The 72089-nt window shown below is 37.9% G+C and overlaps 1 protein-coding gene and 1 pseudogene across 1 annotated transcript; one reads left to right on the forward strand and one right to left on the reverse strand.

Moving 5' to 3' along the window:
• Positions 1 to 20658: 20658 nt before the first annotated feature.
• Positions 20659 to 44195, reverse strand: LOC134479967 (uncharacterized). Its single transcript, XM_087564242.1, has 5 exons — positions 43943 to 44195; positions 31669 to 31772; positions 30633 to 30755; positions 21283 to 21400; positions 20659 to 20732 (listed from the first exon to the last, which is right to left on the reverse strand). Exons 1-5 carry the CDS (start codon positions 44193 to 44195, stop codon positions 20659 to 20661), a joined length of 672 nt encoding a protein of 223 aa, XP_087420368.1.
• Positions 29450 to 30082, forward strand: LOC134480120 (vitamin K epoxide reductase complex subunit 1-like protein 1; annotated as a pseudogene).
• Positions 44196 to 72089: the final 27894 nt, after the last annotated feature.

Genomic DNA, 72089 nt, shown 5'->3' on the forward strand with positions numbered 1-72089 from the left:
CAAGATGTGCTCATTAATGCAATCATGGTATGACTGCTATGCTGTAAGGATTTAATTTTCAACTTATGTAAAGCCACAGGAGTGAATTTACATGTGTAAATCAGGGCTTAAGTCTGTTGTTGGAAAGTGCATAGAACCCAGTGTATATAAACTGTTATTGCTTTGTTAAATATGTGTGATGGGACTATCACATCGCCTTCTAGACATCTGTTTCTATTCCCATAGATCACAACTGCTCTCATTCTCAAATGGTTATCTTCTTGCAATGGACAAGATTCTCCAGATAGTCATAGCTTTTCAAGCTACTAAGAGTGACTTCTGTGGTCGTAACTAATGTACAGCAATGTATGTGGGGAAAAAATGAATCAAACATATCTGAGGTATTGTGATAGATAGTGTGGGACTAAAGAAAATTAGGGTCAGAAGTAAGTTATGGCTTTGAAATAAAGACAGGATAAAATGGGTAAAGTTCCATTTTGGTGTATCTAATTTTCATCTGTGATTTAACTCTATGATTGTGGGACTGCAATTCAATTACTATTTCTGAAATTTACTTTCAATCAGTCGACGTCTCTTTGGAGTACAGAGTTTTCCTCAGTTTCCAGAACTCCTAAGCATTTTCCAGGGTGCAGTCCTGTTGGAATTCTTGGTTTGGCTGTCATATTTTTAATTGTTTTCTTATTTTTGAGAATAAAAAATAATTTTTCATTCAATCATTCTCCCTCTAACCTTTTGATGTATTCTCATCCCCTTGCTCAGAGATTTTGCTTTTTTATATATTTTTCTTTCTAGAATCTCTTTTTGTGAATTCTACAGCATTGCTTATGTCCTCTGATTTAGCTTTTATGTCTACCTGTGCTTTCTCAGACTTATTTCTTCCATCTTCCATTTCTGAATCTGCCTATTATTTTAATTTTCAGAAAATATATAAGCTTGATTCCTGTCTTTCCTCTATGTCTAGCTTAAGCATCAAACCATGTTCTCTCCTGGAACATTCATTGTCTTTAATAAGTCATGGAAGGACTTCTTCCCTTTCAATACTGTGTTCTGACAATCCATGATTCTGGCACACTGGTCAAAGCAACCTCATCTCCTGATGCCTGTATCTCATGTTAGCATGGGAGTTTCTATGAGGCTTATCTCAATTTATGTAGATACACAGCTTTCAAACACATTTGAATGAAAGACCTTCAGTGGGAAAAATTTGTTTTAAACACAACTTTCTTTAGCAATGAACTTTAGAGGGTCTTGGTGGAACTTCCCCCTCCAAACTATTTAGCTGGTGCCCCATCCTGCTTTTTAAGAATATCTCATTGACTCTACTCTCCTTGATATCATTTTATGAACTTAGAAATTCTTTATAGTCACAGCACCCCATATGAAGTGTGAGTAGCTTTGAGAAGTATTTTTAGAATCTTATTGTGAACAGCACAAAATATAATAGGTAGTTTCTTGTGGCGTAGATAATTACTTGTATTATGTGTAAGGAAAGTTGCTGCCATTAGCTTCACCTCTACTACTTGTGAACAAGATATGCTGCTAATATGTGAGTTATGGTTTGTCTCCCAACCCAGCCCATGTCTAATTACACTGTAGAGGCAGTTAAGTAGGCAGTAAATTCACAAACATCAGAACCTCACTGTGACTCCCGTCAGCAGACTTCGTTGTTTTTCTGATATTTAGAGAACTTCACAATTATACGTTTTAAACCATTGAGGATCCAGTCTGTAATTACATAGTTCAAATACAATAGTGCTGGTTACTATTCAAATATATGTAGCTACATAAGATTAAAGATATTCAACACTAATTACATAGAAATGTGACGGGACTGATTCCTTCTTCTGTTATAATGTGGAGTGCAAAAGTATAACGTACCTCACTTGCTGTGAAGGTTACCCCTATCTATCTCTGTTGGCGGCATAGTCTGACCATTCAAGAAGTGCAATGCTTTGATATTTTAACGCCTACTTCATAAGTACTATGCAAACAATTGAATGAAATGTATTGTGGAAAGCCTTAGGTAAATGGTATATATTTTTTACTTGTGCATGGAGTTTTTTAAACTGCTTTATTTCTCCCTTTTTGCTTGATGTATTTTTGAGTAATATCATAAATGAACAGCAGATGGCGTAGAGTTGAGCAGCTCATTCTTTCAATTTTCCATGAATGCTGGAAACATTTTGGAGATGGCATACATTCAATAAATAACATTGCTCAAGTTTCACTTCGAAGACAAAAACATTCATGCTCAAATATATAATACTCTTGGGGTTAAAATCTAATTCAGTGCTTAAGTCCCAGTGTTGACCAACACTCTACCCTGGTTTTCTACGGAATTATGGCTTCAGTGCATATAAGATAGAAAAACTAATGATGATTGTCAAAATTATAATCTTAAATGTCACTCACTGGCTGAATGTAATTGGAATAATATTTTTTTCATATTTTGTTTTCTCATTTATAAAAAAAATATGACGACTACAAATTTCTCATTTAAGTAGGAACGTAGAGGTGGTCTGGGAAGCGTTAAGGGAGGAACTTGCAGAAGAATGTATTCAGAATGAAAAACACATTATACAAATTTATTAAACAATAAAAATTTTAATCTTTGTCTAGTGTCATGTGTTCTCCAATGATGTTCTATATGTTTTGATCATATGGCAAAATTGAGGGTTCCTAAATGTTTCAGTACTACCTGTACATTAACTGTTGAACACTCCACAGTTGAGAATTCCCCTACACACTTTTGAAGGCTTATTCTTGTAAATAACAGAGACAAGTATCAGGTGTGAAGTGTTCCAAGGAAATAAGCTGTTGAATATTAAAACATGAGTATTCCAGAGATATACAATGTTTCAATCCAAGCAGGTAAGGCAGAGAGAAACAGGCATATTCTCAAATGGCTATGGAAAAGGTTGTACACAAGAACAGATATGGGACTAATAACTGCTTTGACATTTCTGTCACAGACAAAACCTCCCTTGAGTTCTCATATCTTTGTAATTCTTCATCTAGTTTTTGTCACTAAGTATCTTGTGTCTTTAGCTGGATTTTTACAACTCTTGTTCCAGTTTATTTACATATAAAATAAAAGTCTTGGCTGGATTCAAATCCTTTTTGAGACCGTATAGTTGTATATTTTGTTCTCTTTACATGACAATATTTTTACTTGAACATAAACATCTAATTCAAAGGTCTCTTTTGTGGGTCTCATAGCTCCCTAAAATAGTCATGCTAGATAGTTATCATAATTAAAACACCATATTATACCAGCTATGTCATACATACTCACCATTTAACTGACTCTAAGGATTGTCCTGAACATACAGTACCATTATACACCCTTGAGACAATGTCTGCAATGGAATTCAAGGTACTATATATGTCGAACAGGCAGAACTGTGAAAAATGCAATGATTGAAAGTTTAAGGCTATTAAAATTCAGGCAGTTTGGATGCTCATCAAGAAGTAACTGAAACTATGTACAACCTGGTCAATTATCTTTGACAAAGTAGATAATAATGACACCAAGGCATAGCCTGGATAAATGGGAAATAATTTATGTGATTAATAATAACGAATAATGATTAAGACAAGACTAGGAACAGAAGATTTCAGTATATGATAGGTTATTATTACAAAGGAAAACATTGTCACATTTTGATAGATTTAATTATAACTGTATCATCTTGATTTAATGAAGGCTTGATTATTAGAAAGTTAATGACATAATCGGAGTTAACTTGCACTGCCAGCAACTGGAAATTTCAGATCTGCAATTCTCCAAAGAAGTCCTAGACTGAATTTCTATTGGGTATACTTTACTGCACCTTTAGTTGTAGGTGCCATAGTGATGAAAGTGTTCCTCACCCCTCAAGCCATGTTAAAGATCTATAAAGTCCTTATATGTTAGTTGCACCCATTTTTCTAATTTTGCATGTGGGGATATGAAGCTGAGGGTATAAGCTTTCAGCCATCAGACTTCTCCTCTTTGGTCCCAAAAAAGAGCTGCCTGATAGTGTTTCTGCAGTGGACACTCTGTCTATGTTGTCTTTTACATTACTTTACCCCAACTCCATTACTACTTACTATATGAAACAAGCCTGTCTTTCATTCAAAAATGGGGTTAACATGAGAAAACTAGATAGCCCACTGAGGAGCTTGACTTACAACATGTATTTATTGTAGGCTTGGCTTGAATGACATTTTGTTTTTTATGATAATTTTCATGATATTTTTATTATAACATCTCCTGGTAATTGGCACCATTACATTACAGCTGCTATATTAAACTTTTATGTGTCAAATACACGTGATGAAATATATACATTGGTCATATAAGAGATATCACACACACTATATATATATATATATGTATATCCATTTAAATATAATTTTTACACCAAACTTTTATCCCGAGCAATACAATTATAAAAAGTGAACTGGAGGTGTTGGGGATTTAGCTCAGTGGTAGAGCGCTTGCCTAGGAAGAACTGGAGAAGATCATTATTTTTCATTGATGAAACTTTCCCTGTTTTTTAGCTAGAAAACTAAACTTCTTTTCAGGATCACCATGAAGATGACTGCTAATGATTAATGAAAGGAGGTTAGTAAAAGCAAGTGTCTGATATATAAATTGAACTACTTTATCTTCCACTGTGGTCCATACATTCACAAACACCCAAAGCTATTTAGCCATAAAGTAAGATATTATCATCAAGGAGGATGAAAAGCATTCTAGATCTCTCCTTATCATAGCTTAGTTTTCTAACATCTGATTCTGAACTAACCAATATCAATGAGATGAAAATATTATTTGTTATCTATCTTCTGAGTTCAATGCTGCATTAGAAGTTGGATATCTCTTCTGCTACAAATACTGTGCTCTGCCGTTCATGAGTCTCCTGTGCATTGTCACTACTCCAATGGATCATTCCTGAGTTAGTTTTTATTTCTATAGTAAATTAGATTGAAAGACTGCTAGCACTCCTCAGTACACCCCTGAGACAGCTGTAACTTGATATAGGTCAGGCAGCCAATCAGTAATGGAGAGAAGCAGCGGCCAAAGACCTCTGAGGAGAGTATATTAGACCAGTCATAAGCTGTTATTTGGTCCTCAGAGGAAACAGGACATTAGGCAGGTATTGAGGTGAGTAACATGTTACACTTGCTTAAATCATATCACTTGCTGCCTCTTGGGATGCCACACACTGTAGACAATGATACTCTGTAATATGAAACTGACGCTTCGTGGTTGATGCCAAGTAAGTTTCTCCCTCCCCCCACCCCCTCTCCCTCTCTCTCTAATTGTTTTTTTTTTTTATTTCTTAGTGTGGTTTAAGGAAGGAGTCAGGATAAGATCATGGCAAGGTAGTCCAGGTGTTCTCTGTATTATGTGCAATCTCCCGAGTATTGTAGAATTATAGACACTTGGAATCCCAGACTTTACTGTCATCTGTCAGTTCCCTTCAGAATCTTTCAATCTTCTTCTAATATTCTATTAAAAAGTATTTATTCCTCACTTAAACATATTGTTTCTCAAGAAATGCAATATCACCTGAAAGGTTATTCAATTTTTTTAGGTTTTTTTTAGTTTTTTTTTTAATTTTTACTTATCTCTCACACATCATATCCTGACTACATTTTAACCTTCTGGTTATTCCTCCCAGCCTCTTATTCCACCTCCCCACTCTACCATATTCAACCCTTCTCCATATCTTTTCAAAACTCAGAGAAGGTCTCCCAGTGATATTATCCAAACATGGCATAACAAGTTATAATAAGAGAAGGAATGAACCCTCATATCAGGACTAGATGAGGCTACTCCATAGGAGAAAAAGGGTTCTAAGCACAGGCATAAGAGGCAGAGAGAGCCTCAAGAACACAAAGCTACAAAAAGGTATATGCAGAGGACCTAGCTCAAACCCACACTGTCTGGGTTTGTAGATTCAGTCATATCCTTGATTCATCTGAATCCTACAATTCTTTGTCTCCCTCTTCTGTGGTGTTACTCTGGCTATTGCTAGTGTATGACTTTTGGTCTCTGCCTCTTCTCCCTTTAGTTGCTTCTTTGATGACAGTTTATCTAGATACTAACGTATGACTACAGCAGAACTATATTAGAACTATTATTTACTCTTTTATTTTTAGTTGTATTTGGTTACATCCTGGGTGCTTACCTCACTCGGTCCTGGGAAGGTGCTCATGGGTCCAAAAGCACAATCTGAGGCTTGGGACACCCAATGCTAGTTCCCAGGGTCCCCAGACCTGGGGAAACGCTGGGGCCATGGGGTTCCAAGGCTCTTGGACACCCAAGTGTCACTGGAAGTCACAGAATATCTGAGAATGGAATCTGGGTCTGGGGGCTGGTTCTAACCCAAGTCAGGAGGTGGGGGAAGGGAGCAGCTCAAACTGGTCCTGCTGTATATAGTCCTTGGCTTGAGGGCATCAAGCTTGGGCTTGGTGATGGTTGTGGCTGAGTGTGCAAAGAGGTGGTCTATGGGAGACTAGACAATGGGTCTATAGACAACAACCTTCTCCATGATTCTGCACATGGGATCTCAATGAAAAGGTGTAGTCCATGGTATTAAGGCATTTATTGTCATGGCAGAAAAAGGATGTGTAAAACCATACCCCTCAGGGTGGGAATGAGATTAAAAATCTTTTTCAGGGAGGAATGCCTGTGAAGAAAAGCTTATTGGCTAAGCCCTCCAGGTACTTCATTTGAATGGAGATCTCTTTCTTGAGCCTATGTGACCTGTGGTCATGTCTCTTTTCCTACCGTCTTGGTCTGAGATGTTAGGGCTACATTTAGAGGGGCTTGGAGCATTGCCCTTACATGATTGGTGGCCACAAATCCAAGGGGGGATGGGGGGACTACAGGTAGTGACAGGGACCTGGTGCCCTGGAGCAGACAAAGCTCCTCCTGGGTCTTCTAGCTTTAGCTCAACCGAAGACCAGGCCCATTCATGGTCTACTGCCTTACAACTAACCTCATAATCAGAAATGTTCATGCATTCCTTAATATAAAAATTAAATTTATTTTCTGATACTTGTATTTTTAATTGAAAAAAGTTCAAAGAATATATAATTATCATATTTCCCTTCACAAACTTCTCTCATATCTTCCCCAATTCTCCATTTCCTCCACTCCCCAACTTGATAACCTTTCATTTTCTATCTACCTTTAAAAACAATCATACAAGAACTGACCCCTACCTCTCTCACACACAAACACATATCCAGAAATCTTAAAGTACAAACAAACAAAAAAACTGAGGCCAAAAAATGTTCATATAAGTAAAAATGTTTTCAAAAATATCATTTATTTAGTATTAGCCATCTACTGTTGGGTAGGGTGGGTCCTCCCCTGATGTGTGATTAATATACCCAGTGAGGCTAAATTGGTGAAAACTAATTTTTCCTTTAAATGTGGGTATCATTTGCAGTTACCTTCTTGGTTAGGGGGTAGGAGCCTGTGTCTATTTTTTTCTTTCACCACTGGAACTTAATTTTGAAACTATATTTGCTATTGATATGATTAAAAATGTACAAAACCATAGTTTGCTACCACTGTACTTTCGCACAAACTTCATTAAATTTACCAGCCTAACAAGTATTTGAAACATGTTAACAACTGGTCATAAGAACTAATCTATAGTTTCAGGCCAAATATTATACATTTTCATCAAGAGTATTTTGGCTAACTCTGAATACATTTTCCCCTCCTATCTGGCAATAAAGATTAATTCAGGACAAGGCCTCCTGCATAATAAGCAAACATTCCTCAGTGAGATTTCCCATCTCGTTTCAATTTCAGTTCTGACAAGAGGTCTTGCTATGGTAAAAATGATTGCTCAACTTGGCTAAATCTCTCGATGAACCAAGATTATAGGTGAGCACTTATCCCTTTTGTTTGATTACTATATTCTCTGTCAGGAAGATTATGAATGAACATAATCTCTTTAGTTCCATAGACTATGCTTATTACTGTGTATATTGGTATATGGGATGGTTTTATCATGCCTTGAAACTATGCAAACTGATTCTTCATGGAATCCTTCTTTGGGTCAGATCCTATTTATTCTTCACTATTTATTCTCATGACAATTCTTTAAATGTGTTTTTGGTCTGTGACATTGGCATTCTTTGTCTCTGCTTCTTAAAACTAAATATGTATGAAGAGAACTAAGTTACTGATCCCAAATTCATTTGTGGAGAGATGAGGGCGAATTCTAGTATAGCTCAAGGTTTAGGAAAAGGTAGAAAAACTATATAAACAGCAGAAAAATGGAGCCATGTTTCATTATTTCTAGAGAGTGATAAGCAATTGCTTCCTTTGGTTTTGTGAGATTCTCTAGCAGTATTCTCTTAGTTGAACCATTCCTCCAAGGAAGTTTTTCACCTCTCACTCCAGTGCTGGTGAAGAGAACTTCTTTTGTCATTCCTATGGACAATGGCACAATTTAATCCATTCTGGTATACCTACACTTCCCATAAACCTACACAGTCTGTTCTTTAGGGAGATAATGTTTAAGAATTTGTGAAGGTCAAGCTCCAGGCCCTGGGTTCGGTCCTCAGCTCTGAAAAAAAAAAAAAGAATTTGTGAATGTGAAGTCATAATTAGTATTGGGAGAAAATCTGTGTTTCGTATTCTAGCTAACTATTGGTTAAAAATATTTTATTACAAAGGGTGTCTAATGCTTTTATATATTGTATTTTCAATGCTTAGTAGTTGTGGAGCTTTTTGGAGGTAGTCCAGAGCAAAAATGAGATGAGGTCAAGATATGTCCAAACACTGAAAATCTCATCCTCAGACAGGCAAGAGTATGACTGCTGCTCATTGCATCTGGCTAGCATGTCCCATTGTATGCATAGCCTTTACAACCCCCACCTATGCCAGCTTTGAAGTAATCACCTAGCCCTGTCGCCAGATTACAGATTTAACTTCTTCTTTCCCTATAAGGATGTGTCCAATAAGCACTTAGAATGCATTGAAGCATTCCCAGCATCTTGTTACAAGCCAATCATTTATGCTCACCCTCAAACCCCCTACCCATTATCCAAGATTTATACAGCATTTGTTTATTCCCCCAACCCCTAGAGAAGAGAGCTGTTTTCATCTAAAACTGCCTTGGAGAAGGTTGTTTCTCCAAGCATTCAGGTGCTGGAGATAAGCTTCATTCCTTCCAGGCTTGCCTGATATAAAGGGGTACAAGGATACCCTAAGGACAGAAGCAGAACAAGTCCAGTAACTAAGTCTGAGCACCAGTGAGTAAAGATATTCTAGAATTATGTAATACTTGTAGAATAATTCCTTACTAGTATGTCAATAGCTCTGTGCACTATTAAATGAATTATATTGTGCAATAAATAATTTAGAACAATGGACCTATAATAGGGTGATTATCTTTTTCAGTTTATAGAGAAATATATGTAAGTCTCATAAGAGGTCAATTGACAAGTGGCTTGCCTGTTGTCACTCAAATAAAGCAAACTAGTTGAGAATAACACAATTGGACAGTTATTATTCTAATTTACGTTTATTTTATGTAGTCCATATTGACCACTGGACATTATTTTTATTAAATATATTTCTTTACTTAAATTTCAAACGTTATTCCCTTCCTGGTTTCCTGTCCGTAAGTCCCCATTCCCTCCTCACCCACTCCCCCATACAGGTATTCCCACTATATATCCCTTTATTGCCTCCCCCATATTCCCCTCCACTGGGAGTCCAACCTTGGCAGGAACAAGGGCTTCTCCTTCCCCTGGTGCCCAAAAAGTGTATTCCTTGCTACATATGTAGTTAGAGCCCTGGGTCAGTCCATGTATAGTCTTCGGTAGTAGTTTAGTCCCTGGAAGCTCTGGTTGGTTGGCATTTTTGCTTTTATGGGGTTACAAGCTCCTTCAACTCTTTCAATACTTCCTCTAATTCGCCCCAAGGGGGTCCAGTTCTCAGTTCAGTGGTTTGCTGCTATCATTGACCTCTGTATTGGACATGTTCTGGATGTGTCTCTCAGGAGAGATCTATATCAGGTCCCTTTCATCAAGCATTTTCTAGCTTCATCAATCTTATCTAGTTTTGGTGGCTGTATATATATATGGGCCACATGTGGGTCAGGCTCTGAATGGCCATTCCTTGAGTCGCTGCTCTAAACTTTGCTTCCATATCTCCTCCTATGGATATTTTACCCCCTTTTAAGAAGTGGGAGCATCCGCATTTTGGTCATTCTTCTTCTTGAGCTTTCTGTGCTCTGTGGATTGCATCGTGGGGAATTCGAGCTTTTTGGCTAATATCCACTTATCAATGAGTGCATACCAAGTGTGTTTTTCTCTGATGGAGTAACCTCACTCAGGATATTTTCTGCTTCATTCCACTTGCCTATGAATTTCATAAAGTCATTGTTTTTGATAGCTGAGTAGTACTCCATTGTATAGATGTACCACATTTTTTTTTAATCCATTGCTCTGTTGAAGAACATCTGGCTTCTTTCCAGCTTCTGACTATTATAAATAAAGCTGCTATGAACATAGTGGAGTAGGTGTCTTTGTTTTATGTTGGACCATCTTTTGGGTATATGCCCAAGACAGGTATAGCTGGGTCCTCGGGTAGTGAAATGTCTAATTTTCTGAGGAACTTCCAGACAGATTTCCAGAGTGGTTGTACCAGTTTGCAATCCCACCAACAATGAAAGAGTGTTCCTCTTTCTCCACATCCTCACCAGCATCTGCTGTCACCAGAGATTTTTAACTCAGCCATTCTCACTGGTGTGAGGTGAAAGCTCAGGATTGTTTTGATTTGCATTCCCCTGATGACTAAGGATGTTGAACATTTCTTTCAGTGCTTTTTGGCCATTCAATAATCCTCAGCTGAGAATATTTTGTTTAGCTCTGTACCCCAATTCTTAATAGGGTTATTTGGCTCTCTGGAGTCTAACTTTTTGAGTTCTTTATATATTTTGGATATTAGCCCTCTATCAGATGGAGGATTGGTAAAGATTTTTTTCCCAATCTGTTGGTTGCTGTTTTGTTCTAATGACAGTGTCTTTTGTGTTACAAAACCTTTGAAGTTTTATGAGGTCCCATTTGTCTATTCTTGATCTTAGAGCATGAACCATGGGTGTTTTGTTCAGGAAATTTTCCCCAGTGCACATGTGTTTGAGACCCTTCCCACTTTTTCTTCTATTAGTTTGAGAGTATCTAGTTTGATGTGGAGGTTCTTGATCGACTTGGACTTAAGCTTTGTACATGGTGATAAGAATGGATCGATGTGCATTCTTCTACATGCTGACCTCCAGTTGAACCAGCACTATTTGTTGAAAATGCTATCTTTCTTCCATTGAATAGTTTTAGCTCCTTTATCAAAGATCAAGAGACTATAGGTGTGTGGGTTCATTTCTGGGTCTTCAGTTCTGTTCCACTGATCTATCTGCCTGTCTCTGTACCAATACCATCCAGTTTTTATGACTGTTGCTCTGTAATACTGCTTAAAGTCAGGGATGGTGATTCCCTCAGAAATTCTTTTATTGTTGAGTATAGTTTTCACTGTCCTGGGTTTTTATTTATTACAAATGAATTTGCAATTTGTTCTTTCTATCTCTATAAAGAATTAAGTAGAAATTTTGATGGGGATTACAGTGACTCTGTAGATTGCTTTTGGCAAAATGGCCCTCTTTACTATATTAACCCTGACAATCCATGAGCATGGAAGATCTTTCCATCTTCTGAGATCTTCCTCAATTTCTTTCTTCAGAGACTTGAAGTTCTTGTCATACAGATCTTTCATTTGGTTGGTTAAAGTCACACCAAGATATTTTACATTATTTGGCACTATTGTGAAGGGCGTCATTTCCTTAATTTCTTTCTTAGCCTGTTTATCCTTTGAATAGAGGATTTGTTTGTGTTAATTTTATACCATGACACTTTGCTTAAATTGTTTATCAGGTTAAGTAGTTCTCTGGTAAAACTTTTGGTGTCACTTAAGTACACTATCATATCATCTGCAAATAGTAATATTTTGATTTCTTCCCTTCCAGTTTTTATCCCTTTGACCTCCTTTCATTGTCTGATTGCTCTGGCTAGGACTTCCAGTACTATATTGAATAAGTAGGGAGAGTGTAGGCAGCCTGGTCTAGTCCCTGATTTTAGTGGGATTGCTTCGAGTTTCTCTCCATTTAGTTTGATGGTCACTACTGGTTTGTTGTATATTGCTTTTACTTTGTTTAGATATGGGCCTTGAATTTCAGATATTCCAGAACTTTTACAATGAAGGGGTGCTGAATTTTGTAAAATGCATTCTCAGCATCTAATGAAATGAGCATGTGGTTATTGTCTTTGAGTTTGTTTATATAGTGGATTACATTGATGGATTTTCATATATTAAACCATCCCTCCATCTGTAGGATGAAGTCTACTTGATCATAATGGATGATCATTTTGATGTGTTCTTGTGTCACGCCCACCTCGGCCGGCAAGGAAGACACAACACGGTTGGATTCTTCTCAACAGCCTTTACTGCAGGACACCTTCATTGTTGACACGGGGACCACGAGCGGCAAATTCGCTCGCCTTATATACACAACAGTATGCTAATAATCTCTCAGGGATTGGTGGGGCACAGGTCACCCCACTATCACCCCACTACTTGTCCTCCAGGGATTGGTGGAGAACGAATCACCTCACCAGCATGGTACCGCCCCCCTCATTAGCATATTACCAGCCAACTGACACCAGGTGCAAAACCTGCATATGCGCAGTACCGTTGTGTTATTCACCACTGGAGGGTGCCCTACATTCTTGGATTCGGTTTGTAAGAATTTCATTGAATATTTTTGCATCATTATTCATAAGGAAAATTGGTCTGATTTTCCCTTTCTTTGTTGGGTCTTTGTGTGGTTTTGGTATAAGAGTAATTGTGGCTTCATAGAAGGAATTCGGTAGTGCTCCATCTGTTTCAATTTTGTGGAATAGTTTGGATAGTATTTGTATGAGGTCTTCTATGAAGGTGATAGAATTCTCCACTGAACCCATCTGGACCTGGGCTCTTTTTGGTTGGGAGACTTTTAATAACTGCATCTGTTTCTTTAGGAGTTATGGGGTTTGTTTAGATGGTTTATTTTTTCCTGATTTAACTTTGGTACCTGGTATCTGTCTAGAAAATTGTCCTTTTCCTCCAGATTTTCCAGTTTTGTGAATATAGGCTTTTGTAGTAGGATCTGATGATTTTTTTTTATTTCTACAGATTCTGTTGTTATGTTCCCTTTTCTTTTCTGATTTTATTAATTTGGATCCAGTCTCTGTGACCTCTGACTAGTCTGGCTAAGGGTTTATCTATCTTGTTGATTTTCTCAAAAAACCAGCTTCTAGTTTTGTTGATTCTTTGTATAGTCCTTTTTGTTTCTACTTGGTTGATTTCAGCTCTGAGTTTGATTATTTCCTGCCTTCTACTTCTCTTGGGTGTATTTGCTTCTTTTTGTTCTAGAGCTTTTAGGTGTGCTGTCATGCTGCTGACATGTGCTCTCTCCTGTTTCTTTTTGTAGGTCCTCAGAGCTATGAATTTTCCATTGTGTCCTATAAGTTTGGGAATGTTGTTTCTTTGTTTTCGTTAAATTCTAAGAAGTCTTTAATTTCTTTTTTTTTTTTTTTTGATTTCTTCCTTGATGAAGTTGTCATTGAGTAGAGCATTGTTCATCTTCCATGTATATGTGGGCTTTCTGTCAATATTGTTATTGAAGACCAGTCTTAGTGCATGGTGGTCTGATAGGATGCATGGGATTATTTCTATCTTCCTGTATCTGTTGAGGCCTGTTTTGTGACTGAATATAGGGTCAACTTTGGAGAAGGTTCCATGAGGTACTGAGAAGAAGGTATATCCTTTTGTTTTAGGATGGAATGTTCTATAAATATCTGTTAAAGCCATTTGATTCATGGCATCTGTTAGTTTCTCTGCCTCTCTGTTTAATTTCTGTTTCCATGATCTGTCCAGTGTGGAGAGTGGTGTTTTGAAATCTCCTACTATTACTGTGTGAGATACAATGTGTGCTTTGAGCTTTAGTAAGATTTCTTTTATGAAAGTAGGTGCCTTTTCATTTGGAGCATAGATATTTAGGATTGAGAATTCATCTTGGTGGATTTTACCTTTAATAGGTATGAAGTGTCCTTCCTTATCTTTTTTAATCACTTTTGGTTGAAAGTCACTTCTATTTGATATTAGGACGGCAACTCCAGCTTGTTTTTTCGGGCCATTTGCTTGGAAAGTTTTTTTCCAGCCATTTACTCTGAAGTAGTGTCTGTCTTTGTCTCTGAGCTGTATTTCAAGCATGTGGGAAAGCTGGGTCCTCTTTATGCATCCAGTCTGTTAGTCTATGTCTTTTTATTGGGGAATTGAGTCTGTTGATCTTGAGAGATAATAAGGAATAGTGATTGTTGCTTCCTCTTATTTTTATTTTTGGAGGTAGAATTATGTTTGTGTGTCTCTCTTTTGGTTTCATTGCAAGGAAATTATATAGTTGTTTTCTGTATGCTGTAGTTTCTCTCCTTGTGTTGGAGTTTTCCATCTATTATCCTTTGTAGGGCTGGATTTATAGAAAGATATTGCATAAATTTTGTTTTGTCATGGAATATCTTGGTTTCTCCATCTGTGTTAATTGAAAATTTGCTGGATATAGTAGCCTGGGCTGGCATTTATGTTCTCTTAGGGTCTTTATGACATCTGTCCAGGATCTTCTGGCTTTCATAGTCTCTTGTGAGAAGTCTGGTGTAATTCTTATAGTTCTGCCTTTATATGTTACTTGACATTTTTCCCTTACTGCTTTTAATATTCTTTCTTTGTTTTGTGCATTTGGTGTTTTGACTATGATGTGATGGGAGGAGTTTCTTTTCTGGTCCAATCTACTTGGAGTTCTGTAGGCTTCTTGTATGTTTATTTGCATCTTTTCTTTAGGTTAGGGCAGTTTTCTTCTATAATTTTGTTGAAGATATTTACTGGTCCTTTGAGCTGGGAGTCTTCACTTTCTTCTATACCTATTATCCTTAGGTTTGATCTTCTCACTGTGTCCTGCATTTCCTGGATGTCTTTGTTTAGGAACTGTTTGAGTTTTACATTATCTTTGACAGTTGTGTCGATGTTTTCTATGGTATCTTCTGCCCCTGAGTTTCTCTGTTTTATCTCTTATATTCTATTGCTGATGCTTGTATCTACGACTCCTTGTCTCTTCCTTTGGTTTTCTATATCCAGGGTTGTCTGCCTTTGTGCTTTCTTTATTGTTTCTATTTTCATTTTGAATTCGTTCACCTGTTTGTTTGTGTTTTCCTGTAATCCTGTCAGGGAGTTTTGTGTTTCCTCTCTAAGGGCTTCTACTTGTTTACTTGTGTTTTCCTACATTCTTCTAAGGGAGTTTTTTCTGTCTTTCTTAAAGTCCTCCATCATCATGATCAAGTGTTATTTAAATGTAGACCTTGCTTTTCTGGTGTGTTTGGATATTCATTGTTTGCTTTGGTGGGAGAACTGGGCTCTGATGATGCCAATTTGTCTTGGTTTCTGTTGCTTATGTTTCTGCACCTGCCTCTAGCCTTTGAGTTGTCTGTGGTGTTTGTTTGTCTTGCTGTTTCTGAGTATGACTTGACCCTGCTGTAGGCCTCTGCATCAGCATTTCTGTAGAACTGTTGTCCTGTTTTCTTTCAGCCTTTCCTGAGCTCAGGTGCTCTTATTTCAGTTGTGTAGGCACTCCTGGAGACTATCTTCTAGCTCTAGGCCAGGCAGGAATCAAAGGGTCCTGCCCCCGATTGCTTATGTAGGTCCTTGTACTCCAAGGACACTGTTGGCACTATGCTATTTCCTCTTGGGTCTTGACTGTTGGCAGAGGGTATTCTCCTCTGACTTCTCAGAAGTATCCACAGTTCTGAGGGTCCCGCTCTCTCCCCCTCAGGATTTGGGTGCTGGGAGCTGTTTGGCAGGTTCAGTTCGGTCCTGGGCGAAGACCAGATTCGCAGGTAACAGCAGCTGTCTGTTCCTCTATCCCTGTGTCCAGAGGCACTGTGCAGTTTCCCCTTGGACCAGGGATATGGGCCAGGGTGTGCAGAGGTGGCAGTCTTTCCTGCAGCCTCAGGATGTCTCCCCGTTCACTTTTTTTGTTTTGTTTTGAAGATGGGGTATCTCTCTGGGTTCTGGCTGTCCTGGAACCACTCTCTTTGTTGACCAAGGTGGTCTTGAACTCATAGGGATCTGCCTGCCTCTGCCTCTGCCTCCTGAATGCAGGGCTTAAAGGAATTGCCACTCTAGCCCAGGTCTATTTTACTTTTAATCGTCAATTAAATGCCATTTGAACTGCAGTAGATGCCTCTTCCAGAAATGCTTTTATTGTGCCTCCTTTGAATTTCAAGAATGGAGCACAGCTAAGTAGAAAGGTATCTGTGCTAAAAATATCTGATTCATGATATATTCATATGTAAATCACAGAGAGATGAGAAATGAAAGGTGGGGAATATGCATTATTTTATCCTTACTTCACACACATGCTTATGAAAATATGTTTCTTTTAAGTTGATATTCTGGGAAGTCATTAAGGCTCCTAGTTAAAAAACATAATGAACAAAAGCAAACAAATAAACTCTGGCATTCTCACTGCTGTGTTTTCAGTGGTTAGTGGGTACTTGGCATCTGTCTGATGATCAATAATACTTTGGATGAATGTCAGACTGTGCTAGGAAGGCAAATAAGAATTTTTCTCTTCCATGAAGTTTTAGATGTGGAGAACCTCATAAAAATGGTAAAAATATTAAACAGTCAGAACAAAATACCCTTGATTTCACATTCAGTGCCAGGAACCAAAACTGATATGTATTTCATGGCATATAGACATGAACCCATGGTTATTTGATGCTACAGGCCAAGATTAGACAGAATAATGTCAGGAATTTGATCTATGATAGAGAAAACATCTCATGTAGGGAAAAGAAGTAGAGGGTGTGGGTGTTGAATTTTTGCTTAATTTCTTCTTTGAATCAATATGGCTATAAACCCTATGTAATGAGGTCACTGGATCACTGAAGACCCAAAGCTTTCAGTTAATCATCTCTAGAAACACTATCATTGACATTTTCAAAGTAAAACTCAATCTCCTAGGTGATTCTACAGTCAGGTCAACAGTGATGAGCAAGAATCAGTTTTTTTTAATCTGTCAAGCTGGCCACCAAGTGTGTCATTTTAAAATACAGCTGTCCATCTACTACCCCTGCTTAAGAGTTATTCTTTCTCAATGATGTAATGTTCATATAACACAAATTCAGAAGTTGTCAGCATCTTGACAGTTGTTCAAGCCTCGGTATAAAGTTTTCTTTGAAACTCAAAGCAACACTTAGCTGTACATCTTTGAGTATAATAATCTAACATTTAAATAAATGGAGGCGCAGAAATGAGAGAGGGATTGAAATAAAGCCAGTGTACCCTACAGGGACTCTGATCCTGTCATGCCTTACCTGGTCACTAAAGCTTTTGAAATCTTTGTGAAATCCATCTTGAAAGTTGCACTTGTTTAATTTGCACTAAGGCACATCCAGCATCAGATGTACACTGACAAGGTCTGTAAGCATCCTGTGGAATAAGCCAGGCCCTGTCACCCCTCCAACAGTGGCCTATGGGTATCTGGATATCTGAACAAAAAGAAAAGGAGAGGAAAACCTTTTCCTTTCCAGCTTTCAGAAAAGATGAGACCACAGCAGACACATCTTGAGGAGAAGAATTTCATACAAGTTTGGGATTTTGTACCCTGAAGTCCAAATGGACACTTTATGGACACTCCCATATTATCTTTGCATAGAATGCTTACTTCTCTTGGATTGTGCAATTCTTCTTAGATGCCATAATACTGTGTCCATAAATTTAAGCGCAGCTCTTTACTATTGAGACTGCACAACAGTTTCAAGCTTTCTGCTCTGCTTTTTGTTCCTAGTTCCTTTTTAAAGACCTCAATAAAAGCAGCCAGTAACTACCATTTTCTTTGCTAAATTATTTAACTCAACACTCTTTAACTCTCCTTCTCATGAACTTCAAGACACAGATAAAATGCAGACAAATTCTTTGTTGGAATGTGATGTGAATGGCCCAATTCTCAGCAGAGTCATTGTTTCGTTTGAAGCTCTAGGAGACCTTCTCTTTCCTTTGCGTACCCACTGGTACTCTGATCCCATAGCAAAGATACCTATTAACTTGTTTGCCAAATGTTGAGGTTTCTCTAATACATGAGCCCAAACTCTTCTAACATCCAGTTCAAAAAATTAAGAGGTGTGGGATTAAGATTATTTACAGTAAGGATCAAATAAATCTGATATCAAATTTTGCATTTATTATCTGATACAAAGCAAAGAACATTTAATCTGAATCATGATTCCAGAGTTTTTTCGGTGGTCATTTGGCCCCATGTATTCATACAAGACATATTATAGACAGAAGAGCATGTGGTTGAATAAGATATTTATATCTTGGAGGACCAAAAGGCAGAAAAGGGGAGAATGCCTGCATTCTGCTCACTTTTTCCTATCTCTTCTTGGTCTCAACACTAAGCGATCATGCTAACATCCACAGTTAATTCTGTATAAATAGATCTCAGACACAGCCAGAGGTATGTTCTGATTACTCAATTGCTTCTAACACTTTCAGGGTAGCAATGAAGATAAATAATCACATAATTGATTGAATAAAGGAGCTCTTTGCTTTCTGCTTATCTAATTGCAGTGCCCTTGAGTTAAAAGATTATGATTTGTGATTATATTATAGTATTTAAAATATCCATATTTCCCACCTTGGCATTAAGACTATATCCACTCTGTTTGGGTACTTTATTGTTATATAAATGGTAATTTCTTCAAATGTTCTACTACTTTGGTTTTGGTAGAAAAAACACAAATGATAAATTTCTTCCAAGTCCCGATATGGTAGATTATTTAGAAATAATTCATAACTCGAGGCTTCTAGTTTCTGAGTCATTATGTAAAGTTATTCACCACCTCTATACACTATGGCCACAAAATAAATGTTGACAAACAGAAAATTAGTAGGTTTTTCTAAGTCTTTCAGACAATTGAAGGTACAGAGAAAACAGTATCATCAGCATCTGGAGTGAGAATCATATATCCAAACACATAGCCATGATCTGGGCACCTAGTACAAAAGCCTATGTGCAGTTATAAACAATTGCTTTGTAATCAACAAGTGGCATTGAAAGTTAAGCATATAGAAGTATGAAGAGACATTTCTGAAACCCACAGTCAGAGGCAACGCTGCACAACTGCAGAGGATTTCATTCTAAAAAGCTGAGAAGATTCCTTCTAAGGGACAAAGAAGTCTTTTAAACATGGTGGGAATAGATGCAGGAGGCTGCCATGACTTATGCAGTCTTCTTCATTAAATCTCACTTTCCAGAGCAGTATTCCAGCTGAACAAGAAGATTACATGATCCTCTACCAAACTTTTATTTCACCGAGGCAGTGGAGGTCAGAAACAATGTTAATTCCTTCAAGAAAGTAGCTTGACCACAGAGAAAGAAGTGGGAGCAAGTTTGAAAGCAAGACTTTGTTAAGTTTAAACAGCATACCCTTAAATACTTACTATACTAAGTAAACAATATTTACATGGCTATGGAGATGCATTTCTGTTCAAAGCTTCCCACATCTCAAGAAGCTTCAGCTGTTATAGTAATATTAACACACAATAGCAACATGCTATAGCTGATCAAGGTAAATTGCATGTTATCATATAATGCACATACACACACACACAGACACATAAACACACACATATACAGAAATATACATAAAAAGAGATTAAAAAATTAGAAGACAACCCTGAAGCTGTGCAAAATGATAAAAAGAATCACAAAGCAAACCAACAACTGAACTATCAGAAAATTAGATTATCAATCTCATAAACCTGGCTAAAATAAGGTAATGGAAAAGCTAAAATAAGGTGTGTAAAATGAATACAATGGACAAATTAATATTTTATATTTAATTAAATTACCGTTCTGTTTTCAATCAGAAACAAGAACTGAGATGAAAGTATAAAATCAGGATTCACTAGCACTGTATTTCTCCTGTAAGAAATCTTAAATAGTACCTGCTCTCAAACATTTTATCCTTCATTACATGATTTAATTTGTATTTATGCAGAATAATACTCTGCCACAAATATAGGCAGCATTTTCCCTTTCTATGGACCCCATGAAAGAAGCCCAAGCTAACCCAATGACTTGTTTGTTATAAGTAGTGTATCAATGAACAGAATACAATAATGTAAATCTCTGTGCTATGCTGACTTGGATTTAAATGACTTTATAGTTAAGAAATGTTGGGAGTGATGCCCTTCAAACACTCCATTATTGCTGTTAATAGTATAGTTAGAGTTAAGTATGACTGGGTTCATGGAAAATCCCCAGCCAGCTGCAGAAGACTGTTACAAATCTGGTGGTCAGGATGCCCAGTGATATGACAAACTTGTGATCTTGCTGAGAAACCAGCATCCTGCTGACATCAGTTGACCACAAGAGTGCTGTATCCTTGGCTTGCATAAATGATTCCCACTTCCCCTCCTTCTGTTACCCCTGCTATGGTATAAATCCAGCCTTGGGAAAAAATAAAATTTTCGCCTTGATCAGACTCTTATTTTGGCGTCCTTTTTGGCGTCTCTTGTCCCACATGTTCTCCTAGGTGCTCCCCAAGTTCCACTGACTGCCCTGTGGGCCAATGCAAAGAAAGATATGGTTAGATCATATGAGGCTTCTGTGATTAGTTTCTTGAAGTCTCCATGTGCTTCCATAGCAGCTTCACTGGTTTGTGCTCCTACCAGCAGCATATCCATGGTTCTTACTTTCTCACTAACATATTGGGATTTTCTTTTCTTTTTCATTACTTTATTTATTTATTTATTTATTTATTTATTTATTTATCACAGCCCCCATCTCCTGCCAATTTCCAATTTCCATATGACCTCCCCCATATCCCCCATATTTGTGGGTATCACACCATCCTGGCACATCAAGTCACTGCAGGACTAGGCAATCCTCTCCCATTGAGGCCAGAAAAGGCAGTGCAGTTAGGGAAATGTGATCCACAGGCAGGCTACAGATTCAGGGACAGCCCCTGCTCCAGTTATTGGGGGGGACCCTCATGAAGACCAGGATGTACACATCTGCTACAAATGTGGAGGGGGTATGCCTAGGTCCATACTATGCTCACTCTTTGATTGTTGGTTTAGTTTCTGAGAGCCCTCAAAAGTTCAGGTACCTTGACTTTGTCGGTCTTCTTGTAGAGTCCCTATCCTCTTTGGTCCCTTTATCTTTCTCTGAATTCTTCCAAAACACTCCCCAAGCCCCATCTGAAGTTTGGCTGTCAGTCTCTCAATCTGTTTCCATTGAAAAGTGGAGTCTTTCAGAGGACAGTTATGCTAGGCTCCTGTTTTCAAGCATAAGCATTAAGAATGTCAGGGACTGAGGGTTGGGAATTTAGCTCAGTGGTAGAGCGCTTGCCTAGCAAGCTTGAGGCCCTGGGTTCGGTCCCCAGCTCCGAAAAAAAAAATGTCAGGGACTGGATCTTACCCATGGAATTGTGTTGCAGTAACCTCTCCAGCACAAGTAGGAATACAAGCTCATGCCTAGATTGGGCAGATTTACCACTACAGGGTACTATTCCCCTGGCTACTATGAGATCCCTTAAAACTTGTGGTTTCTTTAGGCCATGTGCTCCATCTTCCCTCCACCTCTTCCTTTCCGGGCAACCCCCTCCTCTCTTTCTCTCTCTCTCTCTCTCTCTCTCTCTCTCTCTCTCTCTCTCTCTCTCTCTCTTTCTCTCTCTCTCTCCCCCAACTCTTCTGCTTCATCTCCCCTTCTCCTCCCCAATCATGGGTTCCTGCCTTTATTTCACAAGTTAAAATGGAGAGAAGGTTCTGATGAAGTCACCTGAGTCCTGAGTATTTGATTAGGCAGCCTTTCTTGCAGAACTGGAATTAGCATCAAAATACAAACAGCTCCAGGGCAATCCACAACTGGTTCGGGATCAAGTTAGGCCAGTAACTGGCTGGACATCACCTTTGTCCTTGCACACCTTGTATTTTGGTGGAAGGTTTTTGTGGATAAGTTGCTGTCCTTTTCCTTTCACTGAATTCTGCCTGACTACTGGTGGTGGCCACTTCAAGCACCACATTCCCACTCCTAGGTGTTGCTATTCCCACAATTAGGTGTTACCACTACAGTCGCCCCCTATAGACTCCAAGGGGACTACTTTTTCCCCCATCTCAGGTCTCTAAGACTGAAAACAAGCCAGTTGCCCCTCAACTGAAGTTGGGAAAAGAAAATGTGGTTCTTTTACATTATGGAATACTACTCAGCTATTAAAAAATAAGGACATGATGAATACGCAAGGTAAATGGATGCAACTAGAAAATATCATCCTGAATGAGGTAACCCAGACCAAAAAGGATATGCATGGTATGTATTCACAGATAAGTGGATGTTACCCATAAAGTATAGGATAACCAAGCTAGAATCCACAGAACCAAAGAAACCAAATAGCAAGGAAAGCTTAGGGGAGGTTGCTTGAAATTTTCTCAGAAGGAAACATAAAATAGTTATAAGAGGTGGCTGAGAGGAGAAAACTGGTTGAGAGAAGGAATGAGGAGAAAAGTAGGGTAGAAGGGTTTAGGTGTAGAGAAAACAAGGAAGAGAGAGTGGAAATCAGACTTAGGCATGGGTAAGGTGGGATAAGGAAGGGTAAGGGACATCTGTAGGACATGGTGGGTTTTTAAATTGCTTGTTTTCTTCCACTTAACCATTCTAGCAGATGTGAGGTGAAACTTTTATGATTTTAATCTGCATTTATGTTAAGGCTAAGGATGTGGAGCACCTTCTCACATAGTTATTAGTTTTCCCCCCTCATTTTGAGCATTTTTAGTTCATTTGATACTTTTGATGGACAGGCTTAACTTGAGGTTTCATCATACATACACTTATGTACATGAAGGAAGACACTTCATACCCAGATCCTCATGTCTTAAAATGTTAACCAGTAAAGAAAATTTGTTCATAAAGAAATGGCTAATTTAATTCTGGGGTAAGAAAGATTGTTCTTTAACTTTCCTCAAGGTTGGAAACTAAGGAAACAGAACATAATACAAAACAAAGAAAACTGTGAAACACATGTTGAAGATACAACAGCACACTAAAGGAGTTCACTATGCAAAGAGAGAGAGAGAGAGAGAGAGACAGAGACAGAGACAGAGACAGAGACAGAGACAGAGACAGAGACAGAGACAATGATTTTCAGCTGGAAAATGAGATCACTTTGGATGATAAGCTAAAATCTAAAATAAATGAGTTTGTATTTACACAGAGAAATGGTAGAACCAAAGAGTAAACAAATGTGATAATCATGCTCATTAATCTGTTTAATCATTTCACAATATAATATACATACTTTGTACAATATAAGTGTATTTTTGTCAAATTACATCAATAAAGCCATAAAAGTAATGTATAATAACAACTTGCACAACAGAAAAATCCCAGATTATTTATTTCTGTATTATTCTTTCTTTTAAAGTTGTGTACCTTAAGAAATGTCCTTTTCTAGTAAATATCTGCTGAAATTCATAGTATGGAGGTAGGAGCAATGGTTGATTCTGATATGGAGATGCTGGATAAGCTAAGTTGCATTGATACCATTACTTCATGTGTGGGGTGTGTTACAATACTTATAGTTTCTTCTATATTTGAACCCCAAATTGAGAGCCCCATTTTACCATTAGAAAACATCAAAGAGAAGGTAGGCTAGAGAGACATTTTGTAAAATACCTGGTCCACATCAGGTCTCAAAGAAACCAAAGACAAGTCTCATTCAATACCTGTGGCTACTCCTAGCACTTTTCAGCCCATAGTTCCCTCTTCTAAATCTCTCTATCTCTGTGGCTGAAGTACCTAACCTTGCCCAAGTTCTCCTTCCCTATTTAAAATGAGCCGTCTTGTGACCCGTGACAGATGGATACAAAAAAATCACAACACATTTTTTATGAATTTTTTATGAATGATTTTGAGTTTAGAAAAAAGATAAAAGCTTTGGGTATATTTATATTACCAGTGTTAGTAATCTGTACTGAAATTCACATTGTAGAAACATCAATATCAGCTACCAAATACAACGACTTTATGAAATTTATAGGCAAATGGATGGAACTGGAAAATATCATCCAGAGTGAGGTAACCCAATCACAGAAAAACACACGTGGTATGCATGCACTCATTGATAAGTGGATATTAGCCCAAATGCTTGAATTACCCTAGATGCACAGAACACATGAAACTCAAGAAGGATGACCAAAATGCAAATGCTTCACTTCTTTAAATGGAGAACAAGAATACTCTTGGGAGGGAATAGGGGGGCTAAGTTTAGAACAGAGGCAGAAGGAACACCCATTCAGAGCCTGCCCCACATGTGACCCATACATATACAGCCACCAAACTAGATAAGATGGATGAAGCGAAGAAGTGCAAGCTGACAGGAACCGGATGTAGATCTTTCCTGAGAGACACAGCCAGAATACAGCAAATACATAGGCGAATGCCATCTTAAACCACTGAACTGAGAACGGCACCCCCGTTGAAGGAATCAGAGAAAGGACCAAAAGAGCTTGAAGGGGCTTGAGACCCCATATGAAAAACAATGCCAACCAACCAGAGCTTCCAGGGACTAAGCCACTACCCAAAGACTATACATGGACTGACCCTGGGCTCCAACCTCATAGATAGCAATTAATAGCCTAGTAAGAGCACCAGTGGAAGGGGAAGCCCTTGGCTCTGCCAAGACTGCACCTCCAGTAAACGTGATTGTTTGGGGGAGGGCGGTAATGGGGGGGAGGATGGAGAGGGGAACACCCATATAGAAGGGGAGGGGAAAAGGTTAGGGGGATGTTGGCCCTGAATCCGGGAAAGGGAACAACAATCAAAATGTAAATAAGAAATACCCAAGTTAATAAAGATGGGGAAAAAAAGAAATGTAAATAAGAAATACACGAGTTAATGAAGATGAAAAAAAAAAGAATTTGTAGAGACAATATTCAGTGGGTAGGCATGACCTCCACTTGAGGTATGGGGCCACCCAGCCATCTTAAAAATATTAACCTAGAATTGTTCCTGTCTAAAGGAAACACGGGGACAAACAGTGGAGCAGAGACTGAAGGAAAGGCTATACAGAAACTGCTCTACAAGAAGATTCATTTAATTTGCAGACACCAAACCCAGACACTATTTCTGATGCCAAGAAGTACTTGCGATAGGTGCCTGGCATAGCTGAATCCTGAGAGACTCTGCCAGCACCTGACCAATACAGAGGTGGATGCTAGCAGCCATCCATTTGATTGAGCATGCAGGCCACAATGGAAGAGTTAGGGGAAGGACTGAAGGAGATGAAGGGAATGCCAATCCTATAGGAAGATAACAATATCAACTAACTGGACATCCCAGAGCTCCCAGGAACTAAACCACCAACCAAAGACTACACACTGAGAGAACCATTGCTCCAGCTGTCTATGTGGCAGAGGATGCCTTATCTGGCATAAGTGGAAAGGCAGGCTCTTGTTCTTGTGGAGGCTCCTTGCTCCAGCATAGTGAGGCAGGAGTGGGTTTGTGGGTTGGGAAGCACACGTATAGAAAAAGGGTGGAAGGGAGATGGGTATTTGCAGAGGTGAAATCGAGAAGGGGAACAGCATAGGAAATGTAAATAAATAAAATAAATAACAAAAAAATTAAAAAAGAAAGAAAGAAACAAACAAACAAACAAAGAAACAAAGAAACAAAGAAAGAAAGAAAGAGCAGTAGACTCATGTCTTCAAGTCCTAGCAAAAGCTATGCCTTTGGGTGAAAAGCATGGATACTGTTTCCTCTAAACAGATGGTTGAATATATCGGATAGAGGTGTTTTCAGCACAATTAAATGAATTTTTAAATCTATCCTTAGAAGAGAACCTAAGGAAACTCAAACTGTTCAGCTTGTGACTATGAGAATAGTTTAACAATCACAGATTCAATTGATTTTAGTTACTCGCTTTAGGCTTAACCTTGAAAACACATACAGAAGTCTGAACAAAGTTTGTCACTAACTTAATTACATTTGTTGTTAGCCTGACTATGACCTCAGTTTTGAACACATTAGAGATTTTGTCCTTTATAGAATGACTGTGCATTGACCTGCATGTCTTAATTTTCTTGAATAGTTTACAAGTTAGTAGCTTTTTCTAAGATTAGAATTTTGGTCTTATTTCTGATATGTTTGAGCCTTAATGAATTGAATTGAAGATTTTCTTTTGCATTAAAATAAAAATTTTAAGCATGCATAGAGAAACTGGGAACTTGACTAACAATAAATCCAGTTCACATAGAAACTGGAACCTTACTTTTCAGATCCTGTCAAGTGTACCGATATAGAATATCACATTTTCTTGTATAATTTAGTTTATTCAAATAGCTAAAGCTTAACAGAGTTAGCAAAGGCAAAGAGGTTAGGTAAATATCCTCCTGTCCGTTAGTGCAAACTTGAGTAGACTTTAGCAATTTATAAACCTTATTTATTAAAACAAATGTTGTTCTTTATTTAAATTTTCTAAAAGCTTGTTTTTCAACACAGTTAGTGAAGACGTAAGTGATGAGACATACATCTCTAATCTGGTTTATGTTTACCTGAGTAGTCATTATAAAATTAGTAATTTATAAACATTAAACAAACATACTTCATCAAATATATGTTGTTTCTTACCTAAAGATTTTTTTCTTTACTCTTGGTGTTGATCAGTTTGCAAACACATAAGGAATAGATGTAAATCTCTAAGTCTGCTTTTTAAAGTCTGTATAAACTTAGGAATTTATCGTACAAAAAATCCATGTTAATTTAAAGTATTTTGGCAACCTGGTGTTCCCTCTTTGGTCTAAAAATGAAGATACAATGATAAGCAGAGGGCCAAGTAGCACTAAAGATGTTATTATTATTATTGGGTTAACTGTTTTGTACTATGTGATCATCTTAATGAAGGTTGTGGTGAAGTTTTATGGAATGTGCCCTTTTATTAACCTTAGTAAAGATGGCTACCAGCCACAGTTTGTTTACATGAAGATGAGGTCATCAGGCAAGATGGAGGCAAAGCACATGGTTTCCATTTAAAACCATCTATTTTCCTAAATAAGAGTTGAATCCAAGTTACATATACATTATATCCTACATATGAGTTGAATCACATATAAAGTAAGTTTTAGCAAATTAAGCTTATCTATGCACAGATTCTTATCTAGAAGCTTTTGTTGTAAGTTTTAAGATAAATTTTGTTACAGGTCTTTAACCATATCCAATGAACTTACAAATTCTGACATAGTTTATAGCATAATCTTAAGAGTTTTTTTTTTTTTTTGACAGCAGAAAAGATGTATAGATTAAAGGTTTTTTAAGAGTAGAAAGTAGAAAAATGTTAGGGATAAGACACGTTTGGAAGTATATAACAGTGAAAGTTTAGATATAAGAGGTTTGGGGACCTGGACTGGAGAGATGGCTCAGTGGCTAAGAACATTGACTGTTCTTCCAGAGATCCTGAGTTCAAATCCCAGCAACCACATGGTGGCTCACAACCATCTGTAACGAGATCTGATGTCCTCTTAAGACAGCTACAGTGTTCTTATCTATAAATAAATACATGATTTTGGGCTGGAGAGATGGCTCAGTGGTTAAGAGCACTGACTGCTCTTCCAGAGGTCCTGAGTTCAATTCCCAGCAACCACATGGTGGCTCACAACCATCTGTAATGGAATCTGATGCCTTCTTCTAGTGTGTTTGAAGACAGAGACAGTGTACTCACATACACAAAATAGATAAATAAATCTTTAAAAAAAAAAAAAGAGGTTTGGGGACCATTTGTGAAGTGGCAGTTGTTACCATATAATAAAATTTGAAAATCAATTGTGCCACATTTTGGCCATCAATTGAGCTATACAGAGGTCAAGTCAGTAGGATGGCAGAGTTTTGGTAAAATCTCTGAGTTCTAGGAGTAACAATGGGCAGGTCTCAAAACAAACTCTGCCAGAGGAAGAGTTCCTATAAGCTCCAAGACGGATCTGAGAGACAGAGATCAGGGTCATAGGTAGGAACTCTGCCCCAGGGAAGATTTCAATATTAATATTGTAGAGGGCTGACATGGCATAGAAATGCTACAGAGTATAGCTAGCAATTCATAGGAGGCAAGGAGCTGTGAGAGACAAAGGTCGCAGTGTAAAGGGGGAAAAGTAAGTGTTTTAGTAGAAAGGAGCTGGGGGCTCACAGAAGACCAGAAACATGGAGCAAAATCATGAGGTGACAGATGCTGTAGGAGAATGTACCAAGCTCCAGGAGTCAGAAAGACTGGGAGAGATATGATGAGTGCCCAGAAGGCAAGGCAGGCTCCAAGAGCCGGAGACACATTTCACATAGAGGAGGAGAGGTGAATATTTAGAGTAGTTAGAGAGAAGAATCAGCTCAAGAAGCAGATTCGATAATTTGTAATCAAATTTGGTGGGTGGAAGAGCAATCGAAAACAAATAATCTGTGCGTACTTTAGGAAGTCTCAGGGCAGCTGCTTAGCTGGGAGAGGCTGGGTACCTTGGAAGTAGGCTCATATCAACTTCTTAACCCACATGATATTGCTTTAAGATTGAAAAATATTAAACATTTGAATTTTTCCACCTGTAAGAAGCTTACATTTGGAGCTGTCTGTGCTTCGCAAAACACATTCTATTTCATACGTGTGTGACTTTACCCATATGTTAAATATATTAATATTTTAGGGGTACATTTTTCCACCTCTAAGACATATGATTTGGTGTTGATAATTTTGTAAAAAATGTTAAAAATCTAATCACAAATATCAAGTTTAAGTTTTATTTGAAACTTCCCTGCTGCCTTCCTGTGTAAGCACTAAGAATTGTGGTAGGAATTGAATTCTATCCTGTCTACAGCACTTCAGTTCCACATAGCACATGTGATGGAGGAGAGACCAGGAGACCAAAAAGACTGTCCAATATGAACTTATCTTGGTTGGCATATAAGAGTGGTTCTAAAAAATGTCCATGTTCTAAGCTGGCATAGTCTGTCCCAGAGAAACAACCTTAATTATTTCTTGTTTACAGACAGGTTTCAAGTCCCTGCTGAAATATGTCATTTGCACTGGAGTCTTCAAAATTTGTTAAAGTATATTTACTGCCTAGCATAATCAAACCTTTATTTAAGACTGGTTCCTTAGGATCACTACTTCAGCCATGGTTTAAAAGTGGCAGGGTCGGGCGGAGGCTGTGGCGGTGGCGGCAGAGGCAGCGGCGGGGGCTGGGTCGGGTCCGGACCGGAGGGCCGCGGCGTCTGAGGTGGAGGCGGAGGGAGGCGGCCGCTGCGGCCGCGGCGGAGCGGGAAAGATGGCGGCGCCAGTCCTGCTGAGAGTGTCGGTGCCGCGGTGGCCCGGGTGGCCCGGTATGCAGTGTGCGCCGCCCGGATCCTGCTCTCCATCTACGCCTACCACGTGGAGCCGAAGGAGAGGGACCCGGAGCACCCGGCCCTCTGCGACCTGGAGACCTGGGGCCCTGGGTGAAGTGCTCCGCCGCCCTGGCCTCCAGATGGGGTCGAGGATTTGGTCTTTTGGGTTCCATTTTTGGGAAAAGATGGTGTATTAAACCAGCCAAACAGTGTCTTTGGACTTATATTTTGTATACTACAGTTATTACTTGGCATGACAGCCAGCGCAGTTGCAGCTCTGGTCCTCATGACCTCCTCCATCGTGTCTGTGGTGGGATCTTTGTACCTGGCCTACATTCTGTACTTCGTGCTGAAGGAGTTTTGCATCATCTGTGTCACCTCATATCATCCTCACCAAGTCTCCTCCTCATCCTCCTCCTCATCGACTACAAACGACTGGTTTACTTGAATGAGGTCTGGGGAAGCGACAGCTGCAGCCTAAAAGACTGACAGCCAGGGATCTCCACCCAACTGTCTCCAACACTTCTTTCATTAAGTTTATTTTGCAAGTTTTTTTTTAATTCACAACAGACACTTTCCCTGAGAATCTTAAACTGATTTTTTTTTTAAATATTGTAAATTAAAAGGGGCCCTAATCGCTTCTCGGCCTTTTGGCTAAGATCAAGTGTAGAAGGAGCCCTAGCTATTTCCTCTGTCACTCTTCATTTTAAATCTGGATACAAATAAAGGATACACCCAGCCAATCAAAGACAAGCTTTACCTTTACCTTGAAGATGTCTCTGAGATAATAAAATGTAGCCCTAGCCCCCGGTCCTCAACCGTAAAGTGAGCAGCCATTGCTAGTAATTCTTTAATGTGTATAAATTCAATTTCAGGTATAACTATAACAAAATGTGATCATGAACATGAAAATATTTTAGAATAGATATTGTATTAAATATTGCCATGTTTACAATAGGTAATATGTTTTTAGCCGATGGATTTAAACCTGTAGATTCAATTAGAGTTCATTAGTGTGATATTTGTAAATAAAGGTAGAAACATTGGATCCACCCCTGCAGAACTCACTGTACAGTTTAGTTGAAGAGTAGCGAGGGACTGTCTGCTCACCGGGACTGATAAACAGTGGAGGGAGTAGATGCAGATAGAACATCTTGGGAAACGTGCTGACAGCCCTGGTGCAGTGTTGACAGAAGAAACAGGAGGGTGGTTGGTTCCCTTCCATCTCCTACTCTGAGAGGAAGAAACTAAGTCTGAACATCCAAGTCAAGCTTGACTAGTCAAAACTGGATGGATCCGGACTTTACAGGATGTCAGGTGACTAGACCTTTTAATTCCAAGGTTCTCAGGACACTTGACCGTAGGAAGTGGATGTAGTCTTTGGAGAAAAACCGAAACCACTATGGCCTTTCTGGGCAAAGCCTCTTATAGAGTAGCTGAGCTCAGTACAGGTGTGTTCCCTCGCTTCCGGTGCCAGTGAGCTCAGCAGTATTAGACTAAAACAGACACAAGTCAAATGCTCTGAGGTCAGTCCAGAGTGTTTCCCCTTGTCCTTTCTTCTTGCACTAAGGATTGTCAGTAAGTGTTTCAGAATCACATACTGAATTTGTAAACCTTAGGGCTGTTGTGAGGAACCGTTTGCTGACTCAGAAGAAACACAACACGTAGAAAGATCTGGAAGAGAAATGTGGAAACTTTGTCCCACTTCGGTAGCCACACAGAAGCAGTGAGAAGAAACCCAGAGGTGATCTGAATAAACCCTGGTGGCATAGCGACTGTGTTTCTCTGGTTAGCATCTTAAAGGAGATGTTAAAAGTGCCTTCTGTCTTAAATCTCAAACCAAATTATTCTGTGTGTTGAACTGGGGCAGAAGTATCCCTCCTTTCCTTCCTTACGGCGAAGCAGAGCACTTACATTCTACCAGAAGGGTCTGTGCGGCCATTGTATTCCTCGGTTTGAAAAGTGGCAGTGTTTTTGTTTATGATTTGGTTAATATGTTAAAAATAGGAAACTAGACAGCAAATTCTGAGACCGCATTTGTGGGGCGGTTTAAGACCTTCAGTCGTCACTGATGTACCATAGGATTTCTGGCTGGGACAGGTATAAAATAGGAATTGTAAAGCCCTCTTACTTAGGAGGTTCTGACCAGTGTCTTAAAAGGCAGCTCAATTCCGATTTCATCAAAGGTGTTTCCCCATGAATGTGAACATTTCCGTGACTGTCTTACTGTGTACGCATTGTTGTTGTCATCTGAAGTAGTTAAAGGACATCTAGAAAGTACTGAATGATATTTATGGTAAACCAAGTCCTCTTTGGAGAACTGTACAGTGAGGTCATTCATAGCCCTGTGTCCAGGTCTTCCAAGGCAGTGGAATGGCTAATAGCTGACTTCTGCTACTTACATATCAAGGCTCTGCTAGACATGTCCCTTGGGTCCCAATCCCAAATGACCTGTTCTGCCTTTTGTCACTCAGCAGAGTGGCTTTAAAGCTTGTCTTGACATTACAGGTATCTCCAACCCTTACTCAAAATGTGCGAGGGTTCCATCCACCAAACCCTTCGAGGTTTCCCTTTGCTTTCCTAAAGGATTACCACCATCATTGTTTGTTTGTTTGTTTGTTTGTTTGTTTGCTACATTCCTGTGACTTAATAGAATGAATACCCCTTTCTCACTGAGAGTTAACAGGTGCTGTTGCAAAAACAGCATTTGCCCACCAGTGTGCTCTTGCTTGCCTGTGGTCCTGTCACTTGGGATTTAGATGCAGGAGGATCAGGAATTCAAGGTCATCCTTGACTACAAAGCAAAATAGAGACCAGCATTAGCTACAGGAGACCCTATCTTTTTTATTTATTTATTTATTTATTTATTTATTTATTTATTTATTTATTTTTATTTTTTGCTAAAATATATGTTCTCTGTAAGCGAGCCTGTTGTGTTTTATTTGGTAGTTTTGCCCTGAGGGAATTCAGGCTTCTCTCTGTACCTTCTATTAAACTTAGTGGAGTGGGGGAGTAAACACTGTGTTATAAAACTGCTAATATTGTTCTGACCGTTTCAGATTGAGTATTTAAACACTGAAGAAGCAGGGTTTGGCCGGACCTGGTGACACACACTTGGCTGGCGGCCCAGCACTTGGGGAGCAGAGGCAGGAGGATCTCTGAGTTCTAGGCTGCCCTGTTCTAGATAGCTCCAGGACAGCCAGGGTTATATAGTGAAACCCTAGCTCAAAAAGCTACCCACAGAATAATAATAAACACTGCTAGTTGGCTTACAGGAAATACAGAGGGGCAGACTAGGGGGAAAATGACTCTTACAGTAATTCTGTGCTTCATGGGTTTGAAGTGATCCTAACAAAGGAAGCCTCTCATTTCGTAGCGACAATATTTGAGGGAGTAAGAGAAGTTCTGGCTAGGTGTGCTCCAGGGCCTGTGCTTGACTTGTGGGATTTCCCTTCGTCCTTTTCCACAGCTAGTTTCTGTCAGGGAGGGTAACTTCTGGTACAACTCAGGTTTAACTGGTTGCACTAGCTGTGTGCCAAGAATTATTTTTGTTCCATCTATGTAGCCTCTCCACCTCTTCTGTTGTGGCTTTTGTTTTGTTTTGTTTTTAAAGAGACACATGATCTTTCTCTGTAGCCTAGGCTATCCTAGAACACACTACATAGCCCAGGCTGGCTTCAAACTTGACATTCCTCCTGCTTTAGCCTCCCAAGTGCTAGGATGAGTGGTTCAAATTCATTATACATAAGGAATGGTGAAAAGCATTGACTTTTCTCATGTAAAGAGACAAGTTTTAGGGCCCAGGGAGGTGACTTAGCAGTTAGGAGCACTTGTCACTCTTGCAGAGGACCCAGGTTTGGCTCCAACCACCCACATGTCTGTTTAACAACCTTTGTTTGCAACTCCAGTTCCTGGGGACCTGACACCCTCTCCTGGCCCCTGAGGGCACTGCATGCATATGGTGTGTAGACATACATGCAGGCAAAACACCCATGTATGTAGGAAAGTATTTCGTTTGGTACAAAAGATCCTTGTACCTGTGAGGTAAGATACAGGACAATAAAATTAATATTGTTGCTTTTTTGTTTTCTTTTATTTATAATTATATTCAAAAGACCAAAAGTGTAGCCAGGCATGGAAACACATGCCTGTAATCCAAGTACTTGAGGAGTACAGGCAGGAAGACCAGAAGTTCAAGAGCAGTCTGGGCTATTTTGAGACTTTGTCTCTAGAAAAGACAAAGTTCAAACCACAGAGACTGCTCAGCAGTTCCTTGCTAGGTCCCAGCTGGTACCACCAGTTGATTCTGATGGGCACTGGCAAGTGTGATGGGTGACCTGACCTTCAGAGTCAGAAAAATGTCAGCAGGTTCCCAGGAACCTGTCTGGGGCTGTGAACCTCACCCACTCCTGTTTCCTTCCAGTGTACATCCGTCAGTACACCCGCCCCTCTCCACCTTTTAGCATTTTCCTCAGTACATTCATGAATCCTAATTTTGTAAGAATGCTGAGTCAAAAGAGCAGAGTAGGATTCCAGGCAATATGACCAAACACACCCTCCCCCTTTTAAACTAACTGGCCCAGGAGAGGTGTTATGAGGCTGTATTGAGCATGGCCTAGATAGTAGGTGTATATGACCTGTGAAGTATGTTCCATCTAAAATATTACTCCTGCTTCAAAACCTCCTGAGTAAACATTCGCATAAAAAGGAGTTCACTGGGAAGATTCCCTCTTTAATATAGATAGAAATAGTCTTCATCAGAGATTTAGGATACCATTTTGCTAACTGGTAAATAAAAACAGATGTAAATATGTAAGAATGTTTATTTGTTGCACATAACTTTTTTGGTATAAAATAAATGTAGACATTACCTGTGGGGGAAAAAGAGTGGAAGGGTCATGTATAGTAGTTAAAATTTGTTGGATTAAAGACTTCATAATGTAACTGACTTATGTGGGCAGGACAAGGAGAGTTGGATAGTTTATATGGTTGTTAAATCACTGTAGCTACCTTGCTTGGATAGTAGGGTTCCTTGAGGATGTGAGAGAACTGGAGGGAGTAATGTAAAAATGCTCCTCATGAACAATAAATCTGTAACATTGGTGTGAGAAAAACAATTTGTGGAAGTAACAGCAGAAAAATGAAAAATACAGAGAATATGTTGCAGGGCTGGAAGTTACTTAGCTCAGACGGCAAGTGAGGTTGAACACTTAGAGTACTTTATAAAAAAAATCCTTCATACCATATGAAAATCATTTTCACATCAGCTACACTGAGGGCTTATAAAACATTACATTGGCTTGCCTGTGGGGACAAACTCAACTGGAATAATGTGGAGGTTTCACTCTAGATTCCATTCTCATCTATGAAGATAGCAATTTTCCCTATATGTTGCTATGGATACTGACATTGGATTATCAAGTTGATCTACTTTCTGATATATTTTGGTATCTGTTTGCTAGTGGTTTCGATTCACTATAAAAATATAGCATTTCAGACACTTTTTTATAGCTATTGTCTTCCCTTATTAAATTCTGTTAACCTACTAGAGGCTATGTATAGATGTAATCTCTACTAACCAGAATGTAAAAGCTAAGTATCTGATTTGTAAACTAAGCCCATGTAGTTTCCATAAAAAGTAATCTAAAAATTACTGTCTATACTAATATTAACTTTTGGTTTAAATTTTTTTATAAAGCAAAACTATTTCTCTTTTCCCTAGTGGTAGAAAAAAAAGTTCTTCTAAATGTTCTGTCGGGTGAAACACACACACACACACAAACACAGAGACAGAGAGAGACAGAGAGAGAGAGAGAGAGAGAGAGAGAGAGAGAGAGAGAGAGAGGAAAAGAGCAAAGAGCTCTCAATATATGAGGAATTAAATCCTATTATAATCCTTCACACAGTGTCTTCCCTTCTCCAAGACCTCCAAATATGTGAAAAGAAAACTCAACAGATCCTGTTTAGCTGCATGCAGCCCAAACTATAAAATTCTGAATCTTCTGTATCTCTTCTTATTTTTTTAAATTACCCAGTCTTAAAATTAGTCCTAAATATTAATTTTCTTTCATGGAATTTGCCCAATTTCAAATAGACTTGTTTCTCCTGGGCCATAGGAATAAGTAGAATATATTAAATAACTGCTTTATAAGAAAGTAAGTATCCTTTTATGGCATGATTGTGCAGATATCAAATGAAAGTCACACAAGGAGTCATAATGAACTCCTCAATATCATGTTCTGGAAATGCAGAGAAATGGGAAAGTGTATTGCGTGAAGGAATTAATACTGTAGAAAATTCTGAGAAGAAAGTATTAGAGAGCCTGGGATGTAAGAGGACGTTGCTCTGAATGAGAGGATGCTATACAACGCTCGGGAAACCCAGCACCAGCCACAACTCTCCTGAAGGAACAGAGAAACCAAATCAGTGTAGTTGTCTGGGTTTGTTTAATAGAATGCAAATACATCCTACCCAGGACAGGCATACGGTATTTAAAAGCCTAGAGAAGTGATACGGTTCATGGTTCCGATAAGGAAGCACTAACAACCAACTCTTCGGAAGAGGTAGGTGCTCAGCAGTCTGTCCTGCAAGAATAAAAACAAGGAGTTTTGATCATCGATCCAAAAGTGGTAGAATCGAATGACTAAATAGTTACTACTATCATAAGACAGAAGATGGAGCTGTGTTTAACTAGAAAGAAAAAAAAATTACGGGCTGGAGAGATGGCTCAGTGGTTAAGAGCACCAGCTGGTCTTCCAGAGGTCCTGAGTTCAATTCCCAGCAATCACATCGTGGCTCATAATCATCTGTAATAAATTCTGAGGACCTCTTCTGACATGAAGAGACACATGAAGATAAAGCATTCATATACATAATTGAATAAATAAATTTTTTAAAAAGAAAATTTAGATCTTTTGCCAGAAATGGATGTAAATGGAGAACACCAAATAGAGTGAAAAAGTCAGGTTCAAATGATAAACAGTGCACACTTTCTCTCATTCAATTATCTTCTTAGATATCTTCTCCTCTCTCTCCCTCTTTCTCTTCTCCTCCCCCACCTCTTCTTTTCTCCTTCCTCCCTTTCCTCTTCTTCTCTCTCTTCCCCCTTCCTCCTCCTTCCTCCCTTCTACTTCTACAACTACTATAATAAAACATCCCCTTGCTTTCTGTTCTCCAAAAATTTTTTCTTCTATATTCTCTATTCTATATTTTATTTCTTCATTTCGGTCACTTCAGTTTCCAATGTTTTGAGTTTAAGAAGGCATCTGGCACTCTGTGTGCTTAGCTGTTGTTTGGTTTTCCTTCCTGAAGTCCATGAGATCTGTGCAGGAAATGCATACTTCAGGAAATCTGCAAATGTCTGCTGAAGAGATTCATGTACCATATATAAAACAAAAGTAGAAAAATAGATTAAAAATGAAGAAATAAGATAAGTTACATTTCTAAAGGATGGCAAATTAAGATGTGCACAGAAGTTATTATAGCATGAGCATTTGCTTCTTTGGAGAAAACTCTGACATTTAAGTTTGGATATGTTGAATGATGGGAGGCAGTAAGGTTTCATATTTTTAGACAGCAGTAAAGATAGGCTTGGAAATGCACACACCCAACCATGGCTTTCAGGAAGTATTTAACAGAAACAAACATATCTAATGAAAAAATATGTGGCCGTTAACCTTGAATCATTACTAATTAAAATATAATTGTAATGAATTACAATGCTAGATTTTAGAAACATTAAACATTTGGTACAATGTAAATAAAATCACCAAGCATAACATCATGTATTATATAATGTGTACTTTTTGTGTATGTGTGTATATTGATTTTCAAGAATGTTTACTAAAGGTGATAGTAACAAGTAGTATAGTCAACTGTGTTTGTGCCATAGGTATATATAGTATAGTACAAAATCTTATCCCCTTCTGTAATAAAAAGTCTGTTCCCAGTCAAACTGCAACATTTGCAAGTCTGAGGTAGATAGCTATTAAGTGTGTGTAGCTTCTTTGTTGTGTTGATGGTGATAATATTGCTAATTTTTTATTTATTTACATTTCAAATGTTGCCTCCTTTCTGGTCCCTCCTCCAAGAGTTCTTCACCCCACTGCATCCACCTTTTTGCCTCTGAGAGCATGCTCCCCATTCCCACCCCTCTCACCCACCCACTCCCAACTCCCACATCTTCCTTCCCTAGGGCATCAATTCTCTACAGAATTAGGCACATCCTCTCCCACTGAGGCCAGACAAAGCAGTCCTCTGCTATATATGTGCCTGGCACCATGGACCAGAGCATGCATGCTCTTTTGTTAGTGGCTTAGTCTCTCGGAGATCACAAGGGTCCAGGTTATTTGACACTTTTGGTCTTCCTATGGGGTTGCCATCCTCTTCAGCTCCTTCAATACTTCCCTTAAATCTTCTTTGGGGGATTCCAACCTCAGTCCACTGGCCCACTGTAAGTATCTTCATATGTCTCAGTCAGTTGCTTGTAGGGACCCTCAGAGTGCAGCTAGGCTCCTGTCTGCAAGCACAACATTTCATCTGTCATAATGTCCCGGTTTGGTGTCTGCCCATGTAATAGATTCCATGTCGGATCAGTCATTAGATTGCCTTCCCTTCAACTTCTGCTCTATTTTTTCACTGCATTTCTTTTAGAAAGGAACAAATATGGGTCAAATTTTTTGAGGTAGTTTGGTTCCCATCCCTCTACTGGGAAACCTGTACCTTCAGGATATATGTCCCCACTCTTGGGCATTTCAGCTAAGGTTATCCCCATTAATTCCTAGGAGCCTCTCACATTCCAGGTCTCTGGAACTTTCTAAAGGTTCATCCTATCCCCACTCCAAATGCTTATTTCATTCTCCTAGTCCTCTGGGCATCTCTCCTGTCTCTCCCATCTATATCTGATCCTGTCCCCTCCTCCCTCCTGTCTCCTACTCAGATCTCTCCCTCCTGCTGCCTCCTGTGAAGATTTTGTTACCCCTTCTAAGGGGGATTAAAGCATACTCAGTAATGCCTTCCTCCTTTTTAAACTTCTTATGGTCTATGGGTTGTAGCATGAGTATTTTGTACTTTTTGGGGGGACTAATATCCACTTATCAGTGAGTATATACTATATATGTCTTTTGGGTCTGGGTTACTTCACTCAGGATCATAATTTCTAGTTCCATCCATTTACCTGCAATAATCATGATATCTTAGCTGAAAAGTATTCCATTGTGTAAATGAATCATATTTTTCTGTATCCATTCTTTGGTTGAGGGATATCTGGGGTGTGTGGCTTTAACAACAAGCCTGAAACCTTTTTACAAAGCATCTGGGAGCATACTGAAATACAGGGGTAAGTGTCTCCTTTCTTTTCAGCACTGGGGGACTCTAGGGTTTTATTTTCATTTCTAAGAACTACTTGATGTCTACTATGTAAACATCAAGATAAATTCAGGGAAGGATAAAGTATTTCAATTTTGAATTCAATTAGTTGTTTTCCAGAAAATTTCACTAAAATAATTATAAATAAGTACAGTTCCCTGAACTGAATACTTTTTATTTAGATTTGTAGTCAGTACTAAAGCATATCAATGGTCATGAGTATGCACTTATGTTAACAAAGATTATCATGGGAAAAGTAAAACAGTGGACATACTTGTGAGCACAGCAAGATGAAAGAACTATGAAAAGGAGAAGTAAGCTATAGTTATTTGGCCTTAAGCAGCCCAAGGTACTTCTTTTCTATAGATTCTTAGTTCAAATGAGAATTATCACATTCATGGTCACTGCCTGAGAAGTCTGTTAATATAGCTAGATATTATATGTTCTAGAGATGGAAAAACTCAGTAAGTAGTAAATCTTACCTAGGCATGGAGGGTCATGCTTATCATCTCAGCTCTAGAAAGACTGAAGGAGAATTTTTACTAATAGTTCAATGCCAGCTGGAGCTACTTAGTGACATGAAACCCCCATATCAAAACCAAACAAAATCTATTACTACTGGAGAAAGATAGACATGATGGTATCTTAAAAATCAAATTTAGTCATTTGTCACCATTCAGTTACTCACTTTAAGCAATCTGATAGTCGCACTTAGATAAGTGAGGATCTAGAATTCAGGGCAAGCTTTTTATAGGATTTTGAGTCTCAAGTTGTGTGTTAATTAGAATCTTCGCTAGAGCTGGAAGTCAGGTCAACAAAGCTTAAAAATTTCACGAGCATTGAAATACTGAATCAACTCATTTCTGGAAATAAATCAGCTTAGAATTGTGAAGGGTTTAAGTAGTTATAATTATTCTAGAAAATCTGTAGATAGTTGGGGAAATTAATAACCCCAGTGGTCTGTATACACTTTTCAGGGTATTTTTTAAAATTATCTCCATCTTTTTTAAAAAATTCCTTCTTTTGAGATTATAATTTAAGTACATCATAACTTCCCTACATTTTATTCCTAGTTTGGTTAATCTTTTGTACTTTTCTTTTGTTTCTTTATATTATACTTTAATTACAATATATCTCCCTTCCTTTTCCTCCTGCCAAATCCTCCTATACATCCATCCCTACTCTCCTTCAAGTTCCTGGTACTTTCTTTAATAATTAATGGGTTATAATACAAAAAATATTGAACTAAGTATGTTACAAACTTCATAGTAAGAAAGGTGAATTGGAAAACCATTCTCTTAATTGTGTATTTCTGTGTCTTATAAAGAAGTCTTTACGACCTTTTCCAATAGGGTGATCTAAAACAACAGCTAGTCTACCACTATAGTACATGGCCAGGTACTCTTTCTTAGATTGGTAAAACTCCTTTGTTGTTTTATACTGCTCCCATATTGGGTTTTTCGTTCTGTATTCAGCAAAATTATTGATTTCAAGAGATGAAGTGTCCTATGGGGAAAAGAACCAAAATGCTAGCATGCCAGGAGAATCTACAGACGTTGCTCTGGGCCCTTGCTTTCCCACAGCAGCTGTTTTTTTGTGTGTGTGTGTGGAGTGTTTTCTTCCCTCTGTCTAACAGCAGATATCCTCTCTCTAGGGCTATCTCTTCCTTAATGCTTTCATTATTTCTAGGAGGAATTCTTTGCAGTGTCATAATGTGCTGAGTCTATAGAGTGCAAACTTTACCAAGCTAGAGAAGCACCTTGTCATTATATCTTCTCCTAATGTACCTATCACTTCCTCCTGCAAGTATGCTAGGAGACATGTCCTTTCTGACTTGGCAGATTATGTCCACAGATACCTCTCTGTATTTGGTGACATTCATATAAATGTTAATATATATGTCCATATACATTCCAAAACATTCTACCACTTGAAGTTTAAAACTTGTTGTTCTGAGTCTTTGTAATTTTCAGAGTGAGATTAATTTCACGATTGAGTAAATGAAAAAGGAATAGAAGGAAGGAGTTGTTTAGAAATTAATGATTTAAATCTTGACCAAATAAATGCTTAACAATCTTTTTCACTGCAAGGGTAATCCTTTGCATACCAATATTAGTTACAGAATTCATGTTTTCAGAGCATATACAGCAGGCTTAACATTTAGAAACAGCATATGTTGTTTTCATCGTATTAAGTTGATGGTTAATAATTACCATCAACTAAACCGTATTACACATATTAAAATTCATTCCCCCACAGACATCATTTTCTGAACTTATACTGGCTCCAGACAGTCTGGAACTGATTCAATTCTTTGGTCCATGGAAGAATTAAGAAACATTTATAACAGAAATCATAAAAACAAACTCAAATCATTCCACCTGGAGTCCATTTGTAAAGAAACATATGGCCAGTGTGGTTCGATGCTATCAGGAAGCTTCTGAAAACATTATACCACCATGACAACCTGCCTGATTATTAACAGAAATTGGTACTCACAGGGAGCAGCTACATTTCTGAAAGTTTTTCTTCCTTGGCTCTTAAAAATAAAAAGGCAGTTAATGTTAGAGAATTGGATGCCTCAAATATAATTTAGATTAGGTACTAAACAATGTAAATAATGTCATTAGTGCACAAACAGAATGTTGACATATGTAGTTCATAGTTTTATAAAGTATAGAGGAGTCATTTGTAAGAGTAGAATGAAAATGTGTTCATGCATTTATCAATGATGACGATCTGATCATTAATAGTTTTAAAGAACACAGAACACACTCCAATTAATTAAACAAAGACTTTCTAGAAATTAATATAAATTTTAGATAAATACCACAGAAATGCACAAGTATATGGAAATTAGGGAAACAGATTTTGTTTGAGATACCTAAATGTTATTTGACCTTGAGAGGTTTATAACACTTAGGCAAATAGAGAAGGTAGACTTTGGAGATAGAACTCAAATTCACAGCTTTCCACTGATTGTTTGAGTGAAATAGCACTTTTACATAGTCCGCCTAATATATTTTTATTTCCTAATGAAAACTATGAAGTGTTTATCAACCTGTTGCAATATGTCTAGAGTCTACCAGGTACTTGGGAAGTGAACATTGAACATATTATTGGTCTGCAGCTAGGGGAGTTTATAAACGACATTGATACTCCAATACTGACCTTGCATGAGTCACATATGATAAGCATCTACAGGTAGAGGAACGAGCACAGCCTGTTCCTTATTTAGGAATTTTGAAAGTGGCTTCTCAAGCTACTCATAAATGAGAGGGGAGTTTTGCGAAATAGCAGCAATGAAAAAGGTATCAGTTACTTCCCTGCTTACTTCTGCACTCATGACCCACAGAGTCTTATGGTGTGACTAAAAATAGATAGGATAAAGACAAAATAGGCTACATAATAAAATAATGAATTCACAGTATTGCTATTCTATTGTATATTGAAGGCTAGCCTTAGACCAAGTACCATGCTAAGGGCTATAAAACATATTTGTTCTTTTGAATTTTTTTTTTTTTGGTTCTTTTTTTCGGAGCTGGGGACAGAACCCAGGGCCTTGCGCTTCCTAGGCAAGCTAAATCCCCAACCCCTCTTTTGAATTTTTAGCATAAGCCTGAATGTTGTTATTTACTGTTGTAATCCACATGCTTATTAGTTCTTCCATGCTACCTGTTTTGTTTATGAGAACTCAATATTTCAACTGGCTTTGGAGCTGGCGTCGGTTCTCATGGACTATTTCCAAAAGTCTGTAGTATACCTCAGACTGTGAGAGTAGCCAGCATAAGTAAATGTTAACCTCAAGTCCTGCAGGACCTCCTGGACAACAGTTGGTGTCCAACCAATGTGACATGATATAGCATCCCATTTAATATAATATATAGGACAGAATATTCATTAAAACATTGTTGCATGTTTTGTTCATACTGATATAGAAAGAAATTAAGTTAATTTCTGACTTGCCAACAAAAATGAACATAATGGTTAATGTAGAATATTAGGTTATTAGATTAATGGAAATTAGAATATTATGCAAGTACACCTCTTCTCACATCTGTGAGAGATATTCCAGGTTGATAAATTGAGGTAGAAAGATGCATATTGAAGGTGGTTGTCAAATCCTATTGTATAAGGTTTTTGGATTTTGTAAAAAGAATAAAGCAAGCTGAATGGAGCATTTATCTCTTTCTACCTTCTGACTACAGATACAGTGTAACCAGACATGTAACTTTCTTATCACCAAGTCCCCATCCAATGATGGTCAATAACCCCAAATTATGGATCAAAATAAACCCTTCTTCTTTATTTGCTTTTGTCACCGCAATAAGACAAGTGACTAATAAAAATAGTGCTTCCTAGAAGAACTGGAAAGGCTGAGGTTTACTTTCATCTAAATTAAATAGTTTATTACGCAGAAAGTAATTCAATTACAGAAGATCAGGGGTTTGGTGGAGGTATCAAAATATCAACAGTACTTTTAGTCTTAAAAGATTCTGTGAGGATTAACACTGTTAGGTGGTACAGGTAGAAATTGAGGACATTCAAGGCAAGTTTTTACAATTTGACTTGCACATTCTCTAGAAATACCAAATAGATTGTATGGCTAATCGTTCCTGTGTAAAGCCCATAATCTGCCTGATATGCAAATCTGCTGTGGCATTGCCCTCAATAAGGGGTCTAGGCAAACTTGTATGAACTATTTAATGTACTTTAAAGTTAAGAAACAGTACATCCTCTTTTTCCCATTCCCCTCCTCCTGCTTCTATGAGGATGCTCCCACTCCCACCCACCCACTCCAACACTGGGAAAACGAGCTTTCACAGGTCCAAGGTCTTTTCTTCCTATTGATACTCAACAATGCCATCCTCTTCTAAATATGTGGCTGAAGACATGGTTCCCCCATTGCGTATTTACTGTTTGGTGGGTTAGTCCCTGAGAGCTCTGGTTGGTTGATATTATTGTTCTTCCTATGGGATTGCAAAACCCCTCAACTCCTCCAGTCTTTTCTCTAACTCTTCCATTGGGCTTTCCTTGTTCTTTCCAATGGTTAACAGTAATCATCCTAATCTGTGTCAGTAGGGCTCTGCCAGAGCCTCTCAGGAGACATCCATATCTGGCTCCACTAAGCAAGCACTTCTTGGCGTCAGCAAGAGTAACTGAGTTTGGTGGCTGCATATAGGATGTAACCCGAGATGGGGCAGCCTCTGGATGACCTTTTCTTCTGCCCCTGTTCCACTCATTGTCCCTGTATTTCCTCCTGTGAGTATTTTGTTCTCCTTCTAAGTGGGAATGAAGCATCCACATTTTGGTCTTCCTTCTTTCTTGAGCTTCATATGATCTGTGAATTTTTTTAGGGTATTCCAAGCTTTTGGGATACTATCTACTTATTGTGAGTGCATACCATGTATGTTCTTTTGTGGCTTGGTTACCTCACTCAAAATGACATTTTCTAGTTCCCTCTATTTGCCTATGAATTTCATGAAGTCATTATTTTTAATAGCTGAATAGTTCTTCATTGTGTAGATGTGCTACATTTTCTGTATCCATTCCTCTGTTGAAGGGCATCTGGGTTCTTTCCAGCTTCTGGCTATTATAACTAAGGCTGCTATGAACATGTGTCCTTATTATATGTTGGAACATCTTTTAGGTGTATGCCCAGGAGTGATGTAGCTGGGTCCTCAGGTAGTACTATGTCCAATTTTCTGAGGAACCTCCAGACTGATTCCCAGAGTGGTTTTACAAGCTTGCAAAACCATGAACAATTGAGGAGTGTTCTGGGCTCATACCTAGTCAATTATGGCAAATGGATTCTTCTGGCATTTCTGATTTTGGAAAATGAAGATATTTACTTGTGACTATGGATACTTTCTCAGGCTTTCTAGTTGCAACTGCTTTAACAGGAGAAGCAATTAAAAAATGTAAGTAGTCATTGCTTAAGTTGTTTCTTCATGCTTGGTGTTCCAAATCAGATTAAAACAGATAATGGAACTGGCTATTGCAGTCATGTGAGGTGTTCTTTAGACAATTTAATGTTACACATATAATTGGGATTCTTTATAATTCTCAAGGACAAGGTATTGTGGAACTTTAAACGAGATCTTCATAAAATAAAAAGGGGGATTTAGATTCCCATATACCACACAATTAAAACATGTTCTATTTCCTTTGAAATTTTAAAATTTGGATGCCAAGGCACTTTCTCAGTGTCTATGTCACACTACAACTACACATACTTATGCCAAGGTGAAATGGAAGGATCCACATACTGCCATATGGCATGGTCCTGATCAGATATTTAATATGGGGAAGAGGGCATGTTTGTGTTCTTTCCTCAGGATGCTGAAGGAATGTGGTAGTAGCTGCCAGAGTGACTGGTGAGACATGCTAAAGCTGAGACAAAGAATGATGCTGACCTGTGAGCTTGCTGAGCGCCCTGAGAATGGTGACAGGGAAGCTGTATTGGACATATATTCCTGAGCCACCTTTTCTTGCCTATATCCCAGACTGGACAAGCTGCCTTGCTTCAAACTTTTAGACCTTGTGGGACAGAAAACATGGAGACTGTGGAAACTGCCTACAAAAACTTAAAAAGAGAAGTTATAATGACTCTTCTGTTTCCTTTAATGTGACAAGTTATTCTTACTCAATCATGGACTAGTCGGGAAATCAATCCAATATTGGCAATTACAGGCTTCATTTGGAAGTCTGGTTCTGGACATTTTCAGAGACATATTTAGAAGTTAACTGCAGTTCTTTATGTAGATATTAGCAATAGATAAAATTGGAACAGGATCTGGACTTTGAACAAGTATTAGTGCATGTGTTAAGGCTCCCAACCTCTTATAAATTGGCAATGTTAAAATTACTTTTCTTTCTTCTACAGTATTTAATGAAAGTTGTATTGATTGTACACTTTCTAATTGTGTTAATGTGTTGAAATCTGGCGTGTCTGTTATGGTGGTTTATCAACCACCTTTTCTTTTATTGCCTGTGAATAGTATGGCACCTTGGTATTCTGAAAAAAAGCTTGCAAGTACTGTAAGAAGTGAGGCAGGCGGGTTGGGGATTTAGCTCAGTGAGAGCTTGCCTAGCAAGCGCAAGGCCCTGGGTTCGGTCTCCAGCTCCGAAAAAAAGAAAAAAAAAAGAAGTGAGGCAGGCTTTAAACAGAAGCAAGAGGGTAGTGGGCTTGATTATTGCTGATATAGCAGCTTTATTTAATACATTAATAGCTAGCACCATTGCTTTTGCAATTGTCTGACACAAGAAGTAGAACAGCTACTTTTGTTAATCATTTAGCAAAAAAAAAGTTACTAATGCTCTGAGTACTCAAGAGGATTTAGGTAGGCATTTTGATGTTCTTTATGATACTAATCAAATTATTGGAGAGGAGGTTCAGAGTTTAAGAGTAAGAAGACATCTTGAGTATCACGTTAAATAATGATGGATGTGTGTTACTTCTAAAATTTACAATGATAGTCACTATAATTGGAAAATAGTTTAAAGATACTTGCAAAGTGTTTAGCATAATTCTAACACCTGGATGCTTTAAGTTTGCATAGTGAGATTATAAATTTAAAGAATGCTGCTCTACTGAGCTTTGATGCTGCAGATATTTCTGGTAAAGTTTTTCATGGCCTGAGGTCAATATTTCCTTCTTGGTCAAACTTTAAGAATGGTCTATATATCTTGACCATGCTAGCCCTTTTCGACCTGGGAATACTTTTATTCCTGCCCATTGTGATAAAACTTGCCTTTATCAACATCAACATGCTGACCACCAAAGTACATGGCTTGAAACTAAAACTGGACCCCCAGACAGAGTTATTAATTTAACAGGCTGGCAGTCGGGCATGGGTAATTTCTGCTCAGAGCCTTAGCAATCTAATGCAGAAGTACATTGCTTTTGATAATGCATAATCCATCATGGTTAAGGAAGGCATTCTTGTCAGAACAACCGAAGACAGACACAGTCTTGTTTATGAAATAAAAAATGTGGCAATATAGAGGGCTTTTGGGTCCGCTTGGCAAGAACTTGACATTGGACCAGTATAGGGAAGTTAGCTCAAGCAAGAATATGATTTCAGGCTAGAACAAAGGGTTAGGCTTCAGGCAAGAGTATGACTTTGGGCTAGGACAGGGAAAGAGGCTCAAGTATCTTGGTCATTCTGATAAGACTTTAGAAACAGTGGTTTGAGACTTTGTTTATTGCCTTGCTTGTTCCCTTAAAACAGAACTGACCTTATTACGTGCATGTAATTAAAGTTGTATAAAAGCAGATTGGGAAAAAAATAAATCCACGTCAGCCTCAGAACTGGCTGGGGTCATGCCTAAATTAAAAAAAAAAAGATTGTGTAAGTTCGTGTGAGGCCTGGTTTGATAACACCCCTGGGCTGGAGCCCATTGTTCCAGTGTCCGAGAACCTTTCTCACAAGTGGATAGAATGTGCAGTTACAGAAATCAAATCTATTCCAAGTTGCTAAGGTAAAACTTCGGAGTTTTGAAGATGTGCCTAATTATTAAGGTAAAAATGCAGCTCCAGTGCATTCAAACCTGGTTGCCAGCACAAATTTGGCCACGGCCGTGATTCTAAACGGTAGAAAGTTCAAGTTCTGCATCTTTAATAGGATTTTGGTAACTTTGCACAAGCTCGGATCATTAGAGGAAAGGGAGTCTGAATTGAGAAAACACCTTCATTAGATTCGCCTGTAGGTAAGGCTGCTGTGCATTTTCTTGATTAGTGAGGACTAGATGTAGGAGCGCCTGGCCCTTTGTGGGTGATGCCACCCCTCAGTAAGTAGTCTTGGGAATGTATAAGAAAGTAAACTAAGCAAGCCATGAAGATCAAGGAAGTAAGTGATGCTCTTCCATGGCTTCAGCTTTAGTTCCCGCCTCCAAGTGTTTGCATCGAGTTGCTGCCCTGACTTCCCTGGAAGATGACCCGTAATATGGAACTATAAGCAAAATTAATTTTTCCTCCCTCAGTTGGCTTTAGTCATTGTAGTATGTGGTATATTATCACAACAACAAACACCATAATTTAAAAAAAGTAGTAGTATGTCATGGAAATATTGCTGTAACAATCTTGACCACATGTTTAGATGAGGATCACAGAAATATTTTGAAACTATGGGATATTTGGTGGTTTAGATAGAAACAGTCCCATTAGGCTCATATATTTAAATACTTCGTGTTCAGTTGGGAGGCTGGCTTGTGAAATGTCAGAGGGAAGTTACAGAATCCCTTAAATATTCTACAACTACCAGTCTATATTTAAAAGTAAGAACCATTGAAGTGGACCTTTTACTTTCCTGGGACAGTAAATAGGGGTTGTCTGAAGCCAAGAAATTAGCACTGATTAAGACCAACATTTCTTACATAAAATATTCTAAGAATTATTGCTTCTGATCAACAAACAGAAGCTGTGGTTCAGGGATTGCATGAGCTGCATCTTGAGCCAGCGTCAAATTTGGTAAAATGTAGAAGTCACACAGATGGTACTAATATTGCAGACATGGAGACCATAGAGAGCAGCTGAAGCTTGGCATTGAGTGTCAGATAGATCTGGAGTCTCTTAAGAGAGGACAGGAGAGGGTACTGGAGAAGCTTCAACATCAATTGCAGTAGAAGACGCCATTTTGAAGGGTTCATGGAGAGGAGTAGAGGCTTGGCATGATGTGGCAGGAGTAGAGTCCCTGAAGAGTGCGTTGAGGGGCTATGAGACATATATAGCTCAGTTGTAGCGGAGAGCGGAAATTATAGGAATACCAGAACTCTGAGACTATGACCAAGGGCAGCAGCAGTTGTAGAGTGGAACAAGCCCAAGGTTAGCAGAAAATCTAAACGTGCTGTATGTCTGCAGACTTTGGAAGAGCTCAGAAGATTATGACTGAGTCCCTAAAGTCTGACTTTTGTTTTGCTTTGTGTTAATTGCGACTGTCCAGGGCTCTTTTCCCTTGGACTGTAAAACTATTTGATTTACTTTCGTTTTGCACACAGTTAAAAGATTTGGGGTATTTTTAGAGAGAATGAAGATATTTTAGAAAGACAGACTATGGATATTTTGGGTACTTTTGATATTTTAGAGAAGCTTAAACTTTAAAAGAGACTTTGGATGTTTTAAAGATTGAACTTTGAAATTATCGACGTTTTTAAGACTGTGGGACCTTTAAAGTTATACTATACTTATATTATGAAATACTTGGAGATGACCAAAAATAGGGCTATTGTTCAATAATAAATTAGCATGTCAAGCTGTCAGTGAGTCAGTTTTCCTGACTAGTATTATGTCAACCTGACTTTAGCAGGAGTCATTTGTGAAGATGGAGTATCAATTGAGAAAGAGCCTCCAGAAGATTTGTGTGTAGGCAAGTCTATCGTGCATTTTCTTGGTTAGTAATTGATGTTAGAGAGGCCAACTCCGTGGGTGGTACCATCCCTTGGTCAGTGACCTTATGGATATATTAAGAAAAAAAGTCGTCTGAGCAGGCCAGGAGGATAACACAACAACAAACATTCCACTGGTTAGCTTCAGTTCTTGAGTCTAGGTTCCTGCCTTGAATTTCTACCCTGATGTTCCAGGAAGATGGATTGTAACATGGATGTTTAAGCAAAATAAACCCCTTTCTTCCAAAGTTGTTTTTGATCATAATGTTTTATCAGAGCAATAGAAATCCTAACTAAGACACTTCCTTATCACTCCCCAGTGGGAGATCATTCCCCAAGTAGATAGCATACCATTTCTTTCCAGTGCAGTAGAGTGAAGAGAAAGTAAGATTAAATACAATCCTGAAAAATATGAATTCAGTCTTATTAATAAAATCTCTAGAAACTCAAATGAATAGCCACTATAGAAGTAAAACCCAAAGGGCACTCAAGTTATGATTCCTTGGCAAAACTAGAATGGGAATTAAAAGAGTTTATGAGCCTCAGTTACAGGATAAAAAAATAGTAACTAATCTCTAACTCAAATGCCCTATTGATTAACCTTGGGGATGAGGACCATCTGAATAATTGGGCAAATGCCTGCTCTTTATTACGCCATGCAGATCTTCTCAGTAGCTGTTCACCTGCAAGTAAAGGACATTTATTTTTACAGGGAAATTAAGTATTTAGAATATCAGACACTTTTTACTCTAATTGCCTCTATTAACAGTGTATCAGACTGGGATAACATTTTCTCTGCACATGTGAGAATCTTTCTATTTCAGCACTGAATCTCACTGTACATTACAGAATTATATGAACATAGGAAGAGCAGGCTTAAAGTGGATGCCATGTCATTTCTCAATAATTTTCATTACTGATCCAGACTGTGTTAAATGGTTTCTTTGCTGAATTATCACAATTTTCATTAGGATAATGTTTAAAATGGACTATCCATTTATATTTGTGGTAGGCAGCCTTTAAAATGTCTTTGACTTCTTCCTGGTAGTCCATGTACCTCCATCAAAGTAGAAAGGGTGGGCATGAATTTCTCATTTCTATCAAAGAGGAAGGTAGAGTGGCAGGTCCAAAATTGTTTTAAGCAAAGCTTTCTGGCTTTCTTCCCTGGTGAACTTCTCTAGTTGTCTCTTATTTCCCAATTCTAGGAAAAAACACTTATGTTATTAGTATCCATAAGGGGAAGCTTATTTATTTTTTGTCTGAGTGTTAGTGAAATCCAAAGTTATGAACAGCTATGGGAGTGAGAGAGATATGTCCCTCAACCATAATAAAAGGTGGCCACTCTGTGCATCTGCCAGTGCTGAGCTTTGTAAAATCCTATGAGCTAGATTACCCTATCCAAATCATACTATTGACCCCAACTATTGACCCAGAGAACATATCAGAAAATATTTTAAGATACAGAATCTTAAGATGATCATTATGCTATCATAGAAAGTTAAAAACCACCTGATCAGTGCAAGTCAGTCAGAAATCTGGACAATAATGAACAGCGAGAGGCAAGGAGGTGACAACTCTTAAAAGTGTGAGTTAATCCAGGTGTAATTATTTTCTTTGCATATCTAGATCTTCTATCTCAAGGATAAGCAATTATGTCTCTTTTACACAGGTCACAATACCATGATCTCTACATCCCCTAAGTCTCTCATGTGGATACTGGACTAGGAGCAAGGAATTCCCATACATCTTGACATATGAAGCCTTAGTTAGCCCATCTTTTGTTGGTCCTGCAGTAGTTTGCTGCGAGAGTTGTATGATATATTCTTATTATACCACCAGTCATATTTATTGTACATTAAAATCAAAATATATGCTTTCAACTGCCTTTTACATAACTGAAAAGAAATCAGAAATAGCAATTCATTTTCTGAAAGTTAAATATACTGTCCTATCATGAAATCTCCATTATGATTTTGGCTTTAGTGTTTTATATTATGCATACAATTAAGCAAAATAAACAGGAATAGAAGACTTCCCGCAGTACACCAAAAAGAGTTACATTGACTAAAGTTCTATTTCTCGAAAAAGACAAGTGAATGCAGGGGGTGAGTGACAGGCTGACTTCTTGCTGGTAGATAAAAGGGTTGCCATGGCAATAATTGCATAAGATTTCCGTGCAGTGAAACCATCTGTGAAGGGGTAGAACTTTTTTTTAAAATATGTTATACCATTAGCATGTTATTTGTAGTTGGTTAAAAATAGTTCAAACATGAGGGTGTTTGATTTTCTTGACATAAACTGAAGCTTGTAAAAAAACTGTATGTTAAACATCCAAATCACAACTCACACTCAGCTCTCAATAAAGCTTCTTTTTAGAATTTCATTTTCCATGTGAGTTCATTGATTCACTTGGAATTTGTTAAGTCACACACTAAATTGTTTTGTCTCAAGAATATTACTGATAGATTCTCATTTAGGTCAGATCAATGCATTCAAACTATATAGCTTCTGTATATCGTTTTCTTGAGGTCTTCTGCCCTAATGGTACCCATCTGTTATTTACAACATTTATTGTAATAATATGTTTACAATGGGTTTATGTTGGTATATATTAATAGATAAAGAGATTCTTATAGATGAATGACATAATTTCTTTTGTTATATTGATATACTTAATTTTTCATGATTTCTTAAATTCTTCTATTAATAGGTAAATAATAATATGCAGTTAATTAGTCAAGAATTATTTGCATGATCTCCCTAGGATTGCTTTCATTAATGTATCCTACACCTTAAACTTAATTATATTATAGATAAAATAGGATGCTGCTATGGTATGGTGATTTGAAAACTAGAGAGAAAACTTAATTGTTCATGTAAGCTCCTATTTCTCCTTCTGATTTATTCCTTTAAATTCCTCTCTCCTTTGGTAGAAAACATTAAAGACCAGTTTAAAGGTCAGACTTTGTCTGCATTGAGAATAGCATTTGCTTAAAATCTATTATTGTAAACCCTGCTTGAATGTCACAGTCAGTGGAGCTCACTGCAGGACAGTGAGATAACAAATTCAGGGACAGGCAAATTTGAAGTGCATCATTAAGCATTTTCAGGAAGTATGGCATCATCCAAGATAAGATGACTCAGCTCTCCTCAAGGGTATTTGGCTATGAGTAAAGTACTGTACAAGGACTATTAAACCACTAAATGCTAATGATATGCCTTTATTGTAAGCAGAGCTTTTAATGCTTACTTTTCCTTTAAATAAGCTGAGGCGTTTGTGGATGGTATCTGACTCCCTAAAGCTATAAGACCCTTTCCTGGTTCCTTGGCCTCCCTAAACAAAAGGGTGCTGCTGAGCAGGTAGGGGCCATGCCATGCTCAGCACCCAGGCTTATGAAATACCTCACTCTTGTATTGAGGAAGCTGCAGTGCACACATGACTCCTTACTTTCAAGCTCTACTCCAGTTGAATAAAGCATTATTCCACCTAGAACTGTCCTGGATCTTAGCTTGTCCTGGATCTTTTTTTACATCACAACTGATCTTTCTTGCCATTCCATTTTCACCTAGTAGTAGAATACCTGTGTTTTGTACATTCATAGTCTTTAATTTGTATGAAAATCTGCCAAGGTGGATGCAAAAACATGGGTACACTGCACATGAAGACTTTTTGGTTGAGTTTTAAAGTCAGCTGGTAATGCCCTCCTGTTTCCCAGTTTTACAATATTAGGTCCAATAAGAATCTTATCTTGAATGGTCTTTTATTGTCTGCTTATGAACTTTATCATTAGAAGAGTGTGTTGACAGGGTAACATGGAGAAGAATCATAGAAATAACCCAACTGCAGCAGCAGCGTCCACAAGGGTAGTAATGGAAGCTGTGGTGACAAGATGGCTTCTGAAGAGTTGAAGGCCATGGTTTGCAAGGCAGAGGTACGGACTTCAACAAGAGAGCAAAGGCAGCAAGGTCAGTGAAAGAAAGCCAGGACTAAAGAAAGGTATAACTCAAGAGAACCAGAGAAAAGAAGCTGTAGACCTTACTCACTAAATTCCCACGAAGGTGTCAAGTCCAAAAAAGGTTTCAGGTACCTCAGGCCCCAGAGCAATAGCATAAGCAGGCACAAGCTGCTGCTCCCTCCTCCTTACATCAGATGTTCACGGCTACTGATAATTGAGGATGGTAGCAACTATGAAATGCCAGGGCTACTGATTGTTAATCTCAGAGCAATAGACAATCACACTTAAAGACTAGAGCGATGATTCCCTAGCTTCTAAACTGGAGGTCTTGGGATTTGGAAGCACATATTTCTGAATCTGTCTGTCCAGTCTGTAGGTCTATATACTCAAGGGTCTGGGACTGTAAACTCTAAAAGAACTTCTCCTCACCCACCCACCATTGCTATCTATATAAAGGAAAACATCATTCATCTGGTTGATTACAATCTCAGCATGCACTCTGAAATCTGCACAGTGTGGTGAGGACCTCAAAGGAAATGAGGAGATGCAGAGTGTAGCAGTCATGTGAGTTCTTATTGAGATATTAACACAGTTATTTCATTTCCTGTTAATATCAACACATCATGAATTTGAAAATGCAGTAGGAGTTTAAGGATAATAGCAGGAGAGAAGCAAGGTTTCATGGGATCTCAGTTGGATTATGCAACCCTGAATGTTGCAAAAATATGTGTAAGTTCAGAAAAGATCTGAAGCGCTCCCACTTAAATTTTCCACAGGAAATTTGCACACTTTTGTTTTTCTTTGATTCTTCTTGTTGGGTATCTTACTTATGAAGAGTTGCCCTCTAGATACCACTGTTCGTAGTGCTGAAATCAGAAGGGAAAACCCTTTATTCTTTCTGGAACTACTAATGATTATACCAAAAATTTTAAATACATAGTTATATGGAAGTTATGATTACACAAAAAGTTAAAGCATTTTGTCAACAATAACATTTTTTAAACTGAGCTTTATTATTCATGCATTACTTTCAATAATTTCATAATGCAGGAAGAAAATAGGGTGCTATACGTACTGAGACAAGCAAGTAACTCAATGGTAGCAAAATACAAAAATTACATGATAAAAACTAATGTTTATTACATGTTTAGGTGACTGATGCTGTTTTTATGTGATTTATTAAATTTTTGATTCAGTATTTCATCACATTTTGACATAAAGTTCAATGAAATGTCTATTGTATTTCTTGATACCATGACATTATTCCCTCCCATTCCTACAAATAGTACATGGAAAATCCCTGTCTTTCCACCTTGCTAGAAGGCATAATGAGAAGACTAACATTTGTGGCAGTTAGTTAACAACAAGATGTATTCAAATGTCTTTAACATGTGTTTCCTCAATGATTACTAAGATTAGCTTTGAATTTATTCTCTCAGATTTTATGGTTTAAACAGTGCCAACTGTAAGCTTTTCTTTTACTCTATCAATTTGGTCTCACTTATTAGCATGTTTCACATCTTTGCACAGTGGTTGCTGGGATTTAACCTGTATCATGAATATCTGATCACTGTGCATGATTGTGGGTTGTGTTTTCTGTTATACTGTTAAAGAGTTGTTTTACATAAAACATAAGTTGCTAACTCAAATATCATTCTTTTCTTTTTCAGAAGTACTTTTTATAATACATAATTCAGCACTATTGAATGTACTAATTTAAATTGTATAAGTTAACACAAATTCTTTTGTTCCACAAAATCACTGCTGCACTTTTTCGCTTGAAAGGACACTTTGAATATTGAATTTCAAATATATACCCTTGGTATTTTACATAAAGTAATTACCTTTGGAGATGAAAATGTTCAAGGTTAACAGGTCATTTTAATTCTAGATTACCTGGTTAGTGTTTTAAGAATAAAACTCCTAATATGTATAAAAATGCATATCATTGTTAAGAATTTTTCTGTCTTCCTTTTTTAAACTTTACTTTTGTTATTTTATTGTGCAAAATAATAGCTTTCTTTCTGACATTTTATGCACAGATATAATGAGCTTTCATCATATGTACTTCCTCAAAGTACTCTTCTGCCTTTTCCCCCTTCTTCTGGTCTCATCTTCTTACAAAACATTCTCCTCATATTATGGCTTTAATAGTAAGTACAAACATTTAACATGTTTGGCTCTATGAGCATGGATTTTTTTCACACAATAATTTCCAACTCTACCCAGTTTTCTTCAAAGAAGACAATTTTGTTTATATGTAAATACATGTGTATATGTTAAACATACTCTTGAATATGGCAGCATATTTAATTATTCTGCATTTTCTTTAAGAATGCATCCAAAGATGGACACCTGGCTGATTCAGTAACTTACGTATTGTAAATAGTTCATAAGAATATCTTATGCAGGGATCTCTGTGGTGGGCTGACTTAGAGAGTCCTTTTACCCTTTTACTTAGAGACCTGAGCTGCATCTGTGTATGTATACCTGACTCATATTAGTTCTAGTTTCAGTTTGGGTGAAGACTCTCTACATTTCCACTGTGACTAAACTAATTCTCCTTACTATTACTAGTGTATAAGGATTCCCTTTTGTACATCTTTGTTACCATTTATTTGTTGTGTGATTTTTTTAATGAGAGTCTCAATATCTGACCCAGTCCAGGCTGAAATAATATTAGTCCAGGCTACTTTGAACTCAAAATTTATTTATCTCAATTCCTAAATAATGGGTTTAAAGACATAAACTATTGTAAATGTTTTTATTTCTTATGTGCTGTACAGATATATAGTTTTAGTCTACATTAAATCCCCCTTTATGTGCTATGCCTTTTTTTTCAATGATTCAAAATTGTTGATAAAACAAAATTTAGACAAGAATACAGACATCATTCCATACAAACTCTGGATTTAAGGAATTACCCTCAGTCAGGTATAGAGTGACATTTAGGCCAGTGAAGTAGGATGCAGTCTGACGCTACAATCCACATGGAGAAGTATGAAAGTATGAATGGACATTCCTCTGAACTAAGAATCAATTACAAATAAAACAAAGATAAACACCAAGGCAAAACTTAATCTTCTTGAAAAGAAAATGTAGCAAATAATTATTTTGATATGGAGATAGGACAAATTTCTCAAATAAGACATTTATCATCTCTCCAAAAAATGATAAAAATGACCATGTAGTTAATAACTACCATTTATCAAAAGACAAATAGCAAATATTGGTATATATAAACTAGGAGATAGGTTTAGTGTAATTCACAAAGAGTCATACTATAGATATATATTAAAACAATTCTAAAATTAAATTCATTAAAAAATTATTCCCAGAAAAAAATTGACCAAAACTATTAATAGAATTTTACAACAAATGAAAGATAAGCAATATGGATATAAGTATATGCAATATACTTACAAGTCATAAAATTGATATTATATTTTATTAAATGGCCTATGCAATTGTAAACTAATCCTGTAATCTAAAACAAGAATATTAAGCAACATGGACAGATAGGCCAACCCTGGCAATAGGGTACATGTTGTCTACCGATAATAATGCCAAAATATAAATTTAGAAATGTCTCTGATAATACTACACATAAAAGAGTGCCTCATCACCTAGAGCTTACCCTGTGCCAAAACAATCCATAATCAAGTCCTGCCTAAAGAAAGCTGGTCTCCCAGGACTGCTGACACACCAAAGGTCACAGGTGACATCACCTCTACAGCCTCAATGCTGGGCCCACGGGGGACCTGCCTAGAGCTCTAGATCAGCCAGGGACATGATCTTTCCAGTTTCTATCTAAGACCTCCTTTCAGCCTTTTGTTTTTTACTTAGAACCTTAGAGATAGAAGGGATTTACAGAGGTTCACTGGAAAAAAAGTAGTTCAACTAGCCCGCATCATCATATTGGTTATAGGAATATAGCACAAGAGCTTCTTACATCTGTATTGCATTTGGTTAGTATGGGGATCTGGAGTTTATTTAAAGCACAAATTATGTATATATTATATGTAAGGAACAAAATGTTTTACAGGTATTTTGGCACACTCAGATTTGCAGTCACTAGGGATAGTGGGCCCAATTACGCAAAGATTCTAAATTGTTACCATATATTATTATAATTAAATATTGTGCAGCAGAAAAATTAGCAAATTATCAATTTAATATAGATTCATGTTTAATGAGGAAGAATTGCTCTAATTTCTTTAATGTGTGAAAAATTGCCTCATGGAAGAACCTACATTGTGATGCTGCATATGTAAAATATGAATCCATGTAAGTATATCCACATAGGAACATCCAGATAGATTACTTATATACATGTGCATATAAATAAGCAGACATACACTTATACAAATCATTAAAAAATAAGAACAAAAGCAGCAGAGCAGTGAATGTTGTTAGGATGAAAATTAAGTTTAATGGCGAGACTGGAGACTGTAACACTGGAACACAAGGTCTTTGCATGTAAATTTCATTGTGCGTTTATTTATTCATCCATTTGTTTTGCAGGGTGAGGCACCTGAGGACACACGTATGAGTTTGTTTTCTCTTTCCATCAGGTCAGTTCTAGAGACAGCATGCTGACACTTGTCAGAGTTGTTGGGAAGTGCCTCTAGATGATTTCTGTGTGAAGCCAGCCTACAACTGTACAATCATGAGAGTTTGCTTTGTAGCCTGTGCAATATCCTGATAGCTTATGTATTGAACTGGAGAGAAAGACATTCAGTAGATTCCCAATAAAGATGCCCCATGTGCCATGTCTAGAAAGGTAATAACAAACAGAAGTTCCTCTTCCTATTACATCCTTGAAACAGAAAACTCTTTCATAGCTCAAGGATTTATTTAACCACTCTTTCTTTTCAGGAACTCTGAAACACACATGGAGACATTCCATATCTGCCTGATAGATAGGCGCTCCTACCAGAATCAGGCCATTTTCCTTGGTCTGGTTCTTTCTGTTTGTCACTCCCTTGTTCATAAGATCTAACAAAAGGCTGCAAATTCCACTAGGTCTTTGAATTAATTCCAGAGGATTTCAAATCCTGTCTTAACTGTAGCTGCAAGCAAAATGCCAAGAGGTGTGGGGGGAATCAGGAGGTACATTCAGAGGGTTCATCACAAGGATACCTGCAGGTCCTCGGTACTTCTAGCCTGAGCAAAGGAGTAAGATGCATCCATCATGTCTAATGAGAGAGAAGTTGCTGACTACTTCTGGCCAGTTGTACCTCTATAGACAGCACTAAGTAGCGTTGTGCAGATGTCTTACTCCAAGACCAGATTTAGCTCTTGGGGGGGTACTCCACACAGACATCAGGAGATACTGATGTGCTCCTCCCCTTAGCAGGATAAGGGAGAAACAATTTCCCTGGAGAACAAGCAGACAAGAACAACAGGAAATGACAAGAAATTGACACTTCCATCACATGTGTAGATGATATCAAAATTTCCCTGGGGAGAAGAGCTGGAAATAACTTGATTTAGTAATAATAAAAAAAGAAAGCAGTTAACATAGCAATGAATACCTAATTATACAATTTTAATAAAATAGAAGCAACATTGTAAAGCAGAGCAGTGCATCAAAACAGAAATGTGTGAAATCACATGTATAAAGTTCATTTCTATACATATTTATAAGTTTTTGATATATTTTTGGCCTTGAAATAGATGCTGCAGGGATGCAGTGATAAATCAGAAATGACCTCTGCCCTCAGTTGGATGAAATTCAAGGAAGGAAACTAACAAATACAAGAAATATGCACAATATAATTTAGAATATGGCAGGAACTCCAATAGACAGGATCGAAATTATCAGAGCAGAGAATGGAGTTTTCACATGCCACTGTCATAGTAAGAAATGTGTTCACAGGTGAGTAAGATGGTGAATTGCATTTCTCCCCCAACTAACACACATGAAAGCACAAAGTAGACTCGTGTTTTTGTGTGTTTCTTTAAGTACATGAAGTTGAGAAGGGACAGTGGTGAAGGGATAAAGGAAGCTCGGATGAAGGAGAGAGATAGAGGGGAAGAGAGAGCAGCAGTGGATTCGACCAAAACACATTGTATACATTGTGGAATTCTCAAACAAAATACTTTTTTAAAAAGATAAAGAAATAAAGTTATGGAGGTCTATGATGAGGCTACATTTTTTCAAAGGTTAATCTGGCTATGGAACAGCCTAAGAACTGTAGGAAAATGAATGTGAATATCATGGAAACAGATACTGGAATGCTGGAAATATGGAAATTCCTATAGAGTAAATAGTTACTGTAAACGCAAATGGAATTCAGCCTTTAAAAAAAATCTCAATGATTGTAGAAGAACTAACAGTGAAGAAAAAAAAACACTTTTAACTATTCATTGGAATCTCAAACAAAACTGCACAGATTCTACATCTCCCCTGTCAAAATGACAGTCATCAAGAACACAAGGAACAGTGATTAATCACTGTGAGCTTTGGAGCTAGTCACCACTCATCAGAACACAAATAAATGCAGCTATCCTGTAAATCTTCCTGGAGATTCCTCATCCTGTGAAAAATAAACCAGCTTTGTGATGAGGGGTACCCTGCTGGGATAGATTTCCAAACAAATCAAACCCTTTCTGTGGAGATACCTGTGCGGGCAGCATTACCACTGCACTAGCCATAGTCTCTCACATCATTGAATCCGCCTCCGTATCCTTCAGTGAGTGAGTGGATGAAGAAGTTATATAATACATACAGTGGTTTTACATGGACAGAAGGAGAATTAAGTTATATGGTCTTCAGGAAAACAGATTTGAAATTACAACATTTCATTGTATCAACCTGCCCCACAACGAAGAGCAACGTATTTACTTTGTCATTTGAGGTAAAGGGGGAAATAAAAAGATGTGAAAGTAAAGAGTGGGTCATTAGCAGTGTGGAAAGGAAAAGAGGAGGGGGTTATAAAAATATTAACAATGATGAATGTACACTGTGTGCCTAGGTGTAAATGACGTGAAACGTTTCCTTTGTGTACTAACTACATCCAAATAAGATGAATAATTCAGGGGCTCAGTGTCTGAGAGCACTTGTTGCTCTCCTAGATATCTCTTGATATTTTTCTATCACTTAGGTGGCAGTTAACAATCCACATATGCTACCCCAATTTCAGTAGATTTGTAGTCCTCTTCTGGTCTCTGAAATCACCACATGACTCTGATACATACATATGCATACATGCAAAATACCATATTGTAAAAATTATTAAATATGTTTGAAAATAATTTCATCCTTCTGGTGTTTATACTAGTTGCTGTTACACAGAATTGCTTGATACTTTGGTTAAAGTATTTATAGTTTATGTGTCTGTGATGATCACAGCTTCACTAGTAAGAGAGAAAATAAAATTGCAAGGGATACCTTATATGGTGCCAGTTTCCTTTGATGTAGCAGAGATATGATGAAGTCGATGTGAAAAATCATCTTCAGACTTAGAGCAATGGAGAGATCAGCAATGGATATTGTAACTGAGAGTGAGACAATGCAGACAGAGTATTAAGAGAGGCCCCCAGAAAATAGAAAAATAAAAGGTGCCCCAAAAAGTTTTTAGATAGTATTAAGGCAGACAAAAAATTATAAGGAAAGATTTAAGAGATATGAAACATATCAATGTATTCAGGACAATTCAAAGCAGAATGTCAATAGGTAGGTATCATCAGAAAATGTACATGGAAAAGATAACTATGGGCAATGACCAGTAAGAGAGGGGGGTATTCAGTATTGAAACATTTGATGGTAACCAGTAGTGAAGGAGAGGTAAATAAGAATCCAGCCATTCTGTGGCATACAATGTTAAAAAAGCTGGCTAATGACACTGGTTGTGTCTCAAAATGCATTAAGAAAATGAACAATTTGTGTTATGATGGATTCCAAGAGCAATGGTGGCTGACAATTCTTCCTACAATGTGGTTTTGGGGACAGAGAAAGGAAAGCCACAGAAAGGGCGGGGGGAAGATATGAGCCTTTGAACCAGAAAATACTAATTTGAACATATATATTCAAGTTAGCATATATGTATATGCTTTTCAATATATCTTCAATATATATGCTTTTAATGGAAACAGAATTACAAGACTCCCTGCCCGTTCTTCCCTCCATAAATTCATTCCATGTCTGTCCCAACTTTCAAGTTAATAACCTCTTTTTCTTTCATTATTTCTCTTCTTAGTTTTGTTTGAGAATCTCCCCATCTGGGCATATGTGATTTTGTTTAGGTGACGTTCACACACCTATTCATTCTTATGACTGCTATGAATTTTAAATTGGATTTTAAAAATAATTTTCCAAGGAAAGAATCCGTTGATACCTAGATCTAATAGAGAATGAAGAAAACTTTAGGTCCATTGAGACAAAGGGATACCAGAGAGAGAGAGAGAGAGAGAGAGAGAGAGAGAGAGAGAGACAGAGACAGAGACAGAGACAGAGACAGAGACAGAGACAGGGACAGAGAGACAGACAGAGAGACAGAGAGAATGGATGAAGTTATCAGAAGACTTTCTAAGATAGACTATAGGATAAATAAATTTGGTAAAGATAAAAGAACCAATTGTATTGGTGGTTAAATGTTTGGAGAAGTTATGTGCCTAATACTCATAAAACTAAAATATGATTAAATAATTTCTAGATTAGGGGTAGAAAAACATATTTGAGTTAGCAGTATCTACTTAATCCAATTTAACTAAGTATACTCATTTCAGAAGGTTATAGAGATTAGAAAGGAGACACAGTCTTGCAGAATGAAACATGGTTTGATAGAACATTCTGGGGTTTTTGAAGCATGGACAGTGAGGACAACTGATCCTAATATCCAAGTCCATAAAGGAGAAACCAAAAACCATTAGAAGTATGAAATTTATGTTATACAGTAAGTGAGAAACCCGACATCCCTTAGTCACAAGATAAGACGACATTCTCAGGAGAAACGTAAAAATTAAAAAATGAGATTTGGATACCAAGATTTTGAACTCACATAGCTCGAATGCTGAGTAATAATGTAAGTTGATCTATGTTGACAGCTTCCTATCAGGTATCAGATACACAAGATATGCTTCTAGCTATAAGAACTTTGAAGATAGGTCAACAGCCTTAAATGTTCTTCAAGTTGGGGATTTGGTTGTTTGCAAATGGCAGAGGCTCAAAGTAAGAGTCATCTAGCAAAAAGTATGGGGTATTTAATCTGAACATGGGGGGGTCTCAAGAACAGCTATTGCTTTGTTTTGGGATTCAAAGAGATGATTATAAAGCCATGGGGTGGACTTCAAATTAAGGAAGATTTGGAGCAATGTTATTTGAGTAAGGCAACTGTGAACAGGTTTATATTTACTTCTCTCTTAGAATCGATCTGTAGTTTGTTTTTAATCAAGTATGACAAAACACAAAGACTTAGAAATTACTGTTACAGAAGAGTTTATGCTCAACTGTCACTAGAAAAAAAAATGAGGTCTGATATGAAAGAACATATGGTGGTACTACATGGACCAGGTCCCCTGGAAGCAATGATACAGAAGATATAGCATCATTTTGGGGATTTATTGGGGGTTTCCAAGAACCAATGCAAAGACAGAGTATATATTTTGCATAAATGAAGACAGGATAGTTGCAACTTTTAAGGGCTCCTAAATAGAGATATCATTTTTGATTGTTTGGCATGTGTCTCACGAGCAATTTATGACTGGTAAACAATGGCTTGTCCTGTCTAATTTTAACAAAAGGAAAGTCTGGAAATGTTATGACTAATTGATTGGTTTGTATATATAGGGCTTCCTATGGACTTTATAATCCCTAGGGATTGGCTAACTGAACAGGATAATACATAATAGACCCATGACACCAAGATTCCAAAGAATGAAAATAAAAGCCTATAGGAATGAGAAAAAGTTAAGTATACACTATGCATTTTGCTTAGGTGTGGAAAACAGTGGTCACTTCCAGTTGAGCATTATATTTAGCACATATTATTCCTCTCAGTTTCATTGCACTGAAATGATGTGTGTGTGTATACATATATATATATATATATATATCCCTCTTTTTATTCTTCCTTTCCTCCTTTCTTTCTATCTTCCACAAGTATGTTTGTGTGAGAGAGAGATTTAATCCATTTTAGAATGTGATTATGAAAAAGATAAAATATATATTATTATTTTGCTAGCTACTATGTTAAGGATTTTATATATTATTAAATTTTATTTTTGTTTGAAAAAGTTAAATAAATTCTGTTACTTTTTTATGCTATGTTATATTATAACTGAGACTGAGTCATTAAGATATGAAACTCGTGCTTCGTGGAGTTATATTTACATTTACGACATGGTGTTTCACCTTACACAGTAAATCTCATTCTACTCAATGAGTTGAAAAATGTAATCAGAGTACTAATTTGGTGTTCCTGCCCTGTTTTTTTTATTTTTTCTAATTTAAACATGTCATGAATCTTTTACGTTTAATAAAAACTGTTCATTGCAGTGCATGACCACAGTAGATAGATGCACAGTGCACGACCACAATATGTTAGCCCTTGTCAGAGTACATGACTTCAGAGCATTAGTCCTTACAATGGTGCACAGCTGTAGTACAGTGCTTACCATTGTGCATGACTGCACTGTATCTTCAGCTTGGATTTTGAACATGACAGTGGCTTATAATATAAAGAAAACATTCTGCCTGACTCTGAGCATATAAGGCCATAAATTTTCCTTCCCCTGAGCAACATTATTCTGCCACCCCCTTCCTAGAGACATAAAGAGACGTGGGATGCCTGCCAGAGAAATATAATGAAATGTAAGGGTAGTTACAAAGGAAGCACAGCACAGGTCTGTGATTGGCCCATGCCTTCCCTGAGGACTCCCTTTCATCCTTGACCTCACTGTGGTATTGTCCATTTCCTACCTCACTTCTATTTATGACATTTGTCCTTTACCTTTTACTCTCTTTTATGTTTTATTTTTCTGTTGAAGAAAAAAAAGAAACAACCATGATTTATTCCTAGGGGTATTCAGACTGTGAAGTTTGCTTTTTACTACTTTTTAAAACTTGTTATTAACTTTTTTCCCCTTTGGTTTTTTGCCTGCCTTCGAATGTTACTAATGCTTTTGATCTTGCTCCAGGGTTGGCAGGAGTGACTTTCTATGGACTATCCTATTGGAAAAACTTATTTCTCTTTCCCAAACCAGTTTTGGCATTTCTCATTCAGTCAGACAAGACAGTCTCTACATTTAAAGCAAAGAATTGTAAAAATAATAAAATAAAGCTTGGGGCTTACTCAACAATAAGAGTGATAACATAATCCTCTAGTGGAAGGTACCTGCTCTCATTACTCCCTATCATCTTGATAACATAGAACAAAACAGAGGTGTGGGTGTGTGTGTCTCTCTGTGTGTGTGTGTGTGTGTGTGTCTGTGTGTGTGTGTGTGTTATGAGAGAAAGAAAAAGTTGTGTTTGTTGTGTCCATTTAGAAAGAGAAAGAATGAGAACAAATGAAAGAGAATGTGTGTGTTTGTGTATGTGTGTGTATGTGTGTGTGTGTGTGTGAGAGAGAGAGAGAGAGAGAGAGACAGACAGAGAGAGACAGAGACAGAGACAGAGACAGAGACAGAGAGAAAAAACAAACTTGTGTGCATGTATATGGGCATATGGAGGCCACCGTGCACATGTGGAATTCAAAGGAAAATCTAGGGCTGGAGAGATGGCTCAGCGACTAAGATCACTGACTCTTCTTTCATAGGTCCTGAGTTCAATTCCCAGCAACCACATGGTGACTCACAGACATCTGTAATATGCATCCAACGCCCTCTTCTGGTATGTCTGAAGGGAACAATGGTGTACTGATATACATCAAATAAATAAATTTTAAAAAAGGAAAATCTAAAACAATTAAACAATTGACTTATTCTCTGACTTCTTTCTTCTTTGTGTACCAGCCTCACTGGGCTGTGAGCTTCTAGAAATTCTCCTGTTTCTGCCAACTACTGCCAGAGGCCTGAGACTGCTGGTATTTTTGATTCTACCTGGTGGCTTTGTATGAGTTTGCAGATTAAAATGCTGGTCCTAACTCTTGTGCAGTAATATCTTCCCCCACTTAGCCCCGTCTTTAGTCCTCTAAATTCCTTCAATTCTTGAAAATTATATCATTTCATATCATATCATATCATATATATGCATATGATTATATAAACAATTATATCAATGCAGTTGGTGATATAAATCATTTATTTGAGAAATAAGGTCAATTGGGCAAGGAAGAATTCAATCAACCACAAGCCAGGAGAACTTCATGTGACAGACAGACCTGGTCTGGTGACAGGAATTCAAAGGATTTCATACACATTTCACTTGGCACTAGTTTATCTATTTGAGCATTAGAAATATTCTGGGAAACTTTGAGAATACTGGTGCCTTTACCCTATCAAGAGTCACTTCCAGCTGCCTTGAGCAGTAATTCAAAAAGTACACCTGAAAGTTCTAGGAAAAGAAATAGAAGAAGCAAGCAAACCAAAGAGAAGTATAAGATAGAAAATAATCAAAATCAGGACTGAAATCAATCAGTTAGAAACAAAGAAAACAAAACAAAGAATCAACAAAATCAGGAGCTGGTTCTTTGAGAAAGTCAACCAGACAAACAAATGCTTTGCCAAACTACCTAAAAGACACAATATTCAAACAAACAAATCAAAAATGAAAAGGGGAGACATAAAAACAGACATAGAAAAGTCAAAGAAACAGAAGAGAGCGTACGTGAGCAGCTTCACAGCACACCTAAAAGCTCTAGAACCAAAAGAAGCAAATACACACAGGAGGAGTAGAAGGCAGGAAATAATCAAACTCAGAGCTGAAATCTACCAAGTCGAAACAAAAAGGACTATACAAAGAATCAACAGAACCAAAAGCGGGTTCTTTGAGAAAATAAACAAGGTAGATAAACCCTTAGCCAGATTAAGCAGAAGGCAGAGAGAGTGTCCAAATTAATAAAATTAGAAGTGAAAAGGGAGACATAACAACAGAATAAGAGGAAATTCTAAAAATTATCAGATCCTACTACAAAAGCCTGTATTCAAAAAAAACTGGAAAATCTGGAGGAAATGGACAATTTCTAGACAAACACCAGGTACCAAAGATAAATCAGGAACAGATAAGCCATTTAAACAACCCCTTAACTCCTAAAGAAATAGAAGCAGTCATTAAAAGTTTCCCAACCAAAAAAAGCCCAGGACCAGAGGGGTTTAGTACAGAATTCTATTAGACCTTCATGAAAGACCTCATACCAATATTGTCCAAACTATTCCACAAAATTGACACAGGCAGAGCACTACCAAATTCCTTCTATGAAGCCACAATTACTCTTATACCTAATCCACACAAAGACCCAACAAAGAAAGAGAATTTCAGACAAATTTCCCTTATGAATATTGACACAAAAATACTCAATAAAATTCCCCAAAGTGAGTCCAAAAACACATCAAAATGATCATCCATCCTGATCAAGAAGGCTTCATCCCAGGTATACAGGGATGGTCCAGTATATGGAAAACCATCATCATAATCCACTGTATAAACAAACTCATGGATAAAAACCACATATTCATTTCATTAGATGCTGAGAAAGCATTTGAGAAAATTCAACACCCCTTCATGATAAAAGTCCTGGAAAGAATAGGAATTCAAGGCCCATACCTAATCATAGCAAAAACCATATAGAGAAAACCAGTAGCTAACATTAAACGAAATGGAGAGAAACTTGAAGCAATCCCAATAAAATCAGGGACTAGACAAGGCTGCCCACTCTCTCCCTACTTATTCAATATAGTTCTCGAAGTCCTAGCCAGAGCAATCAGACAACAAAAGGAGGTCCAAAGGGATATAAATTGGAAAGGAAGAAGTCAAAATATCACTATTTGCAGATTATATGATAGCATACTTAAGTGACCCCAAAAGTTCCACCCGAGAACTACTAAGTCCAATGAACAACTGCAGCAAAGTTGCTGGGTATAAAATCAACTCAGACAAATCAGTAACCTTCCTCTACACAAAAGATAAACAGTCTGAGAAAGAAATTAAGGAAATGACACCTTTCATAATTGTCCTAAATAATATAAAATACCTCAGTGTTATTTTAACCAAGCAAGTGAAAGATTTGTATGATAAGAACTTCAAGTCTCTGAAGAAAGAAATTAAAGAAGATCCCATAAGATGGAAAGATCTCCCATCCTCATTGATTGACAGGATTAATATAGTAAAAATGGCCATTTTACAAAAAGCAATCTACAGATTCAATGCAATTCCCATCAAAATTCCAATCCAATTCTTCATAGAGTTAGAAAGAACAATTTGCACACTCATCTGGAAAAACAAAAAACCCAGGATAGCTCAAACTATCCTCCACAATAAAAGAACTTCTGGGGGAATCACCATGCCTGACCTCAAGCAGTATTACAGAGCAATAGTGATAAAAAACAACTGTATGAGTTTGATACAGAGATAGGCAGATAGGCCAGTGGAATAAAATTGAAGATCTAGAAATGAACCCACACACCTATGGTCACTTGATTTTTGAGAAAGGAGCCAAAACCATCCAACAGAAAAAAGATAGCATTTTCAACAAATGGTGCTCGTTCAGCTGGAGGTCAGCATGTAGAAGAATGCAAATCAATCCACTCTTATCACCCAGTACAAAGCGTAAGTCCAAGTGGATCATGGACCTACAAATAAAACCAGATTTTATGTGTATCATGTTTTATGTGAAGGCCCATGATCCACCTGTACTTGAGCTTTGTACAAGGAGATAAGAATAGGTCAATTTGCATTCTTCTACATGCTGACTGCCACTTAAGTCAGCATCATTTGTGGAATATGTTATTTTTTTCTCCGCTGGATGGTTTTAACTTCTTTGTCAAGATCAAGTTATTATAGGTATGTGGGTTTGTTTCTCAATCTTCAATTATATTCAGTTGATCTACATGGCTGTCTCTGTTGGTACATACAGTTTTTACCACATTGCTCTGTGAAGGAGAGCTTGAAGTCAAGGACGGTGATTTCCCCAGAACTTCTCTATAGTTGAGAAGTTATTGCTGTCCTGGGTGATTTGTTGTTCCAAATGAATGTGAGAATTGCTTTTTTATGTCTGTGAAGAACTGAGCTGGAATTTTGATGAGGATTGCATTAAATCTGTAGATTGCCTTTGGTAAGATGGTTATTTTTACTATGTTAATCCTGTAGATTCATGAGCATGGGAGATCTTTCCATTTTCTTCAATTTCTTCCTTCAGAGATTTGAAATTCTTGTCATATGATGATGTGGAAAAGAGGAACACTCCTCCATTGCTGGTGGAATTTCAAGCTGGTGCAACCACTTTGGAAATCAGTCTGGAGGTTCTTCAGAAAATTGGACATATTACTACCCGAGGACCCAGCTATTGCACTCCTAGGTATATAACCAACATTTAACAAGGGCACATTCTCCACTAAGTTAATAGCAGCCTTTTTTTAAAAATAAAAACCAGAAACTGTAAAGAACCCAGATGTCCCTCGACAGAGTCATGGATAGAGAATATGTGGTTCATTTGCACAATGGATCACTACTCAACCATTAAAATCAATGACTTCATAAAATTCACAGGCAAATGGATAGAACTAGAATGAATATCATCCTGAGTGAGGTAGCCCAGTCACAAAAAAAACCCATAGTATGTACTCACAGATAGTGAATATTAGGAAAATCGCTTGGGATCCCCATGATTCAACTGACAGACCATATGAAGGTCAAAATAAGGAAGACCAAAGTGTAGGTACTTCAGACCTACTTAGAGGAGGGAACAAAATAATCACAGTAGATAGAAGGCAGCAGGGACTTAGGAGGGAGAGAGGATGGGGAAAGGGAAAAAGGTTGTGGGAAGAGACAGTGGAGATGTACACAGGGTCAGGAAATTGAACAGAGGAATGTAGCAGGGGAGGATGGGGAATTGATAGTAGTCACCAGATGATCCCAGATGCTCAAAAAGCAAGATGCTATCAGGACTCAATGGGGAAGATATTAGCAGGAATACCCAGCAAAGGAGAGAGAGAAATTGTAGAAACCATATAGAGAGGTTAGGCACAGCCCCTGGTTGAGGAATGGTACCACCCACCCTTAGAATTTTAATCCAGAATTGCTTCTGTCTAAAGGAAATACAGGGACAAAAAATCAGAGACTGGAGAATAGTCTATCCAGAGGCTGCCCCACCTGATGATCCATTCCTTACACAGCCACTAAACCCAGATGCCAAGACTTACTGATGCCAAGAAGTGATTGCTGAAGGAGCTGGTTTACCTGTCTCCTGAGAGGCTCTGCCCAAGCCATTCTGATATAGATGCGGATGTTTGCAGCCAACTGTTGCACTGAGTATGGGGACCTCAATGGAGGAGTTAGGGGAAGTACTGAAGGAGCTTAAGGTATTTGCAACCCCATAGGAAAAACAACATCAAACAACTATACCCCACCAGAGCCCCCAAGGACTAAACCACTAACCAAGGATACACATGGAGGGACCCATGACTCCAGCTGCATATGTAGCAGAGGATGGCCTTCTCTGGCATCAATGGGATGGGAAATCCTGAGTCTTGAGAAGTTCTGATGCCCCAGCATATGAGAATGATAGGTCGTGTGGAATTGGAAGGGTGGGTGCCTAGTGGAGGCAGGGGAGTGTTCAGAGGGGAAAATGGGAAGGGAGATAACATTTGAAATGTAAATAAACAAGATAACCAATAAAAATCAAAAAAGAAGCAAAAAAAAAAAGAAAAGAAAAAGAAATTGTGGATAGCCTTGTTTTCATTGGTGTAACAGACAACTTCCTGGATAGAACACCAGTGTCTCAGGCTCTAAGATCAAGAATTGATATATGGGAACTCATGAAACTGAAATCTTCTGTAAGGCAAATGATATTGTCAATATCACAAAAAGGCAACCTAGAGATTAGCAAAGGATTTTGAACAACATCACATCTGACAGGGGGCTTATATCAAAAAAGTTACAAAGAACTCAAGAGGTTAGACACCAGCAACTCAAATAACTGAATTTAAAATGGATTACAGAGTTAAACAGAGAATTCTCAACAAAGGAATCTCTAATGGCTGAGAAGCACTTACAGAAATGTTCAAAGTACAGAATTATCATGGAAATGCAAATCAAACAACTTTGATATTCCATTTTATTTATTTCCCTTTTTTTTTTTTTGACGATATCATCAAAACATTATTGCCTGCCTGAGAGAAGGGATCTGGCAGGTTTGTTTATCATGCATCTCACCTTTAACCACAGTCTGTATCTTTTTTTTTATTTTTTATTTTCTCATATAGTACCTCCCAACCTCAGTCTTCCCTTGCGTGACTCCCTGCAGTCTTTCCCCACTACCTTTTCCCTTTCTCCCTGATAATCCTTCCTCAAGAACATCAACCAAACACAACATAAAAATGCCACAATAGGACCAGGCACATAATATGACATCAAGGCTGGATAAGACAACCTGTACCATTTTATTATTATTTTTTTTGGGTAGTGGTTTAGTCCCTAGAAGCTCTGGTTATTTGGAATTCCTTTTCTTATGGGGTTGCAAGCCCCTTCAGCTCTTTCAGTCCTTTCTCTAATTCCTCCAACCGTGGTCCTATTCTCAGTTCAGTGGTTTGCTGCTAGCATTGCTCTGTATTTGACATGTTCTGGCTGTGGCACTCAAGAGAGATCTATATCCGATTCCTTCAGCATGCACTTCTTTTTTGTTTCCCCCTTCGGAGCTGGGGACCGAACCCAGGGCCTTGCACTTGCTAGGCAAGCGTTCTACCACTGAGCTAAATCCCCAACGCCAGCATGCACTTCTTAGCTTCATCCATTTTATCTAGCTTTGGTGGCTGTATTTATATGGGCCACATGTGGGGCAGGTTCTAAATGGCTGTTCCTTCAGTCTCTGCTCGAAACATTGCCTCCCAATACCCTCCTATGGATATTTTTGTTCCCCTTTTAAAGAAGGAGTGAAACATCCGCATTTTGGTCATCCTTTTTGAATTTCATGTGGTCTGTGCATTGCATCTTGGGTAACTCGAGCATTTGGGCTAACGTCCACTTATCAATGAGTACATACCATGTGTTTTCTGTGTTTGGGTTACCTCACTCAGGATGATATTTTCTAGTTCATTCCATTTGCCTGTGAATTTCATGAAGTCGTTGTTTTTGATAATGTTCAACATCCTTATCATCAGGGAAATGCAAATCAAAACAACCCTGAGATTCCAGCTCACACCAGTCAGCATGGCTAAGATCAAAACTCAGGCAACAGCAGATGCTGGCAAGGATGTGGAGAAAGAGGAACACTCTCCCATTGTTGGTGGGATTGCAAACAGCTGGCTCAGACAGATGCAGAAACCCACAGTCCATCATTGAATGGAGCTTGGGGATATTTATGGAAGAGATGGGGGAAGGATTCAAGTCCCCAGAGAGAATAGGAACTCCTTAGGAAGAGCAACAAAGTCAAATAATCTTGATATTTTTGTGAGTACTGAACAACTCTAGGGGCACTGTCCCTAAAGCTGCTGCCTGTCTGTGAAATACATTCTTCTAATTGGGCTGCCTTGTTGGGCCTGAGAAGGAAAGGGACTTTTATGCCTGCAAAGACATGATGTGCCAAAGTGGGGCGATACCCAATGGGAGCTTCCACAGTCTCATAAGAGAAGGTGAAGAGGGTTAGGTTGAGGGACTGTAAGGGGGGGTGCTTAGATGTGGCAGTAATTGGTATATAAAGTGAATAATGAATGAATAAATACATACACACATACACACATACATACATACATACATACATACATA

This window comes from Rattus norvegicus, chromosome 8, assembly GCF_021556685.1.
Source record: "Rattus norvegicus strain SHRSP/BbbUtx chromosome 8, alternate assembly SHRSP_T2T, whole genome shotgun sequence".
Taxonomy (NCBI): domain Eukaryota; kingdom Metazoa; phylum Chordata; class Mammalia; order Rodentia; family Muridae; genus Rattus; species Rattus norvegicus.

Excerpts from the sequence above, each read along its gene's own strand:
- LOC134479967 (XM_087564242.1), bottom strand. The coding sequence starts at position 44,195 with ATGTGGATGCTTCATTCCCACTTAGAAGGAGAACAAAATACTCACAGG. Across the intron at positions 30,756-31,668 it reads AGCTGCCTTTTAAGACACTG|AGTAGGAGATGGAAGGGAAC; the intron begins GTCAGAACCTCC and ends TCTTCCTCTCAG. Across the intron at positions 21,401-30,632 it reads TCCACTGTTTATCAGTCCCG|ATTGAGAGACTGACAGCCAA; the intron begins GTGAGCAGACAG and ends CAATGGAAACAG.